Source organism: Chaetodon trifascialis, chromosome 24 (genome assembly GCF_039877785.1).
Source record: "Chaetodon trifascialis isolate fChaTrf1 chromosome 24, fChaTrf1.hap1, whole genome shotgun sequence".
In the NCBI taxonomy this organism is placed as follows: Eukaryota; Metazoa; Chordata; class Actinopteri; order Chaetodontiformes; family Chaetodontidae; genus Chaetodon; species Chaetodon trifascialis.
The window spans coordinates 6,211,127-6,279,264 of record NC_092079.1 but is presented as its reverse complement, the minus strand read 5'-3'; the positions used below and the strand labels follow the sequence as shown (position 1 = coordinate 6,279,264).

Below are 68,138 nucleotides of genomic sequence, written 5' to 3'. Positions count from 1 at the left end.
GGATGCGAGTGGGACTTTCACGGAAACGCAAGAAACGCACAAATACGGTCATTTAAAATGTGCACTGACAGATTAGACTTTCATTTTTCAGTCACAGTGGGGATCTAAAAAAAATTGACGCGACCATGCGGGTGAAAAGCAGAGTGGAGGGAGCCACAGTTGGACATTTTGGGAAATGTCCTCATTCACTTTCTTACCGAGCCTTACATGAGAAGATTAATACCATTTTCATATTTGCGTGCAGTGAGAAGCCAGCAGGTGGTTAGTTTAGCTTAGCATAAAGTCTAGAAGCAGGAGGAGACAGCCAGCCTGTCTCTGCCTGAAGTTAAAAAAATACACTGCTTCCAGCTAAGAATTAGTCTGGCACATCACCAACTTAAACCACAGCTTGTCCTTTTTACACTTCGGTTTGTGTGCAGATGAGACGAACGTGGTAGAACATGTTGATTAGTGAGCTTGACATTTGTTTGCCCTAGTTTCCAGTCTGTATGCAAAGAGGAGTTAATTGTTTCCTGGATCAACTTCATATTAGTCACACAGATACGAGAAGGCAATTAATCCTCATTTACCTTGTAGCAAGGAAACATATAAGCAAGTAGGTTCCGTCCATGAGATGTAAGCCAGACAGTCAAAGTCATCTAAATTATATAAAAGTCAAAAGCTGTGGATTACAAGTTTAAAATATAGCACAAAATGGAAAAACTGTACCTGAAAGTACCCGAAAACTGCACTAAATACTTTCCATCATTTAGTCCAACAATGTAATAAAACCTTAAAGACTTTCAGTAGTAATCTTAATTTAGGGTTTTATTTAGAGTGGATGTTACAAGGTCTAACTTACCACAGAGGTAAAAAAAGACAATATTCTTTTAATGAGGCTGCAAAATAATGACAAAAATGTCGCTCTTGAATCCTGTTTGTATGTGTATGCATGTTTGCTTGATTTACAAGTCGTGGTTTCTGCACAACACAGCAGTGAATACATGATCAGAAACACTCTCCCCTCTCCATGGAGTTCTCACATGTGCTGCAGCCCTGCTAGCTCTCATATTCCCTTATACGACTGAACATATAAGTACAATAGAAGCGTAGAGGGCTTTGTGGCATGTTCGCAGCATATTTCAGTCTTCCGAACATTCTTCCAGCATTCCTCGACCTTCCATGGAGACTGTCACTGTACTACAGTGGCAATTAAATGACTGAGCAAATGGATGCTTACAGTTCTTGTTGATTACTGAGCTTTCTAAGCCATACAGATTTTAATAACAGCTTGAGTTTGTTTGCATGTGGGTCACTGAGGCTTCAGCCTCCAGCGTCTGGCTCCACAGTCGAGCCGGTGCCTCCCTGTTTTTGACCTTAGTCCCAGTGCTTGTTTACCTGCTGAGAGGAATGTAGAGTTATGTAAGGCTTAATCTATCAGAAAGTACATGTCCCTCTGTTACCTGGACCACAGGGCAACACACACAAACACACAGATGTCCACACTGACTCACACACAGACAAACGGCTTAATGATATGGCCTTTCTGGTGTCGCGCACAGCATATCCAAACTGTGCTCACATAAAGAAACATAACCTTGTGTACACACCGCTAAGCTTTACAACACACACTGCACACACAAGTGTTAAGGTCTTGCGCCGTGTCTGAGCTCACTGTGTCTCTAAGCATGCACTTTTATGGCCAATAACCAGGCTTTTACGGTCGCACAACAACGATAAAGGCCCACTCAGCTTACACATGCCGAACACACACATATCAGGTGCTGTTAAGCAGAGTGTGTCGCCATTATAGACTCAGCTCCGACTATGGAAATTCCCCCTCATGTTTGCTGAAAACGCACATCTGACGCGCTTCCGTTATACGTTTGCGTGTTATTGACGCGCAGACAAGGTCAATATTTCTTTCCGTAGGTTTCTATTCATGGAGCCCACCCAGCACAAACTGTGTGCTGCTCCCATGCATCTCCTCTGCGGCCTCATACTGGCGTGGGACTGGGCCAGACCCAGCACCCTCAGAAAGTCTGCAACACACCACGTCTGATATCAATGGGCCATGCCTTGTAAGGTTTTCACATAAACATATCAGCGTATTGAAAGTAAAAATGAACGTCTGCACACAGAACGCACACGCGTGACAAATATATGCACATAACTGCTGTTGAACACAATAAAAAGACGTGTTGCAACCATTTTGCTTTGTATGCAGAGTTCCAGTTAAACATACTGCACGGTACCTTACATAACCTTATATTTGAGCAAGATAATTAGCTGAAATTCATTCTTATGTTGGTGTGACAGGGAGCTGAAAGATTGTATGGTCTGATGTGAGACCTGAGTTACAGCTGTTCTTACTGGCAGCTTCATAGTCACAAATATGAGGGTTTTTTATGCGACAGCAACACTATAGATGTTCTGTTAATTCAGTCAAACAAGGACTTGAGTCACCTGCTTCCTGTATACCTGTGTGAGTTTTACATGTACACAGGAGTCTTATTCCATGGTGTAACTGCTTCTTATATGCACCAGATGAACTTTTCACCAGCAGCTGTCTGCAGGAGTTTGAAACTGGGCCCAATCTTATTAGAGGGACTGGGTTAGTGCCTATAGGAATCTTAGTCAGCAGCACAACACCCACAAAACCGAGGTCACACCAGGGGCATGTTTGCATGCGCAGCAGCCAAGTAAATCATCCGTCAAACATGCCAGCCACGAGGCTAAAGCTTACAGAACAGGACAGAGTTGGAGACACACATTCAGAGGAGCTTAATGGAGAGCGGTGGCACGCAAAGATGCAGCACCCAAAACCTTACGACCAAATCCAGCAAACAGCCCGGTGCATGGACTCAGTGCTGTCTGCAAACATGCAAACCGATTGGAAAACAAAGATCCAAACAGCCATGAAATCAACAGCAGGTGCAGAATACTTGATGAATGAGCCGCTGTGGGGCCGGGGAACAGCTCCTCTGGGAGGCTGTGATAGGTGCTCCAAGGTGTCCGACAAACAAAATAAACATGAGATTATCTTAGTATTAATGGCAAGTGTGCTGTAAACAGAGCGTGACCTTTCATTTAGTGCCTCATGCTTATACAACTAAACAAGACACCTGCATATGTTATGAGTGGAGCTGTGAGATGGCTGTTTTGCGGTCGACTCCCAAAGTTCTATTTTTTCCAACAAAACATGGACTTGATACTTGTTTTTGTCCTACTAAGGAGAAAGCCAGAGCTGGGAGGTGAACAGGGTTTCAGACGGCTTATTGTTATCAAAATAGCAAACTGCAGCCTTGGTCCAATGAGCGACCTGCCTTCTGATACAGAGAGGATCATTATGTCCATATTTGACATTGGAATAAATTCTGCAAGGCCGAAAACAAGCTGCCGAAACATCAGAGCAACGCTGGAGCAGAACTTTGTCCTTTTGGGGTTGATATTGCAATGTTTGCTGTTCAACAGGAGCCTGAGTGCATCACTCACCAAAAGCATGTGCGTGATTGAGCAAAGATCAAGAGATAGTCACCTCAAAATCAGTCATTTTAATGGTTTTATTATGTATTAGTCAGCATTTTAAAACAAGAACCCTGTAAATATGCTCCTGATGGCTACATACATGACATTGTGCCATAAAACGGAAGCTAAAACAGCACATCTGAGCTGATGATTCGTGTGGTGCACGTGGAAATAAACAAGCATCATTCTTGTACGGAGGCTATTTAGTCTTATGCGTAAAACAAGGAAAAAATAAAGAGCAGGATAGAGCAGCTAACGTTAGCCTAAACTGTGATAGCATCCAGGACTGGCATTTTATTTTAACACCACAAACTAATCGAATTTATTATGAATATGCTCAACACTAGTAAACTAGTTAGCTGGACATGCTAACATTTGCCTTACATTTGCACAGATAAACACTTGACAGACCTGCCAATTACGGCTGCTAAGCTAAACTATGATCTAAACTACAATCACTGCGCAGGACATGGGGTTTAGCAAATCAATGAATGACTTATTAAAAAAGACAGAGCCCTTTAACGTTCATCAATGAGGAGGGGATTTTTCACAACCTGGCACCCCAGAATTTGCTCTTTAATGGGCTATAATTTATCTATTCAGCATCACCTAAATGTCGTGATGCTGTGAGTCGCCTAAATGTTTGTTTACAAAAGACCAGATTGTAGTTGCTCCAGTTAATCATTGGATTACGGAGAGTGGCAAGTGTCTCAAATTGCCACAGCACATGGCTCAGAGCTGGCCTGAGGAAAACAAAAACATGCTGCAACGGCACCGAGAAATAAACAACATAAATGGGAGCAATATGTGATTTCCTGATGGTTCCTTCAGACACATTAAACACTGCTTTAAGAAATCAATCCTGCCCTGTTGTGTAGATTTCAAAGGCCTTTGTGGTGAAATGTCAGTGTTTGTTTGGTGCCTGTGAAGGAATACAGACAATAACGAGATGAATCAGGTAGAATCAACATGACCACGCCGAGCAAGACCGTTCAGAGCTCTTGTTCCATTTAACAGCATTTTAGATCGAACTTCACAGCTTACTGTCTTGGCACCATTTCGCCGGTTTGAATAAAATTCGACCCCTGTGTCCAACAAGATGTAACACTGCCTCAGAACATTGCCCTGTCATTAATTTGAATGTTATGTAAAGAGTTGTTTTTGAGCAGAGCGCCCTATCTTAAAGCAGGCCCGGTGATAGCGCGGCGTTACATAAGATGCATCAGAGGGCGCTGTCTTGTGTGTTGTGCTCTCGGTGGTTGCTGATGTATGAGTTTGGCTTCTGATGGGACATGTTAACAGTTAACAGTGACCCAGCGGGACTGGAGCAGGACTTTCGGTGAGCTCCAAAACATTTGGATAACGCTGCGGTCAAGTGCTGTTCAGAATGCAGTGTGAGCGGTAATATGGCCGTACTGGAGGTTAAACCTGTGTGCATGTTTCAGTCCTTATATGAGAGCATGTGAGATAATTCCACTGAACTGTATTTAAAACACATTCAAATTCTATGTGACCTATGCTGTAACAATAGTATGAATGAGAATGTGACTATATGCGTTGATGCACAACATTTCATTGTAAATAACAGGGTTATATAAGTTCAATTTCAATCATTTCTACGCATATTATCAATTCTGAATGCAATAGTGCTTGTTTTTCTTCTGTAGGTCAACTTACATTATATATAAATGCTATATGGTCAAATTTGTTGTCTTAAAAGTAGGAAAAATATCGAAAAAGATTATTTCAGAGAGTGTGTAAACGTCAAATGATGAATTTATTTAAACATAAGACGTGAGCATGTTAGCTTGCCTTTAGCTTTGCTTTGCATCAAGCACGTAAGCTCGGCAAGTCACCGTGGCAAGAGGTCGTGCACATCCCAATTTCTGAGACGAGCCACCCGCTGGGCTTTTCATTTAATCCAAGACAGCTGGGGCCACGGTGCAGATGCTTACTTTGCCTGATTGGTAATCCAGCCTTGATCAACATATTAGATTTTGGCAAAAGCTGCTGTATTTTTGAGAGGCAAAATTCTATTTCAAGATATTAATATTTATTATGTCTTCCATTAAACAAAGGATAGAGATTATGGATGTAGGGACGGATATCCTAAGCCTTCCATTTTTTGCAGCTGCCTCCTGGAAAATAATGTGTTGAAAGTACAATATAGTTATGGCCCCGCCTGCACACATGATTAGAATTTATGATTCCAGTGAATCATTCTGAACTACAGTACTCTCATTTTCCCTCATTTCCTATAGCACACACAGATCATGCTGTAAGAATAATCATGTACACTGCACTGGTCCTATAATCTCCTTAATTAATAAAATGTACACTGTGTTTTGAAAGAAGATTGGTCAGTCTGTACGAAATCTCCTGAGTTCTGAATCTTCTCTATCATTAAATATACTTTACTCCTCTTTGATTTCAGTCGGGATCATGACGTTTTATTTGATTTGCACAAAAAAACAGGATGAGGTAGAGTTCAGGAGATCATCCATAATATCGATCCTGCCTTAGACACACACTTAAGATGCTAAAAGCCCATTTGGGTAGCACTATAGAACAACAGCACTATGTTTATTTAGAAGCAGGTAAGTCTGGTGTGTGTGTGTGTGTGTGTGTGTGTGTGTGTGTGTGTGTGTGTGTGTGTGTGTGTGTGTGTGTGTGTGTGTGTGTGTGTGTGTGTGACAATGATCTGACAGATTTGACAGTAACTCATTCAAGTGTCTGCTGTCAAATATAGGTGTTTCATGCTAACATTAGATGGATAGATACAAATAAGAACTAACGTCTATGAATACTGAGGCCCAAGAGAAGCAAAGAGAAAGGAAATATAGGAGGCCCAAGAACAGAGCCCTGAGGCCCACCACAGTTCATAACAAGTAATACGGTTCCCATGGGAGACCATAAATTCTGTCTATGACAAGTAAGAGGGGAGCCAATCAAATGCAGCTCCTGTTGTGCCAGCCCATGAATTAAATGTATAAATCATGATGGCGTGATCAGCGGTGTCAAAAGCACCTCTTAAATTCAACGCCAGCAAAATGGGCAACTGCCAAATTGGAAAGGCTTTAGGTGTTGGTGGAAAGAAGCGTGGGTGAGAGTGTGTGGCATTAAGCCAACGCCTCCTTTCACACACAAATCCACCATGCTGATAATTGGACCCAACAACAGTCCTAATAGTTTTCCATGGCTTAACCAGCCCCAATGACACCTGAGCCTTTCTAGACTGGAGCTAATTTAGCTGAGCACATTGATATCGGAGCATACCAGACACAAGGAGCAGAGGAAAATAAGCCTGTGATTATTTATAGTTTATGATCAATTCTCCCTCAAATAAGGAAAAAACCTCCATCTGTTCAGCAAAGAAGAAGCCTAAACTTTTGCTTCTTTTACAAGGTGCCTGTAATCTAACCCTGAGTCCATCCGCCTCACTTTATTGCTGCAGGAGCTGTGATCTCATGCTTTAAACCAAGCCATGGCCAAGTCGGGGGTCACTGAAGGGCTCTGCTATTACACCACATGATGTAACCAAACAAGGCCTCCGTACAGGTCAGCCGGCTGTCCAGTCAGCCTGATGAAAACAGAGAACGGCCGGGGATTTTATCGGAAATTCAATTTCATAACAACAGAGAGGGGGAGCTGTTATAACATGCTGGCACGGCGTGTTATGACAGAGAGCGAGGGGGGAGACAGACAGACAGCTATTAAACAGGTAAAAAAAAAGAAAAAAGAGGGCAGATCGCAGTGTGGAACAGCAGTGATGTGTGAAGCTGGTCTAATTTTAGCCGAAGGTCACTGGGTACTGTCTGGCTCGCCCTGCCAGCTAAAAAAAAAAAAAAAAAGCCCAGCACAATATTTTGTGCTATGCAATTTAGGTGAACAGGATCTCCCTGTCCTCATCTCTCCTGACATTTGTGTAAGATTATGTGGCGAGGAGTTCAATCGTGCCTTGAGGCGGCCATGCATCAAAAACAGCTTTGGCAAGTATGCAGGGGTTTTTTTTCACTCTGTTTATAAAACAACTGCTGGGAACACACATTAGGCACTCTATGACTGGGTACATACTGTACTGAAAACACACATTCATACATGCACTCTATTTGTGTTTGTCGGTAATGTATGTCAGCCGCAGCCTTCTGGCCTCCATCGGCAGCTGGTGCGCTACACTGCTGGCTACCAAGCACACATGCCATGTTTCATTTTACAGTTTCTACACCGAATTTAGCAAATACGATAAGGTACGCCTTTAGTGATTGCCAGAGGGGAAATTCAGGTGTTGCAGCAGCACCTGAATTTCAGAGAAGCAAGTACAGACACATAAATAAAAAGGAAGAAAGCAATTAATAAGAAGTAAAAAAAATGATATGAATAAAAATGGAAACTGTAGAATTGCAAATGTCAATTGTCAAAATTGCAATGCTGTATGTACAGCACCCACGACCAGCGTGCTCCATATACTAATCAGCAAATACTGATTATAATACTAGACACATATATGGTATACACGTATATGTAAGAGTAATATAATAGAAACTAAATTTTTTTTATATTGCAAATATACATATATATAATATAATATGAATAGTACTGCGCTTCATTAAATTGGGGATTCAACAGTACAGACAAATCCCAACTTGTAGTCCAAAAGTGCAGGATCCTACATTTCCCACAGTGCACTGCAATAGTCTCTCTTCATTACAACCTGCCTGGTTGGATAAGCATCTTTCAAACTTTGAGTCCCGCATGTCTGTTAAGAATGTGAAGTCTCAAGCCCATAACCCTGATGATGTCACTGTGACATCATCAGGGTTATTTTCTCAGACTTTAGAAAGCTCCAGAATATATTATACAACTGTTTTCACAGGCTGAGAAGTACTAATCATGACTAGTAACTGATCTCCATGTGTAAAATAAGCGTTGCGCCCCTTCAGAAATCCTTCTCCTCTCAGCTGTTTCTAGTTATTCCATCTCATGATGTGTAATCCAATAAGGAAGTGCCTATCTGGCTTTTACCTGGTGCCTTTTCTGAAAAGTTGAACAATTAGTATAAATAATCACTGGGAAGCTTTTTGCCAAATAATGTGTCATCAACCAGCTGGGGACAGGAAGTGTTTACGACTGTGTCTGCAGCCACGCATCAGCGACAGCTCGCTCAGAATGAGGAGGCTGACGCACCGCTTAATCATCGGCCATGTCGAGGGGGGATTTTAGCTCTGTTACTCTGCCCAGCTCTCTCTCATTCCCTCTGTGCCTCCATGCCAAAATCTCACTCAGTCCTACACCAACGCACTATAAACCAAACCGCCTCCCCCTCCTCCCCCCTTTCCCTCTCAGTCCCGGTGCGAGCTGATGCATGCCACGGAAGCAGTGACGTCAGTTGTTTACTGTCTTGTAGGCCGCAGCAGCACATCCAGCAGGGCTTATGTAACTCCACTGCCTGCTGCATGACAGCATGACAGGCCATTTACTGCAGCGCTTGGGGGGGGGGGGGGGGGGGGCGGCTGGGGGGTTATGCTGCAGCCTGCACTACATCACCCACTCCCACATAAGCACAGGTGCATGCACACACTGTACGCAGACATACAGTACAAACAGCCAGTTAGCTTTCCTCTCCACTGCACTGCATAGTGTGTGAAGTGGAAACACAGCGGGTTCACTGCTGGAGCACATAGTAGCTCCAAGTCTACTTCCTCCCTCCACACACACATCCCAGAATCCTTCACTGCAGCAGCGGCAGCAGCAGCAACAGCAACAGCAGCAGCAGCAGCAGCAGCAGCAGCAGCAGCAGCAGCAGCAGACAGGTAAACAACTCTGGCCATGTGACTCAGGGCCCAGTGCTGTGCAGCTTGTCCTGCACAGGCACAGAGCACCCCCTGTTGGCAGCAGGAAGCAGTAAACAATACCAAATTTGGGCTGCCGATGAGGTGAGAAGCCAGAGTCTATTCTATTTTTCAGATCAGGATGGAGCCTTTCTGTGAAGGCTGCTATTCTGCTATTCTCGGCCAGCTGAACTTATGTTTGAATTCATTTGATTCATTTTAAAAAAAAAAAAAAAAGACTGAAAAGAAAACCTGTCACAGAAGATTTTTGGCTATGTTTGAAATGTAAACAGGCACTCTGTAGGTCTTTATACATCAAACTTTTAGCTGTTTTCCAGTGTCACAAAATCATTCTGGAGGTTTTGATCATTCCCACCATCAAAACCAAAAATGCAAACACACACACCAAAGGTCAGGGACAATGACTGAGCGGCACCTTTGGACTGGAAGATTCACAGTCTCGCTCAGACACTAAAGCCGCCATCCAAATTAGTGATTAAATAGTCGCGTAACTATCCGAACAAATGTGATGCTTGACAGATCCTCCTGATTCCTCCTGAGTGGCAGCATCTGTGGAATCTGCATTAGTACAAGCCTCAGATACTTTCAACTGGGAACAAGACATCACTGGCGCCACTTCAAAAGAAACAGCGTGCACTTGGAATTACACCAGCTACCACCTAATGGTGCGAGTGCCAAAACAAGCTTGTGATGGAAACAAAGCGTGAGTTAAAAAACATAAGAAAGACAACAAATACCTCTGTGTAACCTTAAATGACCGAAGCCATTACATGACAGCACAGTAGAACAAAAAACATTATGTTTAGTTCACATGTGACACTATTTATAATCTATGCATACAACAGCCTTATCCTATCCACATAATTGTTTTCCCCCAGCAGGTTAGTGCTCAGTAATGAGTTTTTGTTTGGTCCTGAAGCCCATTTGCAAATATTATTAGGGGCATCAAGGTGTTTCCTGCAGCTCTTATCATTTGCCAGAAAAATGTCCAAACCTGGTTTTACTGGCAGCTGAGAGTAATGATGAAGGAGTCATTAACTTTGATCTCAAATATTCTCCCCTGACACATCTTGGTTTCACTTTCTGCTGAGGTTTGGTTGATCTGGCTGTGGTCTTGCATGGCAAAAGTCACACCTTGCCAAGCTCAAAAGACGCTGCTTGTGTTCTCAGTTTGCACTTGGGATGAAACCCATGTGAAGACAGAGAAAGAATGTAAACTCTCAGAGGACCCAGACCCCAGACCAGGACTATTTACTACCTAAAAGAAGAACAGACAGTGTCACTGGGTTTATCATACATTATTTGCTGAATCATGACTGTCATAATTATTGTTGAACTTATGCTTGAAGTTAAGATAATACTATTTCCTGCTACCAGAGGACTCTGACCCAAATATCTTTTACATAATCACTGCAGTGAAGAGAAACGCCTTCTTGTGTTCAACAACTATCCATTCCTATCTTTTACTACCAGCTTACTACTGACTTCTAGGCTCCAGGCCCATGATGGAAAACAACATCACTGACTGACTGCACTGCCTCAGCACTGCATTGTCTCAATGTTGCCCTCTGCTGGTGAATGGCAGAGCAACACTATTATGTCGACAGGGAATTTACACCTTTTTCAAGATTATGTATTATTATAATCAACATGAATTTTGTTTTTATTGTAATTAACATTAATCTGACAATAAATCTCAAAAAGTAAAAAAAAACATTAGAAATGTAGTACAATGGGTATGAAACATGCACATACAAGAAAAATAATTATCAAATAAATCACAGATCTAATGAGACATTTCAGATCAAACATACAAAAAGTGGCAAAAGTGTGAAATCTGAGCTTCACGAGGCTAAATTTAGTTAGCTTCGAAACCCAAATTAACATTGTCGGGGAACAAACGTTCCGCTTGTGTTTCCAGGGGGAACGTTTTCCGTGGCGATCCCCACTTTAACTATACGGAAGTGTTCAACATAAAGCAGAGAGTGAGAAGTCAGACAGAATGAGGGCAAGGTAATACTCAGACCTGATATATTTCATTATTTTTCTCTAATGTATCATTGCTGTTGGTCAAATAGAGCTTAAGAATGACACTTCCTACTTTGGCGGTCTGTTTTCAAAATGAAAGCGCAACGACCATTAAACGCTTAATGCGCTCACGTTTCGTTTTTTGTGAGCAGAATATCACATTAAGCCGCCCTTAAAAACGCAAAATTAGTCTTTAATATTTCCTTGTTTCCTTGCAAATGTCCGTAACTTCTCTGGACAGACCTGAACAACACGGACGTCATATGACAACAGAAACTTTTATTTTGAAAATGAACTAACCGGACTTGGCAGTTCCGAGTTTTCTCTTTGACAACATTAAGTACTTTCAAATTTACGATTAGTGGCTAATAATAAGTAAAAAATGTTGTACTTTACATGGACTATTAACGTGGTGAAAAATTCTACACTTCCCACCATGTTTTGATAGTTTTATTCATATTTGTTGAAGCCTGTCTGCCGCTTGTAAACTCAAACCAGTTGTCTTCAGACATGTCAGGACACGTCAGGACCAGTAATCTGTGACTAGATTTGCTTCTTAATCACTCATTTCAGTTTGGTGTTGTGTATAAATTGGACAAATTGCTAGATTTGACAGCCCTTATCCATTATTTTAAATTGGTGTAGTATCTAAATGGGTACAAAAGTGCTGTAAACAAACTTTAGTGAGTATATGTGTCATTCTTGAGGTACATTCTGGCTTTATATACTTCATTTATGAATCTATCTGATCTCATGAGAAAGTTATTTGGCTACTGAGAATCACTCATTGATCATCTGATTACTGTATACTAATCTGTAGCCTGTAATTCATATCACTGTCGGGCTGCAAGTAATTATTTTCATTATCAAAAGTAAGTTTTTATTGTTAAAATGAAAAACTTCCTACCAGACCCTAAAATGTCACTATGAAAACAAAACCAATAATAACAAGAGCAAAAGTAATTTGGAAAAATGCCTTAAAGATTGATTATCAGAATAATTGCTGATTATTTTTCTGCTCTTTCTGTTTCAGCTCTACAGTATATGATTCATTCAGTTATTGGAACAAATCGACTATTTCTGGACTCTATCCACACTGTAAAAGTGCTTCGTTGATCTGCCGCTGATTTTTTTTTTTTTTTTATCTCTGACACGTATTATAGATCTCACAATGGAGGGAACTTCCAAAAGTGATGCTGCAGGCCAGCCCTCTGTTGCTGCTCAGGTTCCTTTCCTTCACCTGTGTAACACTTTAGAGAAAATCCAGAAGTCTAAACTCCGTCCAGACAAATCCAGGATCCTTGGGGATTTTATTGGGTCATGGAGGAAGTTTCATTCTGCCCTCCACAAAGACAACCCCAAAACAACAGACTCTTTCTACCCAGCTATGCGCCTCATCGTCCCCCCGTTCGAACGAGAGCGTATGGCGTATGGCATCAAAGAGAGCATGTTGGCTAAACTCTACATTGATGTATTAGGTCTCCCAAAGAATGGCCCAGAAGCCAATAAGCTGCTGAACTACCGTGCTCCGACTACATCCCAAGGAGAAGCTGGAGACTTTGCCGGCATGGCGTACTTCGTGCTGAAGAAACGGTGCACCAGTCAGGGAAACCTCAGCGTCAAAGAAGTCAATGACTTTCTGGACTCTGTGGCCATCAACAACGCCAACAAGCAGAAGGATCTTGTGAAGAAGAGTCTGCTGCACCTCATCACCCAGAGCTCGGCTCTTGAGCAAAAATGGCTCATCAGAATGATCCTGAAGGATATGAAGCTTGGGATCAGCAAAGAAACTGTTCTCCAGGTCTTCCACCCAGATGCTGCTGACCTCTACAATGTCATCACAGACTTAAACAAGTTGTGTCTGCAGCTCCACAACCCCTCTGTGTCTTTAAGTGAAGTCTCTATCGGACTCTTCTCTGCTTTCAAGCCTATGCTGGCGGCTGTTGCGAACATCCGCAATGTGGAGAAACAGATGGGGAACAGCCCTTTTTACATTCAGACCAAGCTGGATGGGGAGCGCATACAACTGCACAAAGACGGGGACGTGTACAAGTACTTTAGCCGAAATGCCTTTGAATACACCCAGCAGTTTGGAGGTTCCCCACTGGAGGGCTCGCTGACACCTTACATCCACAATGTTTTCAAAAGCCACGTCGTAAACTGTATCCTCGACGGTGAGATGATGGCGTACAACCCGACCACTGAGACCTTCATGCAGAAAGGGAGCAAATTTGACATCAAGAGACTGATGGACGACTCTGAGCTGCAGACGTGCTTCTGCGTGTTTGATGTGTTGTTAGTCAACGACCAGAAGCTTGGCAAGGAAACTCTGAAGAAGCGCTCCGAGACCCTTCAGACAGTTTTCACCCCCGTCAAGGGAAGGATACACCTGGTGCCAAAGACAGACGGCAGAACCATGCAGGAGGTGGTGAATGCCCTCAACGATGCCATTGACAACAGAGAGGAGGGGATCATGGTGAAGGATCCTTTATCCATCTACAAACCTGACAAGCGGGGGGAGGGATGGCTGAAGATAAAGCCAGAATATGTGGATGGCTTGATGGATGAGCTCGACCTGCTGATTGTCGGTGGCTACTGGGGGAAAGGGAGACGGGGTGGTATGATGTCCCATTTCTTATGTGCCGTTGCTGAAGCTCCAAAGCCTGGTGAGAAACCCTCAGTTTTCCACACTCTCTGCCGCATCGGCTCTGGCTACACCATGAAGGAGTTGTACGACCTTGGTTTAAAGCTAGCCGAGCACTGGAAAGTCTATCGGAAAAATGACCCACCAGCATCCATCCTGTGTGGAACAGAGAAACCAGAAGTTTACATTGAACCCTGCAACTCGGTCATCATTCAGGTCAAGGCGGCTGAGATAGTGGGAAGCGACATGTATAAAACCAACTGCACCCTGCGCTTCCCCAGGATTGAGAAGATCCGTGATGACAAGGAGTGGCACCAGTGCATGACGCTGGCAGAGCTGGATCAGTTCCGTAGTAAGGCGTCTGGGAAACTGGCCTCGCGGCACCTTCGCATCAATGACGATGAACCACAAAAGAAGAAGCGCAAGCTGCCAGCCAAACCTAAGAAGGTGGTCGGCATCATTGACCACTTCAAGCCCCAGGACCTCTCTGGGGTTACAAAAGAGACTGATATGTTTGAGGACGTGGAGTTCTGTATCCTGAATGGCACAGAGGATCACTCCAAGGCTGAGCTGGAAAAGGGCGTAGCCAGGTAACATGACGTCTGAGAGAAAAGCCTTCTGTGCTGTTTAATTGTTGAATTGTTGTTGAATTAAAACATACAATGAGGACGACCATGATAGCAGTACAAACAAGCGTGAATGGTGTGACTTTATTTAGTTGATATGGCCAAGATGTCAGAAAACACTTTTGCTTATTTAACATTAGCATTGATGTTTTTGTCCACCTGATGAATTTAAGTCCAGTGATCACTCTACTTTTAGCTCTGTTTTGCTCCTCATCGGTGTCTGAGGAAAATATCGCTCCACAGCTGCTAAATACTCCACTGTGTTCAGCAGCTAGTTACTAACTGTGTCTGTCTGCACTGGGCAGGCAGCGTTTTGCTCACAGAGCTTTTTTCCTGAAAACAGCTGTGTCTGAAAACTACATTGATGACAGCAAGTGAACCAAAACAGTTAAGTTGGGGGCCAGTAAACCAAAATAGTGAGTTGAAAGATGCTAAAATGTGAAGAGGGTGCTGAGTTTTTGTTGCATTTTATTGCTTATGAATTAAACTTGATGTTGTTTTCCCATGAGGTGTGGAGGTATCGTGGTTCAGAACCCGGGACGGGACACCTACTGCGTGATTGCCGGATTGGAGAACATGCGTGTGAAGAACCTGATTTCGTCCGACCAGCATGACTTGGTGTGGGCCTCCTGGTTGCTGGAGTGCCTGGACCAGAAGGAGGTGGTCCCGTGGCAGCCACGTCACATGATCCACATGTCGCCCTCCACTAGGGAGCACTTTGCCAAGGAGTACGACAGTTATGGCGACAGCTACTTTGTGGAGACAGATGAGCAGCAGCTGCGGGAGGTGTTTGGCCGGATCAGCAGCGCGGATGCGTCCGTGAACGTCTGCCAGGTGGAGCAGCGTTACGGCTGGGAAGACCTTCCCACCAGCATGTTCAGACCCTTCAAGGTTTACATGGACAGCTACGCCGACATAGGAGACCCTAAAACCGCCTTGCCAGCCACCTGTTTGGACATCAGGGCGCTGGAGTTTCGCTACCATGGAGGGGTGGTGATGCAGAAAATAGAGGAGGGAGTCTCTCATGTCATTATCGCAGAGGAAACAAGACTTCTGGATTTAAGGACTCTGAGGCGCTGCTTTAGGAAGAAGTTTAAGATTGTAAGAGACTCATGGGTCACTGATTCAATCACAGCGGGGTATCTGATGAACGACACTGACTACTTAGTTTGACGGCTTTTGATCGTAACTACAGGGGTTAAATTGACCATGGAGAGTAATCCTCTTTAGCTTGCATTTAATTAATTCCTAATAAGTTCAGACAGGCAAAATTATGGTTAAGGGTTCGATAAGAGATGTGTTTTAAAACTACACTGGGATGTTACTTCTAAGGGCTTTCAAGCGACCTTTATGAGTTTTATTTTTGTGTTCTTAATGAGTGATTCAGGCTGCTTGTTCTTTTGTTATTGGTTTTAAATTGATGGGCTGCTGTGAAAGTCAGGAAGGCCATGATTGTTTTTTTTCAGTTGTGAAAGTTAGAATCGTATGAGGAAGAATTCAGATACGGAAGCTGATTCATCTTTTTTCAAATACACCTTCCTGAAACTTTTAGCCAAGCTGTTATCAACTGGTTTTTATGGGAAGGAAAATAAGTTTTCCACTATACCAAAACTGAGGGAATTCGTCCTAAAAACAAGGTATAGTTTTCTGGGAATATGTGGCCTCGTCGTACTTTTTGTGATGTGTGTGCAAAACGCGGGTTGTTGTGCTGAGTCTTGAACAGATGGCTCTCTTTTTGTGATCTGTGCCTTTGTGCTTTTATGTCTGTTTAATTGTATATTAAGTAGCACTCTAATAAATATCTTCATTTGCTTTAAAATACAGGAAGGACTGGTGTGGCAAATTTGTTTTCTATCATGAACTGCAATGGAATGTCTGTGAAGTGGTGGCCTTTGCCTTGGCTCTTCAGCGTGTATTCAGCAGGCGGAGAGACCAAGGGACACCACAGGGGTACGTTAAAATCGGTTCAGCTCAAGGCCCTTGAAAAAGATGTCTCCATGTTTTCCCATTTTCAAAAATGTCATCAGTGTTCCTTGGGACTCATTGATATGTTATAACCTTCATTACCATTGCCTCTAGGGTGCAGGTAGCTGCCTGTGGTGTCCTGGGTATTGTTGTGCTTAAATGCCGCATGAATACATTGTCAAAGTAAAAATGATGAGGTACCTGTTCCTAATCATATACTCTGAATAATGGCCCTCGTTGGCATGTTGCAGTGTTTCCCATAGGGTTTGATTTTTTTTGTAATTTTCAAATCACTGTTAAACAAATGAATTAAAATTCTACCTTGGCAGTTTAGGCACTGTTCCAGCTAATGTAAGAGATATACCGCTTTTGTGAAAAACAACACAACAGCACAAAACAGTGAAGAGCTAATTGATCTTCATTAGTGATTTAAAAAAAAAAGAAACTGTACCTCAGTAAGCATTCTGTGATCTGTCGCCCACTCTGGACTATTTCCAGGTTATGCGGAGCGAGTGTTTGACTGACAGGCTTTAATTAGAGGTACTCAGCTAGTGCTTATTCCAATGTGGCTTTGTGCATGTGATGTGTCGCTGCAGCACAACTGCTGGTCATGAAAAATCTAACTGGTGGTCCTCTAAAAGGACTCGCACGAGCAGATTCTCGGTCATCTGGAGATGAAAACAGCAGCCCCGCAAACAGCCGCTGAAGGCTAGCATTGCACAAATACTATGTCCTAATGGGATAATTGCTCTAATTAGGCTGGCTGTGGCTACTGGAGAGACGGAACCAGCAAACACACTGGACACAAGCAGAAACAAGTGGTTTGGAAGTGGCGCCGAGACGACCAGCGGCTGCATGCGCTCAGCTGAAAGAAATGAGCTCCTGCAGAGACCAAACAGAGGCTCGTGGCTGCAGGGAAGGGTTGTCTGCAGCAATGAGCACGGCCCACCTTCACTGAAGAAAGTCAGTCATAAACAAGAGAGAGTCAAGCTGCACAAGCGTCACAAAACATTGCCAAAATTATAGGGAAGTCTGAAAAAAATAATTTTGTGTAGCATAAGTACACTATGTTTTGCCTGATTTATCTTGTGACCCCTTGTGGGGTTCCTGACCCATGGGTTTGGAACCATTAGGTTAACGTAGACCTGTTTGTTGTTGAAATTTCAATCAAAAGCTCAAAATTTCTCCACCATAACAAATACTTTTTAAATGGATTAAAACATGCAAAAGCATTGGTGTGCTTTCAAACAGGAAACTGTCTTTTTTTTTTTTCTTTTTCTTTTTTTTTTTATGACAAGAGCATCTTGCCTGAGGCTGAAACCAGGTGAGTTCCAACCTGTCTGACTGGTCCAGTGTCAAGTCAACTGCAATATAAGCTGTAATAAGTCTGCCAGTGGACATTTTCAGAATAAAACAATTATCAATAAATGTCCTGATCTAGTCAGCGCGTTTCAGTGTTCCGTGTCATCTGTACAGCTGCATGTTTTTGCTTTAAATGGTTTTAGTCTTTCTTTACCTTTTGTGCTGCAGACCTAAATAGCTGAGCTGGTGTTTATTTTGGAGTCTGACATCATGGGCTTTCATTCTGAAGTCACAGTTAGAACATTTCTGGGTGACATTTTAGCTGACTCTATCGGACTTGACTCACATTAGTACCGAGGGATGCGGCGACTGCGGTGCGCGCGCATAACGTCAGAGGCGGAGATGTTTTGTCAAGTTATCAAGATGAGCTAGCACAATACTGGATGTTCAACAATTTGATCTTCAAAATAAAAGAATGGCGTCCCTTGCTTTTTGAGCTGAACAGTGCGGGGGAGGGGGGAGTACTGAAGAAATCTCAGTAGGAAAAGTCAGTGTTTAGTTGAACTGCTCATAAATTTAGATTAGGAGTCACAAATAGATGCTGCTTCATGATAAGGATGAAGCAAACGTCGGTGTAGGTGACAGGACATAGCACAACTCAACGCAAGTCAGCTTGTGACCTTTATTTTGAATGTTGCAATCGGAAATGTTCGCTGGTTAACGCTCCTGACTTGACGCAGCTTCCTGCAAACACACACCGTCTCTTGGCGAACATGGCGGCAACTTGACAACGGCAGCGAAATGAAGACGGTGAGGGCTTGAAAAAGAAAAGAGGTCTGTTACAGGCTGTAGGCCCATCCGCCGACACAAAGGCAGACACCTTCGCCATGTTGGAAGAGGATAGCGCCCTTGTCCCTGCACGACCGAGGCCGGGGAAAACGTAAACGCGTCGGTGAGTGTTTCTAAAAACGGAGTCGAGGCTGCGTAGAGGAGCGGAGCGGCGCGGCGCGGAGCTCAGGGCGGACGGGAGGACAGCGGCTTCACCGGTCAGCCATGGAGGATGCGGCCCGTGGTCGCCAGCGTCTAATTTGCCATCCGGCCCACGCTCATTTTAATGGGATGTACCGCTGATCGCAAAAGCAAGCCGGGACAACCCACCACCTGACACTTGAGGGGAGGAAAACGCGAAGCGGACCCCACGTCAATGACTGTTGCGGCAGAGGAGCCCCCACGGTGGAGTCGGCCGGTTCCCAAAATATGACCAGGGGTGCTGGGACGTGTTGGCAGCAAGAAGATGACGACGGCTTCCAAATCTGGCTAGAGCCCCCCCGCGACAACCAAAAGCCATTCACCGACTCAGAGAGGGCGCAGAGATGGCGACTGTCCTTGGCATCCCTCTTGTTCTTAACCATCCTCCTCTCTGATCACCTGTGGTTCTGCGCCGAGGCCAAACTGGCCCGGACCCGGGTCAAGTTCGCATCCTCCCACCTCCTCTCACCCCAGACCCACTCAGCACACAGCAGCCTCAGAGGAAACCCAGATGCTATTTTTATAGGAAACTCTACCAAACATTTGTGGCGGCTTGAAACTTGCCACCAGGATAGTTTATCTAAAAACTGCTTTGCTTTCGCAGATGCCGACCATTTGTGCGGGGGCCTTTCCGACAAAGAGGAGACGCGGGCTGTAAATATGAGCGATTTGTACCTTTCCTTTTGTAATTCCTACTCTCTGCTGGATTTGTTTTACGGATCGACAAGTCCGGACAATTTGAACTGCAGCCTCGACGTGCTCGGCGATGGCGACACCACCAGATGCAGCCTGTGCGTCCAGGCGTACCAGCGCTACGACCAGCACGCCCAGGAGAAATACGAGGACTTTGAGCTCCTGACTCAGAAATATGAGCCGGGGGCATATTCAGTGAGGACGTGCATGGAGCAGTGCAAGGTAGGATGCAAAAAGGAAGGGGGCGGGTGTGGGGGGTGTTTTGGTTTTGGGGTGGGGGGGTGGGGGTGATGTGGTGGCCATCTGTTGATTTGGGCCCGGATAGATGCCAGTTTGGTCCTCCTCCTCCTCTTCCTGTCGCCATGGAGACGGATGACAGATTCAAGGAGACTCCCGGCTCCGGGCCTCATGTTCATTCATCTCCTCATTGTGTTTAGGCCCCATGCTAATGTGCAGATGGAGGCCCTGCTCGTGTTTTTTTTTTTTTCTCCAGCATCCCCTTTTGAGTCCACACTCTGTTCTTTGACATTGAAGACCACCCGGCGCTTCTTTAGCTCACAATCCACATGATCAGCCGTCGTTAACGCACGTAGGGCTGTTAGAAGTGCACTGTCGCCCGTGGATAACATTTGAAGGAGCAGGAAGGAGGCTGCTGCCACATGCAAACAACTCTGGGAGCCCGTGTGTGTTGTGTGTGTTGTCGCAGTCCGCCAGGTGGTCATCATGGCCGCGCACTCCATATCGAGAGCGTTTCATTAGAGTCAAGAGGTGGTTTCCCTGCCTAACGTGGCGAAAGGCTTTTTTTCGTGTTTGCTCAGTACCAGGCCCGCACGTAGGCCTCGCTGCAGCCAGGCCCGGGCTCGCTGTTTGATTGCCGTGCACTGTTTACCAGCTTAGAACGGCCCAAGGTGGGTCTGAGTGGGCTGTAGTGGGTGTCCGGGAAACGCGGAGGGGCCTCGGTCAGAGCCGCCGCTGTCAGCACGCTGAGCCGGAGAGGCTGCGTTCAGCACCGCGGACAGCTCCGCGCACGGCGCCGCGCTGCCGCGGAGCTGTCCGCGGTGCTGAATGGCGCTCCCCAGCTCCATTCACAGAAGCCCTGGCCAATCCCAGATGGCCTCCATTCAGCCAACCAGCGGCAGAGACACACGCATAGGCGTCAAGAACGCGAATCTAATAAGGCCATCTGCCTCCTTATTCAAATCAGTGCTTTCAGATAGACCCACATGCATGTGAGCCGCGCTTAGTTTGCACGGCTAGCTTACATTTAGAGGAGGGGAAACGCAAAGACTAACAATGCCTTGTGTGTGTGTTTGTGTGTGTGTGTCTTTTACATTCTGCTGTTGGATGACTTAATTCTGGCAAAGACAACACAGCCTTTTTAGGCAAGATAAATGCAGTATTCATGGGGTTGTAGACCTCCTCTTCTTATTTATTTGAACACTCAGACACTTTCTTTGTGTGCCAGAGGGAGGTGGAGACTGCTGCACTTTAATTTATGACATGCCCTAACATGAAATTGGGGTTTACAGTCGTATATCTGATGATATTTAAAGCTGTGTTACACAGTCAATCTGAAGGATGTATCTGCCAAGTTGAGATAGTGTCCTTTGTCCTTTATCTGACAAATAATTTACTTTAGTATTAAGGAACGAATGAAAAATGCCAAAACATTCTCTGCATTTTGCTGCTTTTCTCCGTCTTTCATTTATATCACTGTAAACTGAATATGTCTGAGTTTTGGACTTTTGGACATTAGAAGACATCACCTTGGGCTCTGGGAACTTGTCATCGCTCCTTTCTCACTCATTTTTGGACATTTTATCGCCTAACAGTTAGCAAAGAAAATACTCAGCTAGCATTAAAATGAATTCATTGTTGGAACTTTAGCTCTGATATTTCATCTCTAGAAGCTTCACATCCCATCTCTGATTGCTCTAAACCGGTACCCGGCCTTGCCATTAAGCACCGGCCGTCAAGGAATGCTCCCGCTGATGTTAACTGAAGATGCCCCTGCTCTGCCGCACACTCAAGCCTCCGTGTGTGACATTGTTTCTTTTCCTCCGCTGAACTGAAGGCCTCCGCGCAATTTCATGTTTTCCCCGCTGCCAGACTCAGACTGTTGTTTCCCCCGTTCCCTGAGCTCACCTCTTGGCACTCGGAGAGAAAACGGTTATTTAGCCAAGGTGCTAATTTCTTTAACAATGACCCTTCTCCATCACCTTTGTGATTATAGGTTTGATCGAGCCTGTATTTTTGATCGACAGCCTTACGGAAAGAGCAGCGTGACTCAAACGATAATGCTGAGCTCTCGTTGAGTTAATGGATACCTGCCCTGGAGAAGCCAGGCAGTGCAACGCGTGTGCCGGCTCAGAAGGATGTATATGGCGTCTGTGTAAATGTGGTAAGATTATAGCGTACACTGACCTGGTAAGTGTGAAAACATTAACATTAAATAGATCCCTGCCACTGTGTGTCATTTCAACGTGCAGGGGAACAGCGGAGGCAGGTGTAGTGAGTGTTTGGTCGTCCAAAGCCAGAGGAAGATCTCTGACATTTCAAGTGAGGGTGTTTGACATGGAGAGTAGCGTTTGTTGTGCAGGAGTGGCTCCTGTGGTCCGCAGGTGGTGCTTTGATTCCTCTAGCCTGAGGTGAAACATCACACAGGGGGCACGGCCAGTGTGCTGTTCCTCACAATGGGATTCTCCATCATCTGACTCCGTGAAAACCCACCATTCATCTCGGCAGCGGGGCCGGGCTCGAAACGTTTAAACCTGGGCCGACGCACTAATGCTGACTCTAAAGTGGCTTTTTTTTTTTTCCATCCCGAGTATGAACCGAAATGTCAGGCTCGCTAGTAGTTTCACAAGAAAGGATGAAGCCAAAACAAACCTGGCTTCTCAAAAAGCATGTCTGCAGCATAGCAGCTGTTAGCCAGCGAAGGCTCCACACTGTTATCACATTATTATTTGGTGTAGGCCTTCCAACCTGCTATGCCACACATTTCAGCGATAGGACACTGAAAAACAACCAGATAATTAGAGGAGGGAACATAATTAGGGCTGCAACTACTGACTATTTTAAACATTATTGCCCTTAAAAATCAAGTTTTGGTCAGGCTCTGTATAGAATAGCGAGAAAACTAGCAAACGTTAACATTTAAAGGCTCTTAAAGCTCATTTCTCAGTCAGCTGCTTTGGTTATTTCACGTGTGAGATTTCTGTATTTTGTTTGTCGTCCGTGCTCTGCTCACTGCTTTGAATCAGGTTTAACTGTTGAAGCAGATTACCTCTTAAACTTTTAATAATGATCTTTTAATAATTTGATCTCAAGGTAAAATCCAGTTTTAAATGAATGAACCAAGCTATGCTGCAACAAATTACAAACCAACAATATTCAGAGAGGTCAATGCAGGCCCTCAGCTCATTTTTCAGAGGGTTAATCCAGCCCTGGTGAGGGACGTAACACAGAACGTGAGGTTTGTGAGGGTCTCATGCCAGAAATGAAGAGCATGCGGACTTTTCCTTTTGGATCTGTCCACGTAGGAAACGTCTCAGTTCCCACCAGACGGGATCACAACATGAGACAAAAGCATCTGCAATTTTTCCACATAAACACATGGAAAATGACAAGTTTGACAAGTTTGTTCCTCCCCAGTAGTTTCACTCATATGTGAGCTTGAAAGACACAACTCGCAGCACCTGGCCCAGTAATCATGGAGTCTCCAAAACTGAACTCTGTCAGCTTCTGATAAAACTCCTCTTATGGCCTCTACCTCTTTGACCCTCTGCGACCTCTGCTCCTAGTTCTGCTACGACCAATCCTGCTCCTTCTTCTGCTTTTACTACCACTGCTGTGATGTAAAATCATTTCAGAACACAATCACTGACAAGTCTATGCACAAATCCGGCTCCTCCCCCGCCCTCCAGGTCCAATTGGATGTCTAATCTTAGCCGGTGTTGTGTGCAAGTGGAAAAGAGGACAGCGTCCACAGCGTGCTCCCTCTTTAGATCCTTGTCAACCGCACACATCTGCATTGATCTGAGCTCTTTTTGAGCCAGAGGGACGGGTGGCAGCAATACCAAGAGGTTGATCCCTATTGATTTGCGCCGAGCCCTCCGCTTTCACTTGTCCTTCATTTGATAGTGGGCAGCTCCTCTGACCAAAATAGGGCAGCGCCTGAGCTCAGTGAAGACATCATGTTACTATCTGAACTTGTTTGATTGTGCCATAAGACCTGGGAGTGTGTGTGTGTGCGTGTGTCTTAGTTTGGGTGGACCAGTGTTAAGGTGGCACTCGGTTCATCTGTTATTTCCCTATCTACGATATGGGCAGTTATGCAATTCTGTAGTAAATGATGTGTAACAACAAGGATATCAGTTCTCAGACGGGGGCCCTGAAACGAAGTCTCAACACAGATGGAGCCGTGTGAAGTAATGTGTTTTCCTCTTAGGGTTTGGGGCAGGTTCGGAAGAACAAATCTTTCCTTTCAACAAAATCTCATTTTTAGCAAGCAGCCTGGTATAGACTGAAGTATCTCAACAACCACTGAATGGATTGTCGTGCCATTAGACACACACACACACACACACACACACACACACACACACACACACACACGACTTTCCTCAAGCGCTATCAAGGCAAAATTACAAGTTGAATACAAAAAAATGACATTCCCATCAGCCTCAGCGATAACTGTGTTGAGTTGTGATCAGCAGGCGTTGGCTTGCTAACGTGCTAAATTCTGATGGTGAAAATAGTAGGTGTTGTACCTGTTCCCACTGCTATGACCTGAAACTTTACTGTTTTGGTTCACTCTCACTGCTTTCATGAGCACCAGTTTTTGGCCGCAGCAGCTCTGCTGAAAACCTTTGTACACTACCTGCCCAGCACCAAATGGCAGACAGACAAAATTAGCAACTGGCCAGTGAACATAGCGGAGTGTCTAGCAGTTTATAGTACATTCACAAAGTTGCCAGAAACTTGCTAAAGCTTCTCTGTAACTGCTGTCTCTTCTGGGCTACTGTAGAAATATGGCGGGTGCCTCTGTGGAACATGAGCCACTCCCTATGCAGATACAAAGATCTCATTGTAAGGTAACAAATACACAACGATCCTTAATTTAAAGTGATAATACACAAATGAAAAAATATAACTTCTGCCACATGTTGCCAATAGAGCCTCCTGATTCTTCCACACTGGTCCTTTAAACAATATGCTGCCATCCAGTGTTTCAGTGTTTTGTGTCAATACATCAAACCAGAGGTGATTATGAGCACTGTGCGGAAGTCGTTTCCATTTGCTCCCTTGCTTAATCCACCTATTTGACAACAACACATAGACACAGAGACTTTCTCATCCCCAAATCTATCAGCTATATTACAGTCTTAATGTGGTTTATCTCATCTGCGTGAATATCCTGTGATCACCCGTGCCTCTTTTAATTGCTGCCTTTGTGAGCTTTTTATTCATGATTCATATTGGCCGGCACTCTGTGTGTGTGTGTGTGTGTGTGTGTGTGTGTGTGTGTGTGTGTGTGTGTGTGTGTGTGTGTGTGTGTGTGTGTGTGTGTGTGTGTGTGTCATTCATGAATGACAGATTGTTGCAGCGCATCATTGCATTGTTCACCTGTCACCTGCACAGGAGCTGCAAACGGAAGCGCTCACGTGGGATTTCTGTCATTGTGCCTCCCTGCAGCGGCTGTGAATGCTGACCTTGGAGAGGGTTTTATCCCCTCAAGATGCCTGGCCCACTACACGACAGGCCTTTTATGAATGGGCATATCCCTGAGCAGCATGCCAATGAGGCAGGGAGGAGAGAGGGGAGGCCAGCTGCTGCAGTGCACGGCAGAGCTTCCATATTGTTTTAACTGTACAGAGAGCGGAGTGGATCACATGAGATAACAGCAGGGCTGGAGGAGGGAGGGAAACTTCCTCCGGCAAAAGGGGGTTAAAGTGGGGTTACCCCATTAATAGGCCTCATTTAACCTCCGTGGCATTTTCATTATAGGTGACATGTGAAGCAATTTCACTGACATGCAGTAACTCTTTTTTCTTTGATGGATCTCTATCAGCTTTCACAAAGTGGTCACTGGTCATCCTCATTAACACAACAAGAAAAAATGTTGATTAAAATCGCACTGTATCAATAAGACCGGGAAAATGCAGTGTAAGCCAAGCATAAAGAGCAAACAAATAACTGGACTCATAAAACAACCAACAACAGTCACCCATAATAATGAAAAAATATAGCGATTACACCAAAGTCATCCATGATAGATTACTGAGTTTGTGCTTGGGTGACTTCTTTTTTTGACCTGTTTGACGTTGTTAAGAAGCCTCTTCCAGGTTCAGAATATTGTCAATGAAAGGTGAAGACTGTCAGCAGTGTGTACAGGAATGATTCCATTTCGGAAACTAGATTTTCTCTGTTATGTGACAACACCACACATCTAAAGAGCGTTTTGAGCTTTGGCTAGCAGCGTTTTAACCAGACTGACATGCTGGTGATCTCTTGACTTTTCCTCTCGAATTGCTAATCGGACTGTAAACAATGGCTGAGGAGAAAGTCTTGGCCTGGATGTCTGCCGAACACGCCACAGTCCTGACTCCCAGAGGCTAAATCTGCATCAGATGATAGCCACTGGGTTCTGAGATTGGCCATAATGTATCTAAGTGGTCTCTTTTGTTCGAGACCCCCGCCTGGGAAACTGCTAGATCTTTCAAAACACCCTCAACTTCGTGATGCAGGCCACCTGTTAAAATGTGAAGTCTGAAGCCCACTTCAAGACTTTTAGAGGCTCCCTTCAAAGCCTCAACGATCTAACGGTTACATACTCTCAAGCTGATCTTCTGTCCCTTTTTTGCATCCTAAAAACTATATCCTCTCTGGAGATGAACTGCATTTAGTTGCCAAGCTGTTCTCCTGTTTATGCAATAACGGCACAACCAGAATTTAATCATAGTAAAAACATTCATTACTTTGGCTTCGTAATTGCGCGAAAATGAAGATGTTGCAGCGGGATGTTGGTTTTTTTTCCCTATGAAACACCTAAGGGTCACACTAATACCTCCATTCATTTATGGGCTTGACATCAATTAGTCTAACAGTGCTATTGTCTGTATAGGTATTTGAATGGATTATTTTTACAGGGACAGATATAAGCCTGAATGCATATCCCAGCCTCTGCATGCTGTATTGAGTTTAAGCATTTAACTAAAGTAGGGAATGCAGGAGCATTGTGCCCTTGTTCAGGGAGGAACTCAGCAGCATCGTCCACAGCTAGAGGTGTCAGATATGAAAACTGATGACTTGGTAACTCAAATATCCTGTGTGCTACCGTCAGATGATCACATCTAAATTCCCCTGCACTTGCCTCTAATGGGATTATCTGACTTATTCCCCAGCAAGGTACTCCTCTCTTCATGCGCCCTTTCTAAAAGCTTTTTCAGACCAGCTCCGCATGTATACAGTGGACTAGGTAAAAGGTTAAGTTTGAATCGCTGTTAAGCTCCGTGTGGCCCATTAGGATGATTGAGGATGATGTTTGTCCTGTTAAATGAATTGTCAGCCACTGGACACGAGTTTTGTTTATGAGAACGCACTGCAGCCGCTCCACACTTATAGTTCTTTCCATTAAATTGCTTCATGCATGATGCACACTGCCGTCTCATGCAATGCGTTGATGCACAGCATGACAGTCAACCTGCGATTTTATATGACGGTATTTGGTTTTTAGCGTATTAAAAAGCCACCACACCAGGATTCTGTAAAACCTAATTGAACCTGTTTATTACCTGCAGCGACAGAAGACATCATCTTCCTCCTCTGCTCTGACGTCTACAACAACAGGACAGGACATATGATAGAAAAGTCAACAAACTGTAGCCTCAAAGTTAAGGTCCACTGACATCAGAGCGGTACTTTGAGCATGTGACAGGAGGACTACTCGTGGGGCTGCTTGGTAAACGACTGTAGATAACAAAGCTAAAGGCTAACGCTCGAGTAAGCTGGGGAAATGCTGCTCTCCAGGCTTCTTTCTCTTTTGTCCATATTGGGCCCTTTCCTCCCCCTGGCATTTTGCTCTCAGGGTCATTTCATTCAGTAAAAAGAGGGGAGCCGTGAGCGGTTCAACACAGCTTCGAAAGCGTCCTCCAGTTTGGACGCTCCAGCTCTTGGTTCAGTCAAAGGTCAGTGCTGTCAGGGCAGTTTCTTATTGGTCAGCGGAGAGAATTTGCCAAATTTCAGTTGAATTGAATGATCCTTGTTAAGTTGTTGTTCCCTTCCCCTTTCAGCTGGACCTCATGATTCAGATTTGATATTTCAAGTGTAGTTTTGAATGATTAAGACATTCAGAAAGTCATTGTTAAGCTCCCCTCTGTACTGGATGTTTTAGTTTAGTCTGTAACTAAGTAACTGAGTATTTGTTGGAGCAGGACGGTGGAAGTGGGATTGATTCAAAATAAACTACAGTGTGTGTTCATGGTAATGAAGGGACATGTCAGCCAGTGCAATAGAGTGGCTCATTGATGTGTTTTTAATAGTTTTTGATAACAATGGAGCTCTGTGGCACAGAAGAATGAGATCAGGCTGTACATACACACACACAGCGCTTATTGTTGTGCAAGTGTAAAAACCAGCTGGAGACTCTTGATGGTGTTTTGGATTCATTCAGACTTTTGATCTGCAGTGTATCATTATTCCATCTGAGATTAGCCGGGGTGATATTAAAAGAAAGTGCCAGCAAACATGTAATTTATCACCAATGATGAATTCTTCTTCTTCTCAACCAGTCATGAACATCACGGTAATTTGACCTGCAATGCATCACTCAGTCAGTGTAATTGTGAAGAAACACATGCAGTGAGCTACGTTATTCCTCCAAGCTGAACTCAGATCTGCTAGTTTTTAAGTTAAGGTAAGTCTGCGCAAGCATAGGAAACACTGACAACAAAAAGAACAACTGGTGGTGCAGAAGGCGAGTCTGCAGAGAAAGCGCATCATAAACAAACGCAGTGATTAAAGAGCAGATTCTTTCTAGCGAGACTATGATGTTGTAATAGAACGCAGTGAACATGCAGTTTACTGGAGGAGTGAAAGGAGGCTTTGTTGTGTCCTTCATGTGAGACTTGCAGTAGAGAGACAACGTTGTTGGAACCAAACCAAAACCTTTGCTGTGTCTGAAATACCATATTGTACAGTGTAGCTGCACTGTCAGCAAAATGATAATGCTAAATTGGCCTTTCTGGGATACTTAGCAGGACGGTATAGTGAAATTTGCCTTACCTGACCGTCAGCATGCTAACATGCTCACAGTGATAATGCTAACTGGCTGATGTTCAGATCAGGTAATAATAGTAATAGTCTCTTTGTGTGGTTTCCCTTGAAAAATGTCTGCTTTTAATTGAATCATTTTTTGCACCTGGATTTAAAGGTTGGTCTTCTCTCCTCGACCCCTCGGGGGAGAAAGCAGGAAGTAGTGCAGCCTTTACTCATCGAGGCTGGGATTAAGGGTGTGGAGGTAACATGTCAGACTCTCATGCAAGATGCATTTTCATTATTAACTGAAATTACAATCTTTCCCTCACCAGCAGTGTTTTAAGACAGGATAAGAATAGACAATATTGTTGTCTTTGATGATGGTCACCCTGCCAGATTTAACGATCATAATGCCATGAAATCTTGCCATGTCTTGGTCGGGTGACAGGCAAGACAACACGTACGGCCCCGACCAATCACAGCATGTCTTATTTCACAATCAGGCACGAGTCCAGATGTTATTGGGAAGGCGGCTGAAACAACTGACGGAGGCGTTGTGTGTGATGCGGGGTTACAGGACTGGCTGTGCATTAACACTAACCATACATTAACAGTAGTTTATATGCTATAGCTTTTGTCTAACTCTAACCAAATCATATATTGCACAGATATTATAGAAAGTGAAAATGTTTTGCAGAATGGTCCATTATCAGTGCTCTTGTCTGGTTAAAGGGGTCCATACTCAGCAGCGATCTGTCTAAGAGAGCTGCTCCATTTAGCGTGAGTAGAGAAGAGACAGAGGATGTCAAACAATTACCAGAGCCACCTGCTACACCCACGGTCCTGATGTTGCTCCCGCGTGACCTCTCCTCCAAACCCTCACATCTGATCTGCCAAGTGGCCACCTGAGTTGAGAGCTTCTCTGCTGAGCTTTGAGGGGCTGCACTGCTGTTACGCCGAGAGCCCCTCTCTTCAACAGCGTTCAGCTCTTTCATAACAGTAGATGTTAAATAGGAACGCTCAATCCTGGACTGTAGCTCATTTCTACACTCAGAAACGGCCTCAATGTGTCACCGTGACTCGAGGAGTTCGGTTTTTCAAGGCCATGATGTTGACTGCAGAGGTTGGGGAGATGGAGAGCTGGGACGGGGTATCATCACAGGAGCTTGTGGGCGGAAAGGGAGGCCTCTTGGCTGTTTAACTTCCATTTTGTCCTTGTATGTGAATCCTGCACTCCGATAGCTCTGATGTATAATATACCAGAGCTCTACATAGCAGTCAGGTTTTATTCCAATCAGTAGGTTTAATGAATCCTGATTTAATTTGTTGCTAACTGAATTGCGTGTGAGAGTTAGCTGTAAGCAACTTTTTCACTTTTCTTAGAGCTTTTTGATAAATAAATGATGTGGAAACACACGATAATGCAATCACACCTTCTACCTTCTGCTACCAAGGGATGGGAGGATACCCAGAAACGCCTGTTCCTTGGAGCAATCCATGTAGAATATTTGTCAATATGTCAACACTGCAGGCCCTGGAACCTTGATGTGATGGCATCGCATCGGAACACATGCTGGCATTAGCATTTTGTGTTGCTGCGCCTGCGCACAGCCTTATGGAGTTGCTAGCATGGCTGCAACTCTTAGCCTGGTTTTCTTGGTAAGACAGAAAAGAGTACGCCCAAATGCGTCTTTCTCCATTACACATTGACATTTTCCCTCCCTTTAAGGCTAATAAATCTATATTGTGATCGCTCTCCCCCTCAGCGCGGCCATTCCTCCTCATTCCCTAGCTGTCGTTACTGCCAACACTTGGCTGACGTTGACGGCAATTTACAGTATTTACCTTGAAAAGTGATAATGAGCAACGCGACTCCCCTATAATTTGCTGTTTTCTGAAGACACCAGAAGAGTTAATGGATATTTACAAAGATTACACTGACTTAATATAAACTTGTTCCCAAAGATAAGAATGTCAGGTAAACAGCAATATCTATCTGAAGCTTGCTAACATTAGCTGACATTAGCCACCATGAGCTACTGGACATACCAGACCAACTAAGGCTGTAGCAACAAAACTCCAGAGTGCACTGAACTCCTTATGAGTTGTCAACCTTCATGTGTAACAGGAAGATTGTGTTATTTCTTCTTTTAAAAATGACACCGTCTGACTTTAAAATGAAATCAGCTGACTGCTGGAGGTGATTTCTGCTGGGGCCTGTGAGATGTCCACATATTCCTTCAGCTAATAACAATAATAAAGCTAATAGCTGTAAAAAAGCTAACAGGAGCGCTTGGGAGATGCCAATCAAGCACAGTCTGTATGTGCCCACGCACACCTGAGAAGACGTCTGACCAGCTAAAATAAGCAGAATCAGATATGTGGCTACTGTAGGTGTGCAGGGCCTTTAAATGTTTGGGAAACATGTTTGCCCATTTTTTCAAGGTTGCTTACAACAAAGCTGCGATGCTCATGTACGTTTAAACTGGAATCATTTGGCCTTGAAACAAACAGGCAAAGCTGATATGAACCTTCAGCAGATCAGTTAGCTGAATCAAGTGGGTGTCAGAGTCACAGTCTTTATTACAGCACATTATTCCCTCTTTGCGATACGATCCCTCCACTGCAGCTCAGATCGACTTGAAAGATCGTGGACCTTTCCTTTAATCAGCAGTGGTATTCTGAAGTCGCAGTTCGATTCCAGTTTAGCAGAAAGGGCTGAAAAAATGTTGATTTGTTTTGTGCTCGCTGCAAGAAACAGGACAATAAGTGCATATCACGTACAATCAGAGTGCAGTATAGAATTGAGACACAGCGCTTGTTTTCACACGGTTTGACATTTTGGGAAATGACACTTATTCACTTTCATGTCGGTATTCTAAATACGAAGCTGGAGCCACGAGCCAAACCTCAAGACTTGATTTTTACAGAGAGTTACGGAATTATTTCTCCCCGGGCGTATTTTTGGAGTTTGTCGCCGTGCTTTCAGTCTTAATGCTAAGCTGATCAACTCTGCTCTGAACTCTGAAGCTAATCAACTCTGAGCTCTAGCTTCAGAGTTAACGTACAGTCGTGAGAGTGTATCGATCGAAGTCTCAGCATGAAAGCAACTAAGCGAATCTCTCAAAATGTCAAACAGTTGCTTCGAAACGGTCGGCACGAGACCTGAATCAGGGCCTGTGAAAGCAGCGAGGACTGCAAATACAGACAGGTTCTTTGTAACATGTTTAGGATATTTTATAAAGCACAACCTCATCACTGGTGGGAAGCAACGAAGTGCATTTACTCCAGTACTGTACTTTTACTTCACGTCATGATAGTTGTGATGAATTATTATAGAGAAGACCACTGATGTGACATTGAACTGAGGATGACCTAAACACACCGTTGCAAACACAAATCAATCAGAAAAGCATCTGTTTTTTTCTCTGCGTCGGTCTGGTCTGGTGTGCTGTTTGGATTTAGGTTTACGTGAGTATAATCTGGTGATAAACTCATGTAAATTGAGGATGAATGGCTGCTGATAATAGTATTATGACTCACTTAGAAACATGTGTAACTTGAACTGTACAGCAGAGCTCAGTCCAGTTTGTTTCGCTTCTTGTGTGTCAAAGCATCAAAGCACCCACTCAGCATTTATCTGTCTGTGTTCATTGTGGAGCGACATCTCTGGGGGGGTGGGGTGGGGGGGCTGTTCACTCAATATGTCCTGGGCTTTGGTCTGGCCTCCTGCAGTCAGCAGGCTCTGCATCGATAGACAAAGCAGAGCCACCCTGACCCATTCAGCAGCCTCCCAGAGCTCTGATCCAGCTGAAAATGAATTCTTTAAACCTTTGGAGAGGAGAGCTGCAGAGCTGGAACTGAGCCAACAGGGATCCTGCGACCAGAGCACGGCTTAATCTACTCAACATGAAACCAAACCCGGGAAACAATCTCGTATCTGCCGGCAATTGGGTTTGTTTCCCACGGCAGATGGAAAGCCAGTTCTTGGATCTACCTGTTTTGTAATCGAAACGATTCATTGCTGCACCTGCGCGTTCGACCGCGCTGAAAACAAATCCTGCCGTACACATTCATGACCATGTTTTCTCAGAACTGATCTACAAAACATGGTTCAGGGAAATGGATGCCATCCGGTCCTCATGTCCACCCAGCTGGCTGGTCAGGCCTCATGCTCCGGCACTCCATAATGCTGTACAGGGCATTTCCTGTGAAAAGGTTCAGGGTTTTCTGGAAGCCTGTCAATACTATTGATTCATCACTAATCAACATCACAAGATCAGAATGTACACCTGCATGCTGCGAGTGGATCTGATGCTGCCTTACTCACTTACTGAAGATTTTAAGGACAAACCAAAGCTTTATGACTGAAACTGTACAACACTTCAACATTTCTGCAATAATTCCTGCTCTGTATGGTTTCATTTTCTTCATGCAAGTCTTTCAAATGACTGCATTCGGTTGCAGATTTAAGCCAATCTGCATCATGTTGTTAATCTTCAGCAGGTTAATGCAAAGCCGCATGCACAACATGCATCACCTATGAGTGAATGCTTACTGACTGCCTAAACTGTGTTTCAGTCTTTACATTGACGCTGTCCTCAGTGCAGCTGAGACCTGGCAGCTAGCTGCTTAAAGTTCATATGATATGGTGTTGTTCAGTAACTCACTAAATGACAGCTTTTAGGCCTATTTGAGCTACATTTGAACTTTCTATTGGTTCAAATGAAGGGCAAGTGCGTCAAAGCGAAAATGTGACAGCAGAATTTATTCCCAGCCGTTTGCACAAATAAATGAGTTCTAATTAGTGTCATAAACCTGAGATTTGAAGCAAAATGTTGGCTTGAAAAATCACTTTAGTGTCACACACACTGAGCTTAAGCACTGTGGAGCCAGGGGAGCGTCTGTATTATAACCATTTCACAAAAAATAAGATATATTTGGGGGCTTGTGAAAAACAAGTGTTTTCTATTTAATTAGAAGCACAGATACTGTTCCATTATTAAAAAAAAATTGAAATATGTTAAAACATTCTTTATTTATGCTTATGATGTTTCAGAGTCTTGTTGAAGAGGTTACATGGTTGGTGTACACTATACTGTAAGCATACTGTGTAATCCACTGCTTCTCTTTGTAGGCAAGGCAAGTTTACTTTTATAGGAGATAAGATAAAACTTTATTAATCCCACGCCAGAGAAATTAAATTGTTACAGCCAGCAAAGTATAAAAAGAGAGGCACAGAAAGATCAAAAGGACAGTAAAGAAGGATACAGAATAAAAGAGAATAAAAAAAGCACATTTCATACACAAAGGAAATACAAAGAGCAAACAAACACCTCCCAACTTGACTAAATTATTGTGCATTTAAAAGTCTGAAGCTGTTTGTGAATTTTTGTAGCATGTATTCAAGAAAAGGTGGTATTCCATCACAGATGGTCTTTGTAAATTTAATTTAATAGTAAACACACAGTCGGCCCCACTTTTCGACTGTTTTCTCTCCACACAGACTCAGTATTTTTTCTTAAAATATAGAACAAAAGACTCAGACACACGTCAGAGGTATTTAATATTTAATAACATCGAATTGTGAGTGAAGAGGACAGCATGCAGGAGTCTTCTGTTCTGTTTTGTTGACCCTCTCCTGCACACCTGCCGATCCACAGGTGTGCAAAGGTTCTTGTTCTTGCATTATTATTAAAATGCAAATTTCCAGGATTGTGCAACTTTGGCCAAGGCATGTGCTTTCCACTTCAGCACACCTGCATTTCCCTCAGGGAGTAATGCGGGAGTACAACATTTCCTGTCAATTACTCCTGTGAAGTAATGTCAGTGGCGGACTCCGCCACTAACCTCTGTATCCAGAATGTAAATACATAGCACATAGTTACAACAGTGGGGTTTGATTTTATGAAATCAAGGATTATCAGTTTAAATATGCTTTCATTCTTAACAATGCAATTAAACTAAAAATATTTAGCAGCTTGCTAGCTCAGACAGTCTGCTCGTGTCAGAGGCATTTTTGCAGGAACTATACGTTAGACCGAGCTCCCCTTCCACGTCACTCAGAAAAGAAAACTCATTTTAAGCTCAGTCAAATTTGTGGTCCTCCACCGCAGCCCCTCTTTGACCTTGTTTTTTTAAGAGAGCACTCATTGGTAGAAGATGACACGGTGAACATACAAACAAGGGTTGCACTGAAATTGCAAACCATCTAATTTGATGAAAACGCTCTGCCTCAGAGTGCCATTTTCCAGAAGCACACACGCAGCGCCTGGATTCGTTACATCGCCAGGGAATGGGATGTAATAAGCACCAACATCAATGCAGGAAGACAGACTCCAGCGTGCATCCCTGTCCTGCTGGATTATCCCAGGGTTGCGTCAGTGACCAGAGGCGGCCACTGAGATTTGAGTTGTGAGTGCATCAAAGTCCTGTCAACAACATTTTGTCAGGACTGATGGGGTTTCTTTCATGTTTTGTGTAGAAATATGAAAATGCTCTCGCAGTTTTTTGCGACCCAGAAGTTCCACCTCAAAAAAGTCCTAATTTGAGGGTTATCAGCGTCAGGAATCTGCTTTAAATATTTCGCACACTCAGTATATTCAGTATGAGCTTCTCATCAAAGGGAGAAACGCGACTGAAAATAGTCCAGGTAGTGTGATCGCTGCTTCCTGTTCTACACGGGCCGTGATTTGTGCGAGTGGTAATGATCTGTGTCATTCAGCTTCTAACTGGGATCTCACTCTGCAGCTGACTCATATGCTTTTTATAGCCGTCTCTGTCATTCCACTTTACAGCTGCTGTGTGTGCGCGACAACACCGTCCTGCTGGGAAGAAAAAGACTGTTGATACTTAGCGGCGTGTTGAGTTGAAGTTTTTACGTACCTGGGAGCTTAAACCATCGAGAGTACAGTGTACAGAGTGCAGCTCAGGGATAGACTGCTATTGGCTAAATTTGTGGTTTTGTGACATTTGCTGGCTTAAAATGTATTTATTTTTTGCTCTCAGTTTCTTGTAATTACTTTTAAAGCAGTTATTATTAATATTCTATGTCAACATCTGGCCATTCCAGAAGGCATGAAGTTTAGATTTCTAAATATTCCCTCCAACACTCACAGGACGCACATGAATCTTGGGTAGAATATCCATTTGGGCTAAATACTGCAAATGCATCTTGTGAGTGAATACTGTGAAGTAGTTGTTTCATGCGTCCCACTACAAGCGTCCTCCCTGTAATCAGCATCACTGACGAGGACAATTTCCAATTATTTCCCCCACTTTTGCTTTGCTGTAATTTGTTCCAAAAAAGAAACTCAAATTTGGAATCTTTTCAAACGATTGAAGTTATTTTGTAACACATTTAACGGCAGATTAGGAGAGTTGTGCTTCTTTTAAAGTGTTTCTTCTGTGATTTTATGTTGGGGCCGCTGCTGAGGAGTAATCTTAGTTTGATGGTGCCTCACGGTGGTGGCAATTTTGCAAGGGAATAAATACTGAGCACTTATATTTCTCCGCTGCTCAGTGGTTCCTCTTGTGTGCAGACGAGCTCTCCCACAGTCCTGGCTGTGTCGAATGACTGGCATGTGAATGGGAACGGTGAGGGGAAGCCCTGCGCCGGGGCAGAGCGGAATGGAGGAAGAGCTGCTTTGCATGTCAGATTTACAGGAGCTGTCAGCCTGAGACATTCGATGCCTGTGAACGGCTGGATGCCGGTGGAATAACCAAAACTGACTCGCTTTTACAGCAGAAAAGTCACAGGGGTGTGTGTTATCCATGTGAGCTGAGCTGCGGATCCCCCTGAAGCCGAGCAGTGAGATATGCTTTGTAGTATCAAACAAGGGCGATCGCATTAGATCATAAACGTGACATTTCTCTCTCTGCAGTTGCTAATTTATATTGCAATGCACGGCAAAATAGCTCAGCAATACAGCTCACTACCGGCTGGTGCAATATCCGTACATTATGAAATAAAGGGGCCACCACACACACGAGCACACTCCCCACTGAGGCGACATTCGATTTGAGAATGTTTTTCGCTCCCAGATTGATTGATGTTACATGACAGCACACAGGCAGAACCCCCCCCCCCAAGGCACAAGATGCACATTTGTCCAACCTGTCGATTATTATATTTGCCAGGGAGAAAACACAAACTAGAAGCCTTTAAATTGAACTGAAATTAAAATCCATTTTTGCTGTGACATCAGCATATATGTTTACTTTGACTTGTGTAGTTACTTGGTTAAATTTGTATTTTAAATTACATTCACTTGTCTTGAGGTGGCATGAACTTTTGATTATTTCAATATGGTGTCGGTTTTTTAGTTGACGTCGCCGTTGCTTAGCCCCACCTGTGATTCAAACACTCCTGGTCATGCTCCATGACAGACAGCTAATGCTAGCTACAACATTATAGCTCCTCTCATGTGTCATGAACACAACACTGAGTTGCTAACTAGCTTCTACCTTCAGAGTGGAAACACTAGCAGCTTCCACTCAAGCAAGGCTAACTAGTTTTACCTTCCGAGTGGAAATACCACCACCACAGTTGATACTTCCACAAAAGTGAGGAGAATTCAAATTTCACTTTAATATTTGAGACCACCTTGACGCATCGGCTCTAGTTTAGGTTGGACTCGGGAGGAAAGTGTGAGGTTTCTTAACATGTTACAAGGCAAAAAGATGTCAAGGTTTCAAGTTAATTAACAAAATATAAAGGAAAAAGTAATGTGTACTGCAAACCAAGAGTAATTTAAAGTAAAGTTCTTAACAGTGTGTTCTGGCTGGTGCAGCAGCTGGTCCCAGAGAAGGACTGCATGCTACAGAAAAGAAGAAGCCGTCCATGACTTGATCTACAGTCTGCCTCTTATATAATAGTAATAACTGTGATGAAATACAGATGCCAGTGCTGCGCCGACACTTATCTGCCAAAGCGTCAGTGTTTGAATCTTAATATTTAAATGTTATTTCCAGTCTTCAAAAGATGTGCATGTAAGCGCTGGCAGAGAATGCCTCATTGGCGTATTTTACATCTCGAATCGCATCTCTCTATGTTGATCTTTCAAATTTGAAGTACCGGCCGATGTAACGCCTGAAGCTGGGGTGAAGCGCTGCGTGCACAAATGGCGATGAAATCAGCTGCAGACACGAAGGCCTGGTGAAAACGGTCGCCAGCTTGGTGTCTTTCCTGTCTGCGTCTCTGTGCTTCAATACATTGTTTGAAGCGGACTAAGCTGCATGGCGACAGAGGCTTTTTGAGTGCCAGGTTCCCATTCACACTGATCACACATTAGACTGATCAAATCAGACTCCCGGCCTGCTTCCTGACTAACTCAATTTGCTCTCATACGCTTCCCTTTTCACGCTGGGCGCACGCACGCACACATTTACACGCGCACGGGCCTGGGTGCGCGCCTAAACATGTGCACACAAACAGAAAACCAACAGAGAGTGGGGCAGTACCCATTGAGCTCTAATGAAAAGCAGAAAAAGCCGTTACCTTGGCAACTGCCAGCATACATCTTCAGGAGGACCCAGATTTCCTGTCTGACTGCGATCGTATTGTTTTGGTTCTCTTTTGATAGCCGCAGCATCCCTAGACGGATTATCTCACCGTTGGCAAGAATTTATGCGAAATCATCACGAGTTAAACAGCCGCCATTTGTGCAGACAGGAAGCCACCACACTGAAGATCCTGTCATGGATTTAACACCTCCGGCTCCGACAAAATACAACAAGCTCTTGAAACACGCATGTAATCAATGATCTGAGGGATTTTGATCCTGGCCTGGAGCCACTTTCTGCTCAACGCAGAGCCCCTGCCAAAAGCAGAGGATCACGGGAATTCAACTGTCGGCGTGATTCATCCAAATTACCGTCTAACACACAAAGAGGTGTAGTCACTACAGTTAGGATGACCATGAATATCCAGAGAAAAGCGTTTTTCACCCTGCACCATGAGCGTAACCCGCATTAAAAGACAGATCAGATCTGAGACAGATCTCCCATCAAGGCGCTCAATCCACAGTGTTGACCTTTTTTGTTTTTTGAGGGATGAGTGTATTTCCTGGCAAACAGGTATGGGGATTTAACCCTTCCACACGCACAGTCTATCAACATGAAGTCATACGTGTCTGGAATATATATTTGATTTTCCAAAGCATTTGGGTCCACGCTGTTCTCATCATTATCATTCTCATCACCATAATCAGATTATTATAATTGCCTGTGCAGTGTTTGTTATCTTTGCATGTCGGTCTAAACAGGAAACAAATCAGACACCCATTTGATTTCTCTGCATTTGAAAACGCAGGGGAGGTTAGTGGAGGGGCAGATTTACCTTTTTAGCCTTGTGGAGGTCCTGGATGTAATTTAACCAAACACCCATGACGCTTTAAAACCACGCTGATAGTCAACTATCCTCCCTCCATAGCTGCCATAGATGTTCGTCTGTGGTTAAACAACACAGGAAATAATTAACTGTCCGCGCAGTGTGTTCTCTACGCGTTCACCATGGGATTTGACAAAGTCTCTCAAATTTTACACAAATATGAAGAAAATGTTTGTTTCCATTCACTGCCACTACGCGGTTATTAGAAGTGGGTGCATCGATGAGGATGCTTTCATGTGCAGAAACAGGAGGAAGGCTAAACTCATACATGAATTAGTTATTGGTGACTTTTAGCCGGCTAGCATTGCAGCTCTCACAATGTGCCTAATTAGCGCTAAGCTTACGCTCTTTGTTCTAATTAGCAGCATTTGTTAATTAGTAGCCCCATCAATGAGCCACAGTTAGCATGTTACCACACCAAGCTAAGATAATGAACATGTTAAACATCATGCCGGCCTTAGCGCCACTCTGCTGAACGAAAGACACCCGGTGAACTCATGCAATCGACCGGCATATAAAATGTTTACGTTGTTCTGTCTGATCCAAAGTTTGGGTTGTTGCTCTGTATTTGCACGTAGCTCATCAGAAAGAGTTCTGATGACCTTTCTTCCCGCCAGGCTGGTGGAGATTTTGGCTAAACAAACCCGATTAAAGTCTGTGTACAGTGGATCGACTGTGCTCTTTGCTGTAATTTGCCTTCTCTGGTGTTAATCCCAGTAAAAAGCACATGAAGAAAAGGCTAAAAATGAGAATGAATCCAGACTGTGGTTCGCCCTTGGTTCATTTTGTTTTGCTAAGCTTTCCAAGCCCGAGGCTTTGGCTATTACATGTCACCATCTGTCTCCTTATGCACAAAAGTCTGTGCATTTTGTATTACATTCTGCCTCACAGTGAGCTACAGCAAATTTCACTCGGAGGATGACTGCAACTTGAATTTGATGAGGTTCTTTGGTGCCACTTGGTTTTGAATTGCTTTGTTATACCTTGACAAACTTCCAAACTAAATAAAAAAGGCTTTCTGAGGCTTTTGCTAATCCACTGCATAGCTGTGTGGTGTACGACTAGTTTGAAAGAAAATGTTTCAGCAACATTTGTGAAAATGGTCTGGTGTTAAAGTGCCTTTAGATTCTATTATTGCAAATGCTACTGTGACAAGTTGTACGTCTTCAAACTGCTGCACAAAGCGAATCATTCCACTGTTTTCAGCATGGTTTACTTTCTATTGGCTATTGCTCTGCGGTATGATTGATCCAATATCCAACCGGCTCTGCTCGCAGACTGGCCTCTTCTCTCCTGAGCTTTCATTAATGCATGAAGAGCTGGGAATCCATTTTGGAAAAGTGTTTGTATCTGATGCTCAGTGGATTAAGTACACAGGTAAATTACTTTATAGAACAAGCTGTTTGGATAACCAATGGACAAATGACTCTTTTACAAATCTACAACTAACAGAGGCCTAAGACCCAGCACAGCCAGACTGCTTTCACCAATCCTGAAGTGGATCATGAACCAGCATCTGTTAATGTCACCTTCTCCTCTTCCCTCTCCTCCTCAGACGGCCTATAAGCCCTGGCTGTGCGCTCAGTATTTCCCCACCACCCAGCAGTCCTGTCAGAAGAGGGTACCGTGCCACCAGTACTGCCTGGAGGTCCAGCAAAGCTGTCCGTTCATCCTGCCCGATAACGACGACCTGATCCATGGCGGCAGCCCCAGCTTCATCTGCACAGGTTAATACCAGCTCGCTGTCCGATGGTTCTCCCTGTTTACGGCTGCAGCAGATGAAGAGTGGACTGTATGTTTGCATGTGTGGGTGTTTGTGTGGCCTTGCATTCTCTACTGCCTCAGAGAAAAACCTCATTATTTAATTTATGTCGGTGAATAGCATTTTCTAAACGAAGGCGCAGTATTAATTCGTGCACAGTGTGGATCTCCTTATTTACTGGATGGTGTTCCTCCAGGAAAACTGCAAGGCCTTTCTGAAGGCTTTCTGATGACATCTAGTGGTGCTTTTGAGCACAGCCGAGCACAAACAAGGACATTTTAACAATGCATTGATTAATTGAATTTGGTCTGTCTCTCAATGCTTACTGCAGTTTATACAGTAGTACTCAGCAAGGACTCTGTCTCAGAGGACCAGGCACTGGCTGTTTGTCAACAGCACGAGTTATCTGGACAAGCTGAGCACCACAGCGTCATCTTAAAGTCCCTGCGCAGCCACACTGGTGTTTTCACTGATTCCGGCTGGTGAGATCTCTGCTCAGGTTGATGCTCGGTGGACCTGCGCTGGGAATTATGTGAGGTCACTAAGTTTTTCAGAGCTAAGGTACTGTAGAAAAATGAATTGTGGCAACGGGGCGGTCCAAAAAGGCTGTTTCCTTCTGTACTATAGTCTGCATCTTAGCAAAGAGATTTGCAAATGCTTCTGCTGTCGATTACAATTGAAGTTTAGCCTTTCATTTATCTGCGAAACTTTTGTTTAGAGAGAGGCAGGACTGTTATTTTAACTTTAAAGCCACTTCTAATGTGACAGTACATGGTAGACACATTTAGTCTACCATTGTGGCAACCTTTAACGTCCTCAATACGGAACTTTGGTCATTTCTTCTCTCAATTCCTGATGAGTTTTCAGTCCAGAAATAAACTTAATCCATGTCAGATCAGCCAGTCCTAGATCTGTTCTCGGCATCCTTCGACTGCTCTCTCCCCCTGCCTTCGTTCGGTGAGCGAGGTTTTCCCTGTGCGGCAGAGTGCAGCGACAGCTCCTCTCATACGCTGGCAAGTTAACACTTCCAGAGCCATCAACCGACACAGTGAAACGTCACCCTGCGTGTGGTCACAGGCTTTAATTTGAGTTCAGCTCAGGGTCACCGTGTCCGCGTCTCGATCGCAGTTACAGTTGGAGACCTCGTGATTGGTCTACAGAGCTGAAGGATGTCCAAAAGGATGGTCAGTGTTGACGAGATGATCATCGCCACCGTCAAAGGCATTGGCCTTTTCTGGACATAAATTAGCAACTCATTTCTAATATATCTATATCATGAGACAGTAGGTCAGTCTAATTTGTCGTGAGACTTTGCCATTGTAATAGAGCGTTGTGCCGAATGTTGCAAATCAATGAGTAGATCCGCTTTTTGGAATTATTTAATTTTTCTGTCATTTTGCATCACTTTAAGCATGAAGTACCGTTAGTTTGTCACGTATTTAATTTGCTGCATTGAACAATTTCTCAATTCATTTTCCACATTTCCCCATCACTGACATTGCAAGCATGTGAGGAAATGACTTTTTAATGGCCAATGCGAACAGGAGGAATGCTTCCAGCAGGGAAAAACTGCCGCACTGTTCACACGGGCACCTCACTGATGTTTTAAGACAAGCTGAGCAAAATTGTGGACCTGTCCTTTAAGATTTCAAGTCAAGTTTTAAAGTCAAGTTTTAAAGAATTAAAAGGTGAACGAAATGCACTCTTTCTCACAGCCTTGCTCGGCCTGGTATGACCTGCAGCTTATGTGAGCAAACCTTTGACAGACACAGAACAGACATCACTGAGTCATTTCATAGATCTGAATACTCTTTTCTGCTTCCACTAATTTCACCCTGATGTGATTGTATTTGCCAGTGTTTGCTATTTATCAAATGTTCCATAGTCTTTACTTTAACGTCCACGCTTTTCTGCTCTACACAGACTGAAAGCTGTAGTTAATCCGAGCTACAGAGTGCGAGCGTCATTTATTGGCAGCTTCATTAAGATTTCTTTTTTTATGCTATTTTTTATTGGTATCAGCAAACTAAATCACCTTGACTGTGGTTATTAATAGACACATTGTATGCAGCAGGGAAAAGTCAGCATTTCTCTCATGTGTCATCTCTTTCTCAGGGCTCTTGGGAGATCATCTATCAGACAGTGAGGCGGAGTGCTGCGACGTCCGATGGGACTCCAAAATGGACAACCCTTCAGGCGGGACACTAAAAAGGACTGCTTCTTCCTGCCAGCCCGAGGGGGCCTCGGTCACCTCCGCTGCCAACCCGAGACTGTGCAGCGGGCGACTGAAGATCTGCCTGCTGGCCCTCGTCCTCCTACACACTGTCATCATCATTTCAGCCTCCCATAATTCTACGTTGGTGGGCGTGGCTGCCATTTTCTCGCCAGAGGAGAGTGCTTCGAATGAGGAGTGAACCTTGGGGTTGAATCTGGTGCTTGTAAAGAGTGATGTCGCTCGAGAGGATTATGGCTTTTACAATGTCATGGCTGCCAGGGACACATCTGGCGAGACATGCTGGAAATGCCTCTACAATCTGCCGCAGATGAACCATCCACCACAGGAAGTGGGAGGGTTTTAACTGGAGCTATGGGTGCTGGGACTGGACATGGACCGAACCGAGATGTTTGTGAACCACCCCCCTAAAGAACTGACCTCTTGCCACTTGAAACCTACTCATTGTTTCTATTCCATCCAAATGTTTTCTAGCATATTGTCCCTCCTCTCCCTCCCTCCATCCCTCCCCTCCGCCCTCTCCCTCCCTCCCTGACGTTTTCGGTGTGTGTATGGATGGCTCGTCAGAGGAAAAACGGACACTGATGAAGTGTGCGCTCTCGCTCATCATTACCTTTAGATTTTTGCTGTATTTTTTTTTCCAGGTGCCAGAATGTTTTGACATATCAACCGTGTTCCATTTCCTACTCTCCATCACCTCCGAGGCATCGTCTCACTACCTTGTATGTGATGCTGCTTGAGGGCCTGCCAGGAACAGCTCATCCGTCATTCATGTGGGTCTTGTTTCGCTCAAAACAAAATGTATGTGATTCTTCTATATTCTAATGTTCAGCTTGTATTTTGTCCCCCTAGAACTTATTGTCAACCCCTTACGACGGTACATGCCTACATGTTTTAGGACCTTAAGTGCTCTGAGACTGGCTCGCTTTCTCTTCTAACTTGTTGGGCCATTGAGCAAGTTAGGAGCGATGAAGTGCAAAGGTAGTGACGGCTCAGCGTGTGCTTACGGGGTGTTGCAGGGGTTCACACTGAGCTCAGTCGCCAGGCAGTGCTCCTAGACAGGAAGTGGTGTTCTCTGGTTGTTTAAGTGTTCAGTTTACCTCATACGGTAGTGTCGGTGTTGCAGACGGGCAGCCCAGTGGCTCGCCTTAACGCCACAGAGAGTATTTAGAGTTGTCGTACATGAGACTACAGGGACAACCCAGGGACACTAGAGAATAGTTGCGTGATGCCAAAACACCAGGAGCCTCATTTATCAACCGTGCCTGCACTCGTTTCTATGCACAGAATCCGATCTACCCATTTCTTCTTGTGCTTGAGAATGTGTGGACCATTAGAACCAGTCCCGACCAGGAGTACCAACAAAACCCCAGTGGTACACGGGCGGAGAAGCTGAGCTGCAAACACACAAACAACTCTACTGTCAACCGTGTAAGCATTATCGATAAACTGTCAGTGTTTCTGCTTTCATTCAGAAACAAGTCTAACCCTGAGCGAAATGAATCCATTAAAAGAATAAATTTAAATTAAAACCTACAGATGGGATCAAATACAAGGCGATGGAGCGTGGGAGCTACATGGCCTCTACCTACACCTACCTTACCCATCTTGTTACATCAAGGAGGAGAATAAGGGTTAAATGACTAAATTACACCTCAACCACTTTTTTTAGAAATGTTTTTTCCAAAAAAAAAATCCAAGCACACACACACACACTCCTTAGCTAGTTGACACAAATCACATTATGTTGGATAAGTGTACGTAACTGCTCCTGACTTCAACATGAGTATTTTTAAATATTTTGATGTGTTAGAGGAAGAGTGGATTTTCACATCAAAATACTAAAACATGTTTTTTCAGAGAGATAATTTTCTCACTGAGGCAGGAAAGAAGAGCACGGATTCATTCCGCTCTGTCTGCGAACTGTTTGTGTGATCACACATTCTAAATGTCAATATAGCCGATCTCACACCCATTCTTGTTCGTGTTGTAGTGACCATAAAGTAATGATTTTATCTGCAGCGCAGCAGCTTGGTAACGGCTGCTGGTTGCAGCCCAGTATCCCGCCAAAGCGTGTTACAGACCCACTGATTTACTAGACGATAGCATGTCAGTGCTATGTTTTGATTCGCCTGGGCATGAAGAGTACACACGTATGAAGGTGCAGTACCAGCAGGGGGTGATAATGAGGGGGACACAGGACTTTCACTCAGGAGACAGGGGTTCGTATCCCATGTGAAACCAAATGCTGTACCTAAAATACTTAACTCGCATAACTATTGTACTTATTTCAACCCAAACCATGATACCCAAGTAGTTTTGGTCCCTTAGTGCAGTGTTTCTCAACCCTGGTCCTCGGGCCCCCCTGCCCTGCATGTTTTAGAGGTTTTCTGCTCCAACACACCTGATTCAAACGAGCGGCTCGTTATCAGGCCACTGCAGAGCTTGATGACGAGCTGATCATTTGAATCAGGTGTGGTGGAGGAGGGAAACATCTAAAACATGCAGGGCAGGGGGGCCCGAGGACCGGAGTTGAGAAACACTGACTTAGTGTAACCAAAGTGTGACTGTCACCTGAAGTGTTTCTCAGCAAGCTTTATTTTGAAAGTGGAAGCAGACGCTGCACATCTATTATTGCTCACTTGAGTGCAGAATGAGGACATGTTCTTTTCATGCCTTGGCGAGGTAAAAAAACAACAACATGACACCGACACGGTGGACCTGCAGCTGTATTACACACACTGGTCTGATACCGCGTTGATTTATGAGCCGTGATGGAATTTCACGCTGCTTCCGACGCCTGACAACAGAAACGGTCAGATGTGTCAATGAAAGCAGCAGACATGCCACTCCACCAGGCGTACTGTGCACACCTCATCACTCGCAGTCATTCGCTCACCGTGACTAGTTGCCTGACAACAAGTTGAATATTGTAAACACTGTCGAGCATATAAACTAAAATAAGACCAGCAACAATGCCGGAACACACACCATGCTGCATGTCTCCTTTTGCCCACAAAAAGTAACTGCCTGAAGGCTGGGAGTGTGTTTCGTGTTTGCATAGACAGCTCCTCCACACACGTTTAGACTTTGTTCTATGTTTGGTTTTGATAAATGAGGCCCCAGATCTTTGAGTGCCTCTCTGCTGCGTACGCCCAGTGAGGCAGATACTGGCAATGGAGCAATATAGAAAAAAAAACAAAAAAAGCCAGTGTGAGTGTCCTACTTTGTGGCATCTTTACTATTGTTGACTCGGCTTTTCTGAGTTGCTGCAAGAGACCAGCCAGCCGGACAGTCAATCAATCAATCAATCAATCAATCAATCCGTCGACTCTCAAATACCCTTAGGCGAGCTGATCAACTGCTATCTTTCACAGACTAGCAAAGGGCTGTGTTAGTGTCAGCATGCGAGGAGTGTGAGGAGTTTTCAAGGGCTGATCCATCCAATTTTGTTGTTTTTTTGTGTGTTTTGGTTTTTTTTGCGCGGCTGCTGCCAGTAAAGTGCACATTGACACGAGGACGGGTCAGGCAGGGATTAAGAAGAGTTCACTTCAAACTCCCCCTTTTAGCGAGGAACGCACTGAGATTTGACAGAAAAAGAGATTCATCCATGATTAAAATCTGATACTGTGAGCAACTAGTGACACACCAAAAATTAAAGCTAAGGACGCTAAATGTCGTTAATGAAGCGTCTTTTTTTTTGTCTTTCGTCCTGGTTGCCTCTAACGATCAGTTAAAGACAGATTGGAGTTGTAACATCTCCTCCAAATTGTTCTTGGCTGTGAAAACATGGTATCAGTGCCCCCTCCCCTCCCCTCCCTCTCCCCTTCCCCATTAACAGCTTGACCTTCCCTCGCCTCACATCACGTAACGACCATCGGTTTGCTCTTCACACTCATCACCAGAGTGGGATGTCACATGGAAGTCAAGTCTACACTTGCCTCTGGATTTTCAAGGTGCAGTCCATGGACTTAAGCCCCCCACCCCCCCACCCTCCCCCCCAGTTTACTCTCTGATCCCTCTTTGCTTGGTGTGACGTGTTGTTTTGTTCCTTTGTTTTCCCTGACAAACTGTGACGACGAGAACTACATTCCCTTGAAGACAGCAGCGGATGTAATAGGCCCACACTTTGTGCTCCGTCCCTTCGATCTCTAGCTGTTCATGATCTGAGTCCTGTGGATCTATGCAGATGAACCCCACCCCAAACTAAACCCCCACCTACCCTCCCTGATCACCGCCACCACCACCACCACCAACCCCCTTGTCCTTTCTGTTGTAAATATGTTCTGAGGATGTGGGATCCCAAAATGGCCACCCACCCCTTCCCAGGCGTCCCCTGCACTCCCCCCACCGTTGGAATCTCACTGTGTTTTCTGTTCGCCTCCTTGGTTTTTGTCTGTTTTTTGAGATTTTTGCCGCATTTTTCTGTTGTCTAAAGCAGTGGTGTGAGTTGATGAGTAGGACTAAGTTGGATGTTAAAAAGATGAGATAAAGAGGTCTTAAGAAAAATATACAAAAAAAAAAAAGAAGCTTGAGTTGAGAAAAGGGTTCAAATATAGAGAAAAAAATTATGATACAGTTGTCATATTGTCATACTAGAGATGCTTTAGTTTGCTAATTTACTTTCTTTTTTTTCTACAAAAGACTTGGATGAAATTATTTATAAAATGCGTCCCACGAGTCATGATCTTTTTTGGACGTAAGACAAATACATTTATTAACATTTTGTTCAAAAGAAAATAAATATAAATTATGTTAAACATTACTGGTGTTTGTGTTTTTTTCACTGCCTTTGACATTGATAAGTATGGAATCCCAAAGGGGTCAATATTAAATGAACATTACATTATGAAATAGTCACATGAATAAATTGTGTAAACTATATAAATGAAGGAACGGTTTGTGGAACAGTCGGACATTTTTAAATTCAACTCACTAATTTGAAATATTATTTCATCATTCTTCTTCATTGAAAGAGAATTTTATTGTATATGATTTTTATTTTATTACAGGCATTTTCAATTCAAAATGGACAATTTCAAAATATTCTTTAATTTCACAGTGAAGCCTCACATACTGGAACATTTTATTTCATGAGGACACTTTTCATAATGATACATTTTATTTCATAATATCACTTTTCATGATGATGGTTTTATCACTGTCCTCTCAGCCCTAAACCAATCACATGCCCCCCGCCTCTCTTAAAGAAACTAACGCTAAACTAAATATCTTCACTTTGATAATTTAATTAAAAAAAAAACAAAAAAACTAGCTACTTTGGCAGCAATTAATGTCATTGTTGCTTTAGCTAGCTAATGCTAACTGGCTAAATTTAGCAGCAGTTGTTGAGCTTCCTATATTTAAATGGCAGGGGTCATGAAATCTTCCATTAAGTCCCACAAAACATAAAAATGTAATTATGAAAATAAGAATGATGTTACATTTTATGATTATGGGTTGAGTTTTAAGCATTTCTTGATCTATTTCAATAATTACTGTTTCATTAATATTGTTCACACGTTTCTTTATCACATGATGACTTCATATTGATCACTTTGCACCTTCACAGGTAATAAAGCATCTCCAGCACAACTCCTGGAAACCAGCAGAGGGCAGCACAGGATAATGACCCAGAATTCAGACCACAGTGACTGTCTTGTGAATGACCAAGTCATGGCAGTGAGTGTACGACATCGTGCAGGCAAACTACTAGTGAGGTTAAAACGCTCCACACAAAATATTTCTGACCAAAAAAGGGGGGGAAAGCAGATAGCATGATGGCACCAGGAGAGAAAGGAGGACTGGTTTTTGGAGCTTTAGAATGTGGCCTTGTGCTCCTTTATTCTCCCAAAAAGAAGCACATGTACGTCGGTGTGGTGAGGAGCTCTGGGGGAGTTTGAGGACATAGAGCTGAACCACTCTGAACATCTGCAGCAACATTCACTTTCATATCATCAAGATCAAGTTGGTGCTGGCATCGCAGTGTGTTTAAGGCCTCTTTAATGTCTGCAGACAGAAGGTCTTGGGTGTTTTGCTGCTAGAGTATTTGCTGGAAGAGCCTTGCATTAAGAATCAGACAAGCAACACCAGGGTCCTTTTTGAAATGTGTAATATAAATAAAAGATAGGACTATTATAATTATTACTGATGCAGGATCTCTGAGAGGTGCGCTCCCATCCTCCCAGTTGGAGGCCAGAACTAGGCAATACCTACATTTAGCCACAAGGTGGTGCCATAGGACCAGTTTAGATTCAAGAGCATGCTCTCATGCATGCTACATGGATTTCCCCCACTCATGAGGCAAAAACGCTGGGAAAACAATGAATACAAACAGCTTGAATGTAGAATTTGAAGAGCTTACACTGAAATGCATGGATGGCCTTAAGGGGAGAGTATGGCTGGCAGTGTCTCACAGGTTGAGAGAAAATGTAAGTAAATAGGAACAGACAAAAAGGAAATGCATAAATCATGCACAAAGGTAAGATAACAGGATATATGTGCAGACATATATGCAGCATAATATATCGCACTGTGGTGGTATTCATATAAAACCAGTCTATACACAGCAGAATGTGTCCATGATGTATCTACTTTAACAACAGATACTTCACAGAGATGGTACAGGGGAAGAAAATCACTAAAACAGTATTTTAAGGATTATGTCCTTATTCTCAAGCCTAGGGGTGTGAGAGGTAATGTGGACACAAAAACCCTGTTCGTTCATCTTTATATTAACATGTTCTCAATTTTTGAATTGTAAAAAATGATTCCAGTGGCAGTTCTGGCTGTTAAAGTGGTTTGATTGCAATTTCCTCTCTGTGCCTTTGCCATTTCATGCAGTCTCCCACAGCAGAGCTCACACACCTCCCACGCATTTTCCCTTTCTCTCTCTCTCTCTCTCTCTCTCTCTCTCTCTCTCTGAACCACATGTCAACTGATCTGACATTTCCCCATCTCATGGGCTCTTTTTTTGACTGCGCGGACATTTGTAAAGGAGTTGGGAAAATACTTCTCAGAACTCTGAGATCTCGTTAAATCAAGAAATGAAGAAATTCCCAATTGCGTCTTCTGCGTGGGAATGTGCCTCAGTTTCTGGGTATTGCTCTCCATGTCCATTGGTGCCATTTGGACTTGCCAGAAATCCACGCTAAGTGCCTTTATAGCTTTTACAAAGGGTTGTAGCGTGTTTCTGAACGCTTAAAAGCTGCAATACACCACATATGACATAATAAAATGCACACACACATTGGAACTAACACTAATCTTAAAACTCCACTTGCTAAAAAAGTGCTTTTTGAATTCCCCTGAAGTATATCTGCAGCCATTTATTGTGTTACATTTCTGATCTCCACGGACACCTACGCAGCAAATTGAGCAGATTTCTATTCATGGTGTTGATGAGACTTTAATTTAAAGCCATCTGCTGTATCTAAACCAAGGCTGGCTACACAGTGGGCTCCTCTTTGCTCGCTGATCAGCGCTCATCTATCAGTAATCGAAATGCGTGCCCTTTTCCAAAAACTTCTGATTTTACCAACACGCGAATAAGTAATAATTTGGCATTTAGACTGCAGAACTTTGTCAGTGTATCTTCTGCATCAGATTGCATAAAAACACAGGCTCTCCATGCTCGACAGGAGCGCTTTTATTTGTGCCTATGGGTTCTTTGAAGTACGCTCGTGTCATGTCTTGTGAGAACGTTCGGTGTTGGCTCATGTTGCCTATTTTGACTTGGTATTTCCTGTATTAATCATGCTTTCAGAAAGCTAACCACCTCTAAAGGCACTGTAATGCATCCAGGCTGCCCATTCTCTCTCTCTCTCTCTCTCTCTCTCTCTCTCTCTCTCTCTCTCTCTCTCTCTCTCTCTCTCTCTCTCTCTCTCTCTCTCTCTCTCTCTCTCTCTCTCTCTCTCTCTCTCTCTCTCTTTCACACATTTACACCATTTAAACTTTGTATTCAGTGGGTTATTTTGTTTCGGGGCTGCAGTCATGTCATGTGGTGCCTATTTAAATAAAATAGGTACAGGTAAAGCAAACACTCTCCTTCTTTTCCATATAGTCACAGTGTGCATACTGTTTCAAGGCCTGTTAAAGTTGCTGAAAACTTTTCCTGTGTCCATTATGACAGAAGTGAGTTTGCTTTTTCAAGAGAAAATCCACAAATTTTGTCCTCGAGACCCAAAAAATTCTGACACTCTCGCCCTAAATTGCAAGGCAACATCACATTTTACCCCCCACATCCCGAAACAAGCCTCTAGCATGTAAATACAGCTTTCACAATGTCGACGAGTGAGCTCACAGTTTACAGTGTTGATCGGTGTTTGTTCTGTCAGGGTTCCAGTGCATTTTCTGAATTTCTGATTCAAGCTCAGACCGAGGCCTGAGTTCAAACACTCGTCATCGGATTCTGATTCAAATGTTGCAAACACAGGTTGGAGCAGGATGTGTTGTCACATTATTTCAAATGAAACTCTGCTCACTTTGAGTCTGATCAACAAGCACTTACACAAGTGTGAAATAACTAAAACTGCTCCCAAACCTCATTGATCACAGCAGGACACTGATTGAGAAAATGTGTGCTTTTAAAATTACGGTTTCCATCCTGAGCTGCACCAAAAATATCAGACACAAGTGAACACAACACACACGTAGATCGCACTGCATGGTGCTGAAATCCAGACATGCAAACAAGCACGCGTGTGATTCTTCCTCTTGTTTTTTTAATCACACATAAAGAGAACATATGTATGTACGTACAGCGCTCGTGTTTCAAACAGCAAACCCACCAAACGGCACCAAAAGCCCAGTTTGTGTTCTCGCTGTCACACTCTAAATGAATCGGAGATGCCAGCATCTCTCCCACATCTCGTCCTCTTGCTGCCCACTTTCCTCTCTAGTCGGAATTTATTTAGTGAACAAACTGGCATCCAGCTCGCCCGAGAAGCTTCAGCGGCTTGACACCTCAGCTACCGTCGCCCAACACACCATCCATCTGACGCCTGGCCTCGTCTGCATCAAAGGCCCTGCTGCAGCAGCAAGTTGGAGGGGTGACAAAAAAAAACCTCCTGACAGGGTGCATTTGTTGCTGCTGCTGCCGCCGCCTGAGGGGGAGCAGCTGGGGTTACCACTGCACATGCAGCTTTGAGAAGTCAGGCAGTTTGACACAAGAGCGAAGGAGCATAATGTGCTCATAAGATCCCTTTTTTGTCTGAGAGAAGTGCCGAAGCAAGGTGTTACACAAACTAACGCACGCCCACAGCATGACTGAGGTCCAGTGACTCTGCAGCCTTACATGGCGCCCTCCGGGCACTCATGTCACTTCCCATCTGTCTCGCGCTCTTTGTCGAACGAGCTCCTGGAGCCATTCTGTTTTCAATCCAGAGGCGGAGAAGCACGTTAAGTTTTAATGCTGCACTGTGTGTTCTGTCATGTGCACCACCGTATTTGAAAACATGCTTTTTGGTGGATTTTCTGACTGTTTACAACATTTAAATATCTTTTCAAAACTTCCCTCCAAATGAGCACAAAGTGATCACGTGTTGACGCTTTGCTCACACCCCCAAGCTACGCGAGGAGCTTTAGCTTTGAGCTGCTGCTGTAATGCACTTATCATTACTCTGGCAGTCGGTTGCAGTCATTTTGCTGCCTTCAGTGAGTGTAACAACACTGAGGGAGGAAGCTGAGGTTGTGTTTTGACTTACATTTTCTCACTGAAGAGGGAAGGGACCCGTTTGTTTCTAAAAGACTCGGACTTAAAGCAGAAATTACGGGAAGTGTGGGCCCCGAATGATTGTCAGTCGGGATGTTGTACAGTACAAATTCCTGAACCTTCTTCATTTCATAGCTGTTACAGAAGAAGACATGGATATATAAACACCGCACGAACTGACTATCATGAAATCTGGAAAGTTGTAAATACTCCGCTCGCCGCTGAGGGGAACCATCTGAATCGCCGTGCAGAAAACGGACTCCATGTGAGGCGAGTTATGCAGGGAGGACACAAAGTCATCCCTGTTTCTTTCTGCGTCCAAGAAAATGCAAAAAGTCCCGATGGCCAGATTGCCTGTGAGACGCTCCAGACTGCACCAGACATTCAGCAGATATCACTCTTTGCAAATATCCTCCTGTTGCTGCTTCAGAGATTGTTTCTGTATTTCTTAACAGAATTCTTCTGAATGAATCATTCATAACAGTAACTGAGCTTTACGTGAATCGTGACTTCAAGATGTCAGCAAAGTTGCCTTCAATGCACGCTCGCCACATTCTTTCATTACCTGTTCTTTGCGTTCTTATTTTCTTTATTTTTCCTTTGCAAGTGTCTCTGGAGTCAACAGGGGTTGCCTTAGAGACGACTGTTTTTCATCGTCTCCGGCAGCACAGACAAAGTGCAGAACACCAACACACATCTGTGGCTGTTAATCAGTCTGATCTGTCGAACACGTCCAGTTAAAAATACTGCCGTGGACGAAGGATGGAGCCCTATGCCACTTTGTTTAATTAAAACTGATATTATCTGTGGGATGGCCATCATCTCACTCCGACTCGAGGAAAGCAAATCTCAGCATTAAGAAGTAGAACACACCCTAATCACAATCAAGGCGGTCAGCGAGAGACGCCTTACAAAGGTCGGTCACAAGCAGTTAGCTCGCCCGGCAGACAGGGGTGACAGCGCGGACTTCATTTGTTCTGATGATGATTTGACATTTGGTTGCATTTCCAGCATGCAGGACGCAGTATGAGCCATTTGAAAAGCCCACAAAGTCAGGGTTTGTTCTGAACTCCTGATAATTTCCTGTAATTTTCCAGAGGCTATCCAGCATTAATCCTCTCACAGTTCTTTCATGATTGCATGTGTCACATTTAACTACATACCACCTGTACTGTGTCTGTATTTTGCATGTTGACAATCTCATATTGTGCCTCTAATTGTATTTACTAGCTGACCTTGGCAGCAGAACTGGCCCTGTTGTTTATCTTTGCTGACTGGGTGATGCAGGAAGCCTTGCTTTCCAGCCTGACTTCAGCAAGCTAACTGCAATGTTTTCTACTTTTACTTTGTCCCAAATACACAGAGCACTGTTTCCACTGTCACAATAAAAATGCCGCCTCATATCACTGTTAAGAGCTGACTAAACATGCATCCTGGAGGTCAATCACAGCGATCCTGCCCCCAGATGAATGTCGCTTTACTGCAGCTTACTTCCCTATCGTTGACATCGTTGTCATGGATACTGCTGGTGCGAGTGCTGTGTGTTGTCGCTGTCGTGTTCGCGCCTTAACATTACACCAGCGTTGCTCACAGATCCTAAATCACAGATACAGAATGTGTCTCCTTGCCTGTCTTTTTTTTTTTTTTTTGTTATCGCCAACAATCAGAAGCGGACCTCGGAGCATTTGAGGATCTTTAATAAGTTTGAGAACCTCTGCTCCAAAATGTCAGCTGGAGGTGTTCAATGCATGTGTGCGCACATTTGTAATGAACTCAGCGTGCTAAATAATCACTGACCAAACCGGCAGCTGGTGAGTGTACAGACAGAACGCAGGAGAAACTTTAGCGATGCCATGATTGCAGACAAAGCCAAAAATATTGAGACTGATCTGTTTCCATACAGCTGAAGTTGTTCTCATTAACCCGCACTGATTATTAGACATGAACTCTGTTGAGTTAAATCTGGGGTAATGACTTCTGGTTGAAATGTTCGCATTCAGGCTCACACCAATCAAATGCCTTTCAGCTATTATATTCATAAAGGTCCTCAGGGGGAGCAGAAGAAGTAAAGAAGCTGCCACCAGGTGAAGGATGCTTCTGATGAAAAGCTCATGGATGTGCTTGAACTACGTGATTTCTATGTTTCTGTGATCAACAATACATAATGACAGCAACGCAGTGACACAAAAGTACACACAAATCAGTGTGTTCCTCCCACAAGCTGAGCGTGGCGGCGTGCAGGGCAGCGTGAAGTGTGGCGCCCGGGGCCAGCCGATGCTGTTTGCCGACCTGATTACCTGGAGGGGCTGGAGAAATTGGGGGTTGCGAACACTTTAAAAACCCACAGCACCCACACACGCTGATTATAATCAGGGCCGGACTGAAGGGCGGTTTGCTGTGGACAGGCGAGAGGAACAAAGCCCCGGACTGCATTCAAAAACAAAGCCCCTCTCCACGCCTGTGAGCCAAGCAGAGCTCTCCTGTGAATCACTGCCTTGCTGCACTTTCTCAGCTCAAGTCACAGTCCAGCGTGTGTGGCTTTAAATATGCAACGTGTGTGCATTTACTCACATTCTTCACCTCTGCCACAACCACGAGGTCTTATCCAGACAGCTGCTGGTCGTAAATTGCTCATTAATCTTGAAATAATTTGAATTTCCTTCTGGTGCAAATATGAAGCTCACTCCAAATTAATCACGAAGCCATTTGGCCTTGAGGCAGATGGAGGCGACTGGTCTTAAACTGCAAAATAATCACAGCATCCTTTTCACATCGCTGTCAAATGGCTTGTAACTCCAATGCAGCGGAGAATGCATTACAGCCATCCCTGAAGTAACTCAGCCATAACTCTGGGGTCCATAGGAAGTGTGAAAATAATGAGTTTTGATTCATAACAGACACGACAACTATCTGAAGTTTCTATCTTTTACGTGCAAACCCTTGAGGGCATAAGCTGACACTTCTACAATTGCTTGCTGAGAGTTACATGAGATTCATGTCTGTCCCCTTCTATGAGGCTAAATTCAATTAGCTTTGGATAAAGACTGGAAGCAGAGGGAAACAGCTAGCCTGGCTCCAGCCAAAGCAAAAATGACGCCTGTTCCAGCACTTCTGAAACTCACTAAAGCACACACATTGTTTGTTGAATCCACACACCGACCGAAATGCAGAAACGACAGGCGGGTGACTCACAGCGGTGTCAATCTTCACATCCAACTCGAACGCGAGCGAGTGTGCTTTTCAAAATGTCAAACTATTCCGACAAGAAAAGGAGGACTCGGAAAGTTCACTTTTCAAGAAGACTGATGTTCCGGGCAAAGGAGCCTGACGAGGCTGATGCGTTGTTTAAAACATCTGCGGTGAAAGTTCCAGTGAATTTCGTGTACAAAGAAGAAGTGGCAAAGTGGTTCACTCAGGCCCAAAAGCTCTTCCTCGAGGATGTTCTCTTCACAGTCTGGTTGGTCCTGAGTACTCTTGCATGGAGAGCGCAGCTTAAGAGGGCGCGAGAAAGGCAGCTAACTAAGGGTGAAAGGTCTATTTGGTATTTTGTTAAACATCCCCTCAGTATCAGCGCATGCACCGCACTGGCTTAACCTAGATTAATTTATTTCACAAGCAGCATAGACTGATTTTATCTCCAGCACGGTGATCAATGGGAAGCTTCTGTATTGACAGTGCTGCAGGCGTGCCGGCTCAGAAAGCTGCAGCCTTTGTATCATGTGAAGTGTGATTCTTCCCAAAGACGCTCTCATAAATAAATCTGTGTCTAAAGGCACAAAAAGGAATAAGATTAAATCATCACTCAGCAGTCCCTCATTGGGAGTTTCTCTGAAGCGCTCTGTGAATAACTGAATGAAAATCCTCTGACTGTAAGGCACCTTTTGCAGGATGCAGAGAGTGATCGAGAAACTCGTGAAACACAGGCAGTAAAGACAGACTAACAACCACGTTAGAGATTGCCCAGGACCAATAACTAGTCATTTCTGTGAGCAACATGATCATCAGGCAACAAACTTTGCTGGTGAAACGTCTGAATTGTGCGTTAATGGGATGAATAAGGTGTAGCAGACAGACAGTTAACAAGGCAAACAGACAGACAGTGTTGATGGAGTCGTAAGGCTTAAGAAACTTTGAGTTGAAAGTCTTTTCTCTGAGTGGAGTATAATTCTTTCACGCTCGACTTTCAGACCAGAATATTTCACGGTTAGGTGGAGAGATGGAGGGGAAAAAAACTCTGCCTCATTTCCATTAATGGGAGATTCTTTAGGGCCGCGGAGTGTGAATGCATTTGGGAAAAAGCACTCTTAGAAAAGCTTGCTCCTGTTTGAAGGATTGAACATTGGTTGTGTCCATGCTGTAGCAGCAATGCTTTCCAAAAAGGCCAAAGATACTTCACTACAAAAACACGCGTGAAAGTAAACAGCCATCATTGGAGTGAAAGCCGAGGAGCTGAGAGATCGGACAGCGAGAGCATCAGCTTGATTCATCGCTTTGGAAAAGTCCTGCATCTCAAGGACAGAATATTCCACTAATAGAGATAACTGCAGGTGAAATGATGCCTGACATAGCTGCTGTTACTATGACGGTGATGCTGCCTGAGAAGAATTAGCATCATGATAAACTGGCAGCCCTTGGTGAACAGGTGTGTGGCGTTTATTGGCATAAGCATCAAAGAAAGATGCCTTCCTCCCTTCCTGTTTGTTTTATTGTAGGTGCTATTGTAAGATTAGCTTGACAGCAGCATGGCCAAATGGGGTCTACCACAAACCCGGGTCCATGACAAACACTTGAACTTGCCTTTGCAAAAAAGGGAAATTTACTTGGTGCAAACAAATCTAGAAATAAAGAACAACAGAACATAAACTCAGCAGGCCAGACAGGAATGTATCATCTACCCATACACGCTCACATTCTTTGCACACGTGTTGAGAAGCCTAAAACCATAATTTACTGCTGCTCTGATGAATATTTTACACTGAATCAAAACACTGCTTGTAATGTGGAAATGTGCCTGCAGTGACGAACCCCCAGAGAAATCTCACCCAACTCTGCAGTTCCCCTCAAGCTTTCCCAAACATTTTAGTATCCTTCAGCTCATTGTTTCAATTCTCTGATGTGCAACTTGTCTGTTCTGGTTCAGTCCCATCAGCGTAGTTTTAGGCTGCAGCAGCAACAGCTCTACAGGTCCATTGTACACGACCGGCCCAGCAAGTTAGCAACCAGCATTTAGCAGCTAAACCGCCAGATGTTTTATCCAGGAGTTGGAGGAGACCAAAAACAGAGGTAAAAGAAGGGCAAACATTCACCTGGAGGCAAGACACACAAATTCATATGAATGCTTACGTGCTCATGTATCTGCCGGGGGGTAAATAGGCAACTGTTTTCTCCCAACATTGCCATTTCAACTTTCAATAAGCTGATGCTGTCTCTGCTGCCCCCAAGTGGCCACATAAGCAAACAAAAAACATCACAGGTGTAACTACTAGACAAAAAGGAACTTTACTGGTGTGTGACTTGGGTGTGAAAAAGCCAAAGAAAGCTAAAGTCCGCCCCCACACACTCACACATCCTGTGCACACAAGGTAGAGCCTAAGTGTAGAGCTAAATGATATGAATAAATTCAAATACTGTGTATGACAATGGCACATAAAGCATATGGGACAGCCACAGAAAATGCAATAATGCCAGTAGCTATGGAACAGATGGAGACAGCATTTACTGTGATTAAACCATATGTCCTCTTTGTGTGTCTTTGTCAAGAAATTCTTCTGTGTCTCACAGCCAGATGGAGTGTCAAAACTGCATTTAACAACCAGAAAATAGGAAGCCAACATATGCACTGTGCAACAGCCATGTTTGCAGCTCTGTGCTGGTGTAATGCTCATCGGGAAGAAAACCAAACTTTTCGAGGTCCAGAGTGAGTTTTTGATCTTGAGCTGTATTCCCCAAGTCACTCGCCTGCAGAGAGTGAAGCCTTTTCTGTCGTGAAAGTGAAATGTGAAATACTTCAGCGGAATGTGAATCCCCAGCTCGTTCACTGAGCTATCAGTCACACACTCACTCGCTCCTGTTAGACTCTTTGAAGCAGCCACATTGATTCTCTCTGGCTGTTAACATCTTTCAATCGCTCTTTCTGAACTCCTCTCAGTGACATCCAGTCACAGCAATATTTCTCGGTGATGCGCCCGATATACGATCTGAGGTGTGTGACAACAGAGCCTCAACGCATGGGGTGCTTGCTCTACCAGGTGAGCTACCTGAGCACCCCAGTCAAAAAAAAAAAAAAAGCAGCTTTTAATTGAAATGGGAATTGTTTGAGGGAGCAGTGTTTTGCTTGCTAACCAATTGACAGTAAAACAAGGCTCCACTTGACTGGTTTCTGCTTTGTTTCAGCTCACTGGGCAATTACAGCTCATTCCATCAAATATGCACAGAAATGGAGCCAAGCCGAAAATGAGAAGCAGCGCAGCAGAGGAGGAGAGAGAGCGGCAGAATTCAGGAGCTTTAAATCACATCGAGGCTACTTAATCCTTGAGCATTCGAGCTGTTTGTGGATGCTCATTTGTGAGGCTGTGAAAAGGCCCGCACGGCCTCTTTATCTCTCTCTTCTCTTTTTTTCCCCCAAGAAAACTGTGCACACATTTCAAACAGAGCCACTATCTTCTTCTTTGAAATTTCGGGAAACTATGGCGTTTCTTTGAACTTTGAAGGTAATGAGTCATTTTTATGCCATTTTACCTCCACTGCACTGACACCGGGATGCAGTGTCTGCTCTGAGTTTGACTGAAGAGACGTCAGATATGAACTAGTTCCTGTACATATGGTGCCTCCATCTGGAGTTTGGATCCTGTGAACGGCTCATGATGCACATACAGTGCGGCAAGCATGAGGACATGATGTTTTTACCAACATGGAGGATGAATATTAAAAACCATACATACACGGTCTGTTACAAAACACATTTCTCATTCTCTGCTGTGTATCTTTCATGTATCTTTATATTTCTCATTATTTTTTCACTGTTCTACATTGCTGTGACTTTGCACACAAATGCTGCAATTGCTCATTATACATTTTTAATAGCCCTACTTTCCCTTTTATTCATCATATTCTTTCTCTTTTTTTGCTGTATTCTATCACTGAAATCCTAATTTCCAAACAGGGACACCACATTCATCTTATTGTGGGTACTGAACAGTTTTTTGGACAAAACGTTGCACGTTTGAGAGGTGCAGACAAGGATGGTCTGCGGATCTGCAAAGCTGTCTAACCACGATTCATCTAAATCTACTAAAAAGCTAATTACGAAGCCTGGGCTCATTTTAACGCCGACCTCCACTTCACCGGAGACCTCTGTGCAGCCCAAACGCTTTCAAGATATGAAAGTAAACAGTATTTTACTCATCAACTTTAAAGTCTGTTTGGACCTTGCAACCTGGGAAGAGGTGAAAAGGTGTAGTTCAAGGGTCAATATTTGCATTAGGTGGCTTCATTTTCAAGTAACTAACAATTAAAAGTAAGCCGGAACTAGAACTCAACATTCCCTTCCCACCAATCATTAAACGCAAAACTATTTTGGTGGAGCATGCACTGCACGTGTGTAGCACCCGGTGGGTTAACAGCTGTGGATGTCCATGACAGAGGCACAGTGTAACCTGCCATGCTTGTTTTAGAAAGAACACAAGATCACTAAGGAAAACTGCACTAGACCAACAACCTGCGGAAAAAATATTTTAAGTAAACAGACTTGTTGACTTAAGATATTTACATACTGTGTAACTTGCTGAATAAAAAAGCAAATGTTTGTAGGTCCATACCTCACCTTTGGCATGAGACTCCTCAAAGGGAAAAGGCACGACCACATTTGCATAGTGATATAAGAGTTCCGGCATGTGACTCCTCGGGTGTCGAATGCTAATGCTGCGGTGTCATGTTTGCACTTCAGAGAGAAGTCAGTAGATTGAGAGCGGCGAAAGGTCTGCGCTATCAAGGAACAGTTTGACATTTTCAGCAATATGCTTCACGTTGGAGCTAGAGGAGAAGACCACCGCCACTCTCTGCTTAGGTTAGGTTAGCGTCGACTAAGAATATAAAGCCTAAAAACAGGGGCAAACACAGGAATTAACATGCTCGATCCTGTATGTTTAATCTGCACAACAAGTGAAGTGAGGTTACAGAGGGAGGGACCAGACTAATACTTGGTGAGGTGCCGTGACATCCTGCCACACAACAAACATAAAGCACTTATTTTCCAAAATGTCAAACCACTTCCTTTAAAAAAGTCCACCCATTACTTAGAGTTGGGCATGTTACTCCTGGGCTTCAGGTTCAGTTTGACTATTTGTCAAACTAGCCTTGTTAAATTCAGCGTGACGGTTCATTCTTGACCTTGCAAACTGCAATTTGATCTAATCTAATGTGCTGAATCTCAGTGGATATCAAAACCGAAACTGAGAATTTAGCTGGCTGGTGATGAGATGGGAGTCACAGTCTTAAAGAGATTTAAAGGGAGTTTTTTTTTTTTTTTTTCAGAAGCTGGATGGAGCACTGTAGCTCTAACCTCTTCTGTAAATGGATGTTTCAGGTGGGATGAGCCCAGCCGACTATCCACCTTTAACTCGTGTGGCTGTGGCTCACTGTCAGTCCCTCGGGCCCTGTGCCTGTCAGGATGATTGACAGCGTCCCGCGTTCTGCTGGATCAGTCTCGCACTGACGTTCCTCTCTGAGGACTTACATTACGCTTCATGTTTCCAGTGCCACTTGAAGAAACAGCGAAATGAAAGAAAGTGAAAAAGACGTACTGCCATATTTGTGACATTTCAATGAAGCTAGTGAGCAAAGAAAGGTGCCAACACAGAACTGTAGCTGCTACTCAGACTCCACTGAATTCCAACCAGAGTTCATCGTTTCGATTACCTCGTCTCATCTGAGCTCCAGCTAGGCTTCTCACCCTCTGACCAAACTTTAACACATTGAATTGGTCCAGCATCTAAGGGCATGTAGCAGGTAGCAGCAAAGAAGCTAATGTTAGCATACACAGCATGTTCATGAGCTAAAGTGTATCCACTCAGTATTGCGCACCTTTCTTGTTTACTCTCGTACTTAATTCTGTATTTAGATTTCTTGAAATAAGATTCAGAATAAATGAATATTATGATACCCTTGTGACGTATTTGTCCATGTTTGCTTAGCCAAAGTGTAGCCGACATTAGCAATGCCAAAATGCAGATGAAGTGATGGCTTCAACATTTTCAGAGCCCTTTGCTTGGGGCTGTAAAGTCCTGGTTTCTGTTCCATCTCAGCATGGGACACGTTGAACTGAGGCACTGAAACTTTTGAGAGAGGAAGCAACAGAATCTTCCTCTTCCAAGCAAAATTCCTCAACAATAAAACACACCCCTCCACATTCAGGGCACTTGGCATGCACTGCTAATGTTTTGTCAGCAGACTTCCGATCAGTGCACGGTTGGCAACCCAGAGGGTTGAAACTGCAAACAATCATGATTTAATTTTGCACCGATTACTGACTAATGTCTGTTTTCAATATGATGAAGACAGTGTGTGAGTGTGTCACACGTTAGACTAACGAGTCTGACCAATAATGTCTCCTCAAGCCACTGAATGCTTGCCAAGGCATAAATAGACATTAATAAATAAATAGCATTATTTCCATAGTGAGATGTGTAGCTATCATACAGCAGCAGGATGCATCTAAGAGTTAAAGTGCACCTGTGCACACATTGCACAACAACTCTATTAATTATTTATGATTATTAATAATGCCTGACGTGGAGACAGGCATTATTAGACATTCAGTACTTTTCTGCGCAGGTAAGCTGCTACAGTTAAATCATCTGTTATACAGCCTGCAGCTTCAGGACGTTTTTAATGCACTGTAAGAATAACTTTGATCTGTTGGGTCTGGAAAATCCAAAATATATATATATCAAGCTTATGATTACCGGGACTGCATGTTTCACAGCAAGAATGCGTTACGCCGTCTCACTTTAAGAAAAAATGAAACATATACTTACTATCTTTCTAAACAGTATTGATTCGCACTGAGTACAAAATCCATGAACGTGTTTTCATCTCTGCATGTTTACCATTGAGTTTGTGGCGTCTGGGATGTGCGCAGAATGAAGCCTCTTTCTCTGTTTGTGTTGATCTTAATCAACACCTAATCCTGCTGCTTTACTGTCACACTGAAGGCCACATTTGTATCTGGGAATAAGCCTTAATCTTGAACCAAGGGGCTGCATTAGGCTTGATCTGAGAAATCCTTTCGAAGCTGTGAGGCGTGTGTGATATGTTCAGCCTCTGGGCTGAAGTGCTGTCTATATGCATTTGTGGGTAACAGCCAAAACCCATGTCACTCGATTTACAGTACCAAAATACGTTCACATTATCTTGGTCTCATATTTCTTTCTGCCTCTCAGTCATCAAACACACATTCCCTCGCACTGCCGAGGCCAAAGCATCCTCTGACTTCCCCCGCTGGCTTCCAGACTCTCTCAGTGAGCAGAGCCAGCAGCAGGCGGCCTCATGCCACCGTGCCATGTGGTGTGGCCTCGGAGATCACCATTTTCATAATGAGGTGTCAACAAGGATGACGGATGATGTCTCTCCTCTCCTCCTCAGTTTGGACTCTAAGGTGCAGGGACTTGGCAAACAGGGCCAGAAGGAAATCAGAGAGCAGAGGAAATGTGGGAGATGTGGGCAGCGTGACTGAGTCGCATGTGTTCCCATCTCTTTCCATTAACACAGACATCAGCTGTGACGCAATTAAGTGCAAAGAAGTGCCACAGACCCACATATTCCTGCCAGGATCACTCTGATTCTGCTGTTTCATAATCTGATTCCTACTGTGTCACTGGAAAATCATATTTACCGCCACTTGCTTTCTTTCTTTTCTTTGCATCAGCACATGGTCTCTAAACGTCACCACCAGGGGCACGTTGCTCTGTTCGTGAAACAGGATCTGCAGCTCTCATAACCTGGAGCTCGAGATCGGTCATTACATGTTCACACACGAAAAAGAATATTCAGAAACATGGAAATCGTACATGAACGTGCAGACAGAAAAGGATTTTACAGGAGCAGATTGTCAGCTGTGTTATTGGTGGCTATAACTCGGGAGAACAAGGCTAAAGTGTGTGCGGACAGAAAGCCAAACAAATGTTCACATCATTTGTGCAAATTTGACTGCTGCTCTGTTTGACTTTATTTGCCCCAAAACAGCCGGTGCACCGACTGTACGCACGTTAGCTCTAAGCTAGCTAGCATCATCGGAGTTCTGTGTGTTTCCTGCAGTCTTTTTCTTTTGTCTCTGTACATTTATGAGGCAGATTCATTCTTTTTGGGCAGACGTTCCCTCCTACGAGTTAGGGGATGAGCTGCAAATGTGCTCCTAAGGAACAAACACTGATCCCCATCGCTTATCTGGGATTTTATTTTGTCTTGATTTTACATGAGTGAGTTTATTCCACTTCTTTTTTTTTTTTTTTGCAACACTAATGTCAAATCCATGTCTGGAGGAAAAGTCTGAGGATCACCTCTTGGACTTATGAATGCAATTTTGCATTTTAGGGCTTTAAACCTGTATAGATTCTTATAAATACTATTTAATTGAACTGATACACTGCTAAATAAGTGGTTTAGATCAACTCTTAATGGGTTGCGACCCTCCATGGAAGCACACATCCTTTGTGAATAATCAGATACAACAACATCTCAGCTACATGGTCAACACACATCATTAAAACAAACTTGGCCATCAGTGTTTACATGGCCACGTAAATTGAGAGTTTGCATCCAGCTCTGCTCCCAACACTAATTAGGTCCTTTCTTTCATTACAAGACTCAAAATTAGGCCAGACTTAATCAAATTACCAAGCAATTATTGTTGTGTATGTAAACTGGAGGTGTTCCCAGCGTGAACTATGCAGGAAGTGGTGTTGTTTGATGTGTGCTCAGTCTCTCAGGCAGACTTGTAATAGAGTTGGGTGTGCAGCTGTGTTCGGTAATTATTTTATCCAGTCGGGTATTCCTAATTAGAAAATCGCCCTGATGTCAGGATTGGGATGAAATTAAATTTTGCCTCATGAATAACACTGAAGAGCTTTCATTTTATTCTGTGAGCCACATACACTCCTGTACCCTACACATGGAATATTGTATGAACAAATTAAACAGGAGATCATTCGAGGCCCCCGATGTGCTCCTCGTTGTCACTGTAATGATCAACGGCGCTGTAATGATCATGTTAATGAAGGCCCCGAGGATGACGCTCATCAGTTATTGAGAAAATAGTCCCTTAATGTGGTGCAGTGACTTTTCGATAGTATGAGCTAAAGGCCCATCATGGGTACTGATTTATTTGTCAGGCTTTCCTTGCTTCATCTGCACTGGCTCAGCTTTGCTCTGTCCCGAGCGACTGTGGTTTACATTAAGAATAAATTGCATCTGACCAGCCAGACGTGTTTCTCACAACACAGAAACATCAGATGTCGCGTTACACTACTGTGAGAATGTTACTTTTTTTATTCCATTGTCAAACGTTTTGAGATCACTAGTGATTGTCTTATGGGGTTGCTCACTTGCAGGGGGGGCAGCAATTGTATCAGACCATACCAAATTATTGAACACATATATCACACTGACCTGGCTGGATGTGCTTCTGTTTGGCAAGGCGTCTGATGTCAGATGGTGGTGATGATGATGCTCGCAGCTGGTTTTCCAGGTTAGGGTCGATCAGTCTCATCGGCCGTGGTCGAGCTCAATGTGTTCATGTTGTAGATTGTCGGGGGGGCCTCAGCTGGTTCCACATTAAACATATCGCAGATACGCTCAGTTCCTTTTGTTTGCTTCTCATGTCCTGAAACTTCTCACCACATGCCTGAAGGAGTTTTCGCACTCAGCAGCGTGTTCAGATGTCATGGCAGCTTCTGGTCTTGCACCGTGGGAGCATGCACAGTGTTTCCTCTTTCCAGTTTCACTTGCCACAGCTGTAACTTCACTTCAGGTGATTTCACATTTGAAAGCAGAGAGGTGAGAAGCTGGCTGGAGCTGGAGGTCCAGCTCTGACAGCTTTCTTGGTAATGTCCACCATGAAGGCCAAGTCACACAGACACTTGCTATCACGTCAGGTTTTCTCTTCGTCTCTATGAATTGTTCCAGACAAACTGACACTTTGGAATTATTTTACTTCCTGTGATGCTAGCAGCTCCACAGCAGCAACAAATTCTCCTCCTGAATGAGGTTTCAGCTTCTTGGCTATCAGCTTGCTCACCATAACACCTGCAGAACACTGTCTCTGTCTGAACGTGGTCTGTGAAAGCTGCTTGTTGGGCATCCAAACTCCACAGAAGAGAGTTAATGTCAGCCGAGCTAATTTGTCCTCGTAGCTCATGTAGCTGTCACGACTCTTGACCTAAGCCTTTTTCATCACTGTCAGCTCGTCCACACTAGCTTAAACACACTGGTTTGTCTTTTACTTAAACAAAAACGCTACTGTTTGTCCATTTTTGGTGGAAAATGCGACCCTACGCGGCTACTTCCGTTTCTTCAACAGCTGCAATAATGTACGGACGTGTTGTCAAGGCGACGCCAGTGTTATGTTCAGGGACAGCTCGGAAGAATGCTTAGTCAACGATTTTCTTTTCTTTGGCCTCACGGGCCGAGTCAAACGGTCTCACGGGGCCGTGTTCCCCACCACTGTTTTAAACGCTGGTATGAGATGTGGCTCTGGTTGGTCCATCTCCTGTTCATATATTTTTCTTTATGTTTGATACTTCGTCGTCACTGGTGATTCTCTAATTGCTGGAATTGAACCTGGATTAGCTCAATATAGCCTATTCAGAAAAATAACCCCAAACACAACATTCTGAGGAATTAACAGACAATCAACCAGCCTCCTCTTTGAATTCAGTGTTGCCATGTCCTTTGCCACATGTCTCATGGAGATCAGAAATATGCTGAAATCAGCCAAGAGACGTTCAGCTTGGTTATAAAGTGCATTTATAATTAGACAGCAGAATTATAATATTTCTCATGGCAGTGTCGGGGTGACAGCAGGGGGATATTAGACACCCTGAGAGCTCCTCACATTTTTTTAAAATCTTTTTTGCTTCTTCTGCCCCAGTGCTGCACTTGAATCCATTTTCTTTCTGGGGAAAACTTCAAAGTCCTTTTTGAGGCTGAAGACGCCACACGCTTGAGTGCTTCTTATATGAAACAGCAAAGTGTTCACGTGAGAGAGTCGTTCTCACGCGCGCTAAAAGCTGTTTCCCTCAGTTTTTAATTTTATCGGTTCTTTTTCTGTTTTCAAGATCCGAGCTTGAAGCATGGATCGCAGAAATGGATTTTCTCCAGAGGGCTTCCCCCATCTGCTCTGCAAAATCTCACAACGATTGTGGTAAAAGTGTGATTCTCAAAGATACGGTGTGACACTGAGCTGTCTTTTGGTGGTCGGCTTGAAACGGCTCCAAAGCGCGACATCCTCAGCCAACACAGAAAGGAGAAGACCTGAGAGTATAGACCTGTTATACTGACATACATTCCCTCTGCTGCAGGAAATTCATGGCCAAGTAAGATGTCCAGGGCAGACAACACAAAAGCCAAATGAAGAAGGTGAAGTCCAAATCCATTACTATTAGCTCTCACTCAGCAGGCCAAGTGATTACTTTCTGCAGAAGAGCTGCCTGCCAATCCCATCAATCAGCAGATAATTGCTGGGAGAGGAGGTTCCCACAAGTTGTGATATTGAGAGTCTATGTCTTGTCCTGAGGCAGAGACATATATATAGTGCATAACCATACATGCATTCAGGGTTTAATTCCCATGCACTTCGAACCATATGGTCTGAGTTTTAATGTAAACACCCCCTCTCTGCTCCTCGCTGTCCTCAAACCAAGCCAGCCAGCCCCATGTGTTATTATAAGGAATATGTCAGATTTTGCATCGTGGAGGCTGTTCTTTTCACTTCAGTTACTTAGCAACTCAGTGACATATCTCGCAAATAAAAACCCGAGCCTTCAGCAGTGAGAAAACTTTAAAAAACAGAAGGACAACACAGTGATTGTTGCGATTAATCCGTCTCCTCTGCAACATCGCGCTCAAGGTCAGAGTGTTGACCTCGA

General features: G+C 43.9%; 2 protein-coding genes across 2 annotated transcripts; both read left to right on the top strand.

Moving 5' to 3' along the window:
* Positions 1–11,303: 11,303 nt before the first annotated feature.
* lig4 (ligase IV, DNA, ATP-dependent) lies at positions 11,304–16,481 on the top strand. Its single transcript, XM_070993931.1, has 3 exons — positions 11,304–11,369; positions 12,418–14,618; positions 15,164–16,481. The coding sequence occupies exons 2-3, from the start codon at positions 12,556–12,558 to the stop codon at positions 15,825–15,827; spliced, it is 2,727 nt and encodes a 908-aa protein (XP_070850032.1). The 5' UTR covers positions 11,304–11,369; positions 12,418–12,555; the 3' UTR covers positions 15,828–16,481.
* Positions 16,482–18,669: 2,188 nt separating this feature from the next.
* On the top strand, positions 18,670–46,476 carry nalf1a (NALCN channel auxiliary factor 1a). Its single transcript, XM_070957939.1, has 3 exons — positions 18,670–19,865; positions 40,847–41,018; positions 43,169–46,476. The coding sequence occupies exons 1-3, from the start codon at positions 19,179–19,181 to the stop codon at positions 43,465–43,467; spliced, it is 1,158 nt and encodes a 385-aa protein (XP_070814040.1). The 5' UTR covers positions 18,670–19,178; the 3' UTR covers positions 43,468–46,476.
* Positions 46,477–68,138: the final 21,662 nt, after the last annotated feature.

Excerpts from the sequence above, each read along its gene's own strand:
- lig4 (XM_070993931.1), top strand. The coding sequence starts at position 12,556 with ATGGAGGGAACTTCCAAAAGTGATGCTGCAGGCCAGCCCTCTGTTGCT. Across the intron at positions 14,619-15,163 it reads CTGGAAAAGGGCGTAGCCAG|GTGTGGAGGTATCGTGGTTC; the intron begins GTAACATGACGT and ends TTTTCCCATGAG.
- nalf1a (XM_070957939.1), top strand. The coding sequence starts at position 19,179 with ATGACCAGGGGTGCTGGGACGTGTTGGCAGCAAGAAGATGACGACGGC. Across the intron at positions 19,866-40,846 it reads CGTGCATGGAGCAGTGCAAG|ACGGCCTATAAGCCCTGGCT; the intron begins GTAGGATGCAAA and ends TCTCCTCCTCAG. Across the intron at positions 41,019-43,168 it reads CCCCAGCTTCATCTGCACAG|GGCTCTTGGGAGATCATCTA; the intron begins GTTAATACCAGC and ends TCTCTTTCTCAG.